Source organism: Anolis carolinensis, chromosome 5, assembly GCF_035594765.1.
Source record: "Anolis carolinensis isolate JA03-04 chromosome 5, rAnoCar3.1.pri, whole genome shotgun sequence".
NCBI lineage: Eukaryota > Metazoa > Chordata > Lepidosauria > Squamata > Dactyloidae > Anolis > Anolis carolinensis.
Genome location: NC_085845.1, coordinates 159,840,876 through 159,901,823, shown reverse-complemented (window position 1 = coordinate 159,901,823; position 60,948 = coordinate 159,840,876). Strand labels below are relative to the sequence as shown.

At 42.1% G+C, this 60,948-nt stretch overlaps 2 non-coding genes across 2 annotated transcripts; both read right to left on the bottom strand.

Annotated features, from left to right (window-relative positions):
* Positions 1–18,460: 18,460 nt before the first annotated feature.
* trnaw-cca (transfer RNA tryptophan (anticodon CCA)) lies at positions 18,461–18,532 on the bottom strand. The gene has a single exon. It is a non-coding gene; the product is annotated as a tRNA-Trp (tRNA).
* A 1,298-nt stretch (positions 18,533–19,830) lies between these two features.
* On the bottom strand, positions 19,831–19,902 carry trnaw-cca (transfer RNA tryptophan (anticodon CCA)). The gene has a single exon. It is a non-coding gene; the product is annotated as a tRNA-Trp (tRNA).
* Positions 19,903–60,948: the final 41,046 nt, after the last annotated feature.

Genomic DNA, 60,948 nt, shown 5'->3' with positions numbered 1-60,948 from the left:
TTGGCAGTTATTTGTTACTGGACAGGTGTCAGGACCCAGGCTGCAGAACACCAATAACCATGCGCAGAGACCAGAATCTATCTAATATCTTTATTAAGGAAATATATAAAGTCAATAAAAACAAGTGTAGAATATAGTTCAGAAGTAGACCTTTCAGGAAAGGTCAAATATAGTCCAGGAAAACAATGTCCAATATGTGATATTAAAGTCCAAAGTTATAATCCACTTCACCGAAACACACACTATTTGGCAAGCAATAGTGTGGGGAACTGTCCATAGTCTTTGAGGCTTAAGGTAAATCCGAAGGAAACTGGAAAACAAGGCTTGAGACTGAGAAGCAAGGTCCGTGGTTTAAAACGCAAGGCAAGGCAAGACTTGAAACTTGGCAAGATCAAACTGGAAACAAGGCAAACATGAATCAAGAACTGGGTCCATAGAAGTCCATGGTACAAGGCTGGGCAGGAAACTTGATCCGGGAACTGGGAACTGGAGTACGAAGTCTACACACGATCTCACTCCTCAAGCCGACGAATTGACTCCGCAAGGATTTCTTTGCGGGCAAACACCTATATAGGATATTGTTTTCCCGCCAAGGAACACTTTCTCTGGGGAACAAGAAACGAAACCTATACTGTGTCCTGATGCATGACTCCTTAAAGTTTCCCAAGGGAAACAGACTTAATCAGCTAATTGTCTGGAAGCTATCCTGGCGCTCCGGCGAGTCGCCTCTCGAGCGCCTCTATCTTGATTATAATAATCCCGGCGAGAAAATGGGGGAGATTTCTGCTCAAGGCTTGTTTGGCTGACTTCTTGTGGGCAAACATCTTGCAGGTGCAAGGACTCCAAATCTGGCAGAAACGGTGGGAAACCCAAGTTTTCCTCTTCATCTGCCACAATAGTACTAGGAACGGGACTACATGGCCCATGAGTCATCACACTATCCCCCTCCTCAAGGCCCCCCTCAAAAATGGGCCCTCTTCCCGAGGTGCGGGGCCGCGGCTTGGCAGGGTAGGCCTGATGGAAGCGGCGGACTAAATCGGGGGCATGGACTGTGGAAGCGTCTTCCCAAGAGCGTTCTTCGGGGCCAAAACCCACCCAGTCAATGAGATACTGAAGGCGGTGGCGATGAAAACGAGAATCCAAAATGTCCTGATCCTCGAATTCCTCCTCCCCGTCCACCAAAACAGGGGTGGGGGCCGGCCGGTCTGCATCAGGGCGCACACCATCCGCCGGAAGGAGCAGGGAGCGATGAAACACCGGATGAATGCGCATGGAGCGCGGAAGTTGGAGTTTGAAAGTCACGGGGTTAAGTTGCACCACCACTGGATAGGGACCAATGAAACGGGCATCTAGCTTCCGGCAAGGACGGTGGGAGGGCAAAAAACGAGTGGACAATAGAACCCGGTCTCCTACCTTGATCTCGGGGCCCGGCTGGCGATGGCCGTCAGCATGGCGTTTATAGTCCTCCTTGGCTTGATCCAGTTGTTGGTGCAAGAGTTGTTGCACCACTGTAAGTTCTTGTAGCCAGTCCTCTGCTGCAGGGACTTCTGAAGTTTCAATGACAGAAGGGAAGAAACGCGGGTGGAAGCCGTAGTTTGCAAAGAACGGGGTTTCTTTAGTTGAAGCCTGGACACCATTGTTGTAAGCAAACTCCGATAGTGGTAACAGGGAAGCCCAATTGTCCTGCTGGTAGTTTACATAACAGCGAAGGTATTGTTCCAAAGTGGCATTAGTGCGCTCAGTTTGCCCATCCGTTTGGGGATGGTGAGCTGAAGATAAACGAGAGTCTATGCCCAATAGTTTTTGTAGTGCTTTCCAAAAACGAGAGGTGAATTGAGATCCACGGTCCATGACTAAACTCTTGGGCAATCCATGTAGTCTGAAAATATGCTGAAGGAATAAATCTGCAGTCTCTTTGGCCGTGGGGAGGCCATCGCAGGGAATGAAATGGGCCAACTTGGTAAAAAGGTCCACCACCACTAGGATCGTGGGGAAACCAAGGGAAGGTGGTAGATCAGTGATAAAATCCGCAGAAATTATCTCCCATGGACGAGATGGAGTAGGAAGGGGATGCAGTAGCCCTGTGGGCTTTTCCCTTCTTGTCTTGGAGCGCTGGCATACCGGGCAAGTATTGACATATTTTTCTACATCCTTGCGGATCTTGGGCCACCAGAAATCTCATAGAATCAGGTGCATGGTTTTAAAGAGCCCAAAATGCCCTGCGGGCTTGCTGTCATGACACAGGCGAAGTGCCTTTTCTCTGCCGGGGCCTGGAGGGATGTAAACATGGTTCCGGTAGCACATTAGTCCATCCTTAAGTGAGAAAGGGAAACGTAATCCTTGGCGAATCTGGTCTTCAGCCCAGGCATCTGCCTGCTGGCTGGCTCTAATTTCTTGAGCGCAAAGGGGTTCTGGGTTGGAAGGAGTTGGTTCAATTGGAGTGGATTTGGTGTTTCCCACTGTGAGCGTGGCAAAGTTTTCGGGTTGCAGCAATCGGGATTCTGAGGTCTCTTTGCGTCCTGCAGCATACTCTGGTTTCCGTGATAGAGCATCTGCTTGCTTGGTCTGTGCCGGGGTCACATAATGGATCTGGAAGTCAAAACGTTCAAAGAACAAAGCCCAGCGCTGCTGCCTTTGATTTAGCTTTCGTGCGGTCCTTAGGTGCTCTAAATCGATGATCAGTATGAACCTCAATGGGAAATTTGGCCCCTTCCAACCAATGTCTCCAATTTTCAAAGGCTGCCTTTATGGCCAAGAGTTCTTTCTCCCAAATAGTGTAATTTCTCTCTGGGGCTGTTAGTTGACGGGAGTAATAGGCACAAGGATGAAGATGCTCCCCCACTGGTTGCATGAGTATAGCCCCAATTGCCACATCAGAGGCGTCAGCCTGCACAACAAAAGGGGTTTTAGGGTCAGGGTGCTGTAGAATTGGCTGGGTCATGAATAACTTCTTTAATTGTTGGAACCCTTTCTCTGCTTGCTCCGTCCAGCGGAAAGGCTGTTTTCCACGGATGCAGCTGGTGATTGGGTCAGACCAGCGGGCAAAGTCTGGGATGAATTTGCGGTAGTAGTTCGCGAACCCCAAGAAGCGTTGCACTTCCTTCTTGTTGGTTGGCGCCCGCCATTCCAATACTGCTGAAACCTTTGCCGGGTCCATGGAGAGCCCTTGTGGCGAGACGCGGTACCCCAGGAAGTCTACTTCTTGCAGATCAAAGGCGCATTTTTCTAACTTGGCATATAGTCCATGATCCCGCAATCGTTGTAGCACCATTCTGACGTGGTTCTCGTGCTCCGATTGTGATCTAGAAAACACCAAAAAATCGTCCAAGTATATGATCAAGAACCGATCTAGATAATCCTGAAAGATATCGTTGACAAAATGCTGGAATGTTGCGGGAGCTCCGGATAATCCGTAATTCATGACCAGGGACTCGAATAATCCGAATTTGGTCTGGAAGGCGGTTTCCCATTCGTCCCCCTCCCTGATGCGAACTAGATTGTAAGCCCCCCGGAGATCCAGCTTGGTGTAAACCTTGGCCCCTCGAAGCCGGTCTAATAGGTCCGAGATCAAAGGCAGGGGATAGCGGTTCCGCTTCGTGATATTATTCAATGCTCTATAGTCCACAACCAAGCGTAGGTCCCCTGACTTCTTTTTCACAAACATCACCGGGGAAGCAGCTGGGGATTGAGAGGGTCTGATGAATCCCTTGCGAAGATTTGACTCTATGAACTCCCTGAGAGCTTCTTGCTCTGGTTCAGTCAGGGAGTAGAGGTGTCCTCGCGGGATCGGGGCCCCCTCCACCAAGTCAATGGCACAGTCGTAGGGTCTATGTGGGGGTAGTTTCTCGGCTTCCTTTTCATTGAAAACGTCCCAGAAGTCTGAATATTTCTTGGGCAAGGTGATGATGGGCTCTGCGTCTGTGGCATGGCAGACCTTGGCTACTTGGCAATGGTTTTGGCAATACTTTGAAGCAAATTGTAGTTCTCTGTTGGTCCAGGAGAGGTTTGGGTCGTGGAGTGTCAGCCATGGAATTCCCAAAATCACAGGGAAGTGGGGCACCTCGGTGACGAAGAAGGAAATCTCTTCCATATGTTCCCTTATCCACATTCTGGTGGGCTCGGTCCACTGGCTCACTGGACCCGTCTTTAGGGGACGACCATCTATAGCCTGCACCACTCGGGCATTCTTGAAATCATGATATTGTAATCCCAGAGAGTCGGCATACTCTCTATCAATGAAATTGTTTGTTGCTCCTGAGTCTATCATGGCATGGATCATGACGGGTCCCTTTTTCGCTGACCACAAGGTGACCACTAGGAGAAATAGGACCCCAGTCTGCGGCTCTTGAGTGGGGTTTTTGACCGGGTTGGCGAGCCTCTCTACGCCCGGTCGCTGGCTTCCCCCGCCAGCTTGGCCCCAGCCGCTTCGGCCGACTCCGGCTCCACGGTGGACGCCGCTGCCAGGTGGGCGGCGGGCTTCCTTTTGGCTGGGCATTCTCTGGCGAGGTGGCCCCCATTTCCGCAGTACCAACACAAATTCAAACGTTGGCGGCGGGCCTTTTCGGCAACATCCAGTCTGGGGCGCACATTGCCCAACTGCATCGGTTCTTCCTCGCTTCCCATGGGGTTTGGGGCTGGCGGTGGAGATTTCCATACTGGTCGTGGCTGAATACTGGTAGAAGCGGGGGGTCTCATCCCGGCTCTTCCACTCTGACCTCGGAGCCACTGTTTTTTGTTGGCAAGCAGGACTTCGGCTCGTAGACAATGATTAATGAGTCTCTCAAGAGTCTCTGGGGGATCCACCTTAGAAATTTCTTCCTGCATCTCGAAGTTAAGGCCCTCACGAAACTGCCCTCTGAGGGCGATATCGTTCCAACCGGTGTTCTGAGCCAGCACCCGGAACTCGGCTATGTACCGGGACAACGGCCTGTCCCCTTGAAGGAGTCGCCGGAGTTTATGGCCGGCCACCTCCTCGTTGTCCTCGATTCCCCAGGTCCTCCTAAGATGGTTCAAGAACCCTTGCGCGGAGCTTAGGTGCGTGGAACCTGCATCATACAGCGCCGTCGCCCAATTGGCCGCAGGCCCATCTAGAAGACTATAAATCCACGCCACTTTGACATCTTCGTGGGGAAATTCAGCTTGGCGGGCTTCTATGTACGCCTGGCACTGGCAACGGAAAACATCAACCTTGGAGGCTTCTCCAGAAAACTTGGTTGGAAGCGCTAGGGCAGGGAGGCGCACTCCACGTTCCTTCAAGCCCAGAATTTCACCCTCCTGTGTTCGGAGAGTATCACGGATCCTGTCGAATTCATCCTTGGAAATGGTGTAGCTGAGCGGTTGGTCTTCCGCCCCGGTTCCCGTAGACATTCTGGTCTTAGGTTAATTAGTGCTTAGGGTGGCGGAGTCAAACTGTCAGGACCCAGGCTGCAGAACACCAATAACCATGCGCAGAGACCAGAATCTATCTAATATCTTTATTAAGGAAATATATAAAGTCAATAAAAACAAGTGTAGAATATAGTTCAGAAGTAGACCTTTCAGGAAAGGTCAAATATAGTCCAGGAAAACAATGTCCAATATGTGATATTAAAGTCCAAAGTTATAATCCACTTCACCGAAACACACACTATTTGGCAAGCAATAGTGTGGGGAACTGTCCATAGTCTTTGAGGCTTAAGGTAAATCCGAAGGAAACTGGAAAACAAGGCTTGAGACTGAGAAGCAAGGTCCGTGGTTTAAAACGCAAGGCAAGGCAAGACTTGAAACTTGGCAAGATCAAACTGGAAACAAGGCAAACATGAATCAAGAACTGGGTCCATAGAAGTCCATGGTACAAGGCTGGGCAGGAAACTTGATCCGGGAACTGGGAACTGGAGTACGAAGTCTACACACGATCTCACTCCTCAAGCCGACGAATTGACTCCGCAAGGATTTCTTTGCGGGCAAACACCTATATAGGATATTGTTTTCCCGCCAAGGAACACTTTCTCTGGGGAACAAGAAACGAAACCTATACTGTGTCCTGATGCATGACTCCTTAAAGTTTCCCAAGGGAAACAGACTTAATCAGCTAATTGTCTGGCAGCTATCCTGGCGCTCCGGCGAGTCGCCTCTCGAGCGCCTCTATCTTGATTATAATAATCCCGGCGAGAAAATGGGGGAGATTTCTGCTCAAGGCTTGTTTGGCTGACTTCTTGTGGGCAAACATCTTGCAGGTGCAAGGACTCCAAATCTGGCAGAAACGGTGGGAAACCCAAGTTTTCCTCTTCATCTGCCACAATAGTACTAGGAACGGGACTACATGGCCCATGAGTCATCACACTATCCCCCTCCTCAAGGCCCCCCTCAAAAATGGGCCCTCTTCCCGAGGTGCGGGGCCGCGGCTTGGCAGGGTAGGCCTGATGGAAGCGGCGGACTAAATCGGGGGCATGGACTGTGGAAGCGTCTTCCCAAGAGCGTTCTTCGGGGCCAAAACCCACCCAGTCAATGAGATACTGAAGGCGGTGGCGATGAAAACGAGAATCCAAAATGTCCTGATCCTCGAATTCCTCCTCCCCGTCCACCAAAACAGGGGTGGGGGCCGGCCGGTCTGCATCAGGGCGCACACCATCCGCCGGAAGGAGCAGGGAGCGATGAAACACCGGATGAATGCGCATGGAGCGCGGAAGTTGGAGTTTGAAAGTCACGGGGTTAAGTTGCACCACCACTGGATAGGGACCAATGAAACGGGCATCTAGCTTCCGGCAAGGACGGTGGGAGGGCAAAAAACGAGTGGACAATAGAACCCGGTCTCCTACCTTGATCTCGGGGCCCGGCTGGCGATGGCCGTCAGCATGGCGTTTATAGTCCTCCTTGGCTTGATCCAGTTGTTGGTGCAAGAGTTGTTGCACCACTGTAAGTTCTTGTAGCCAGTCCTCTGCTGCAGGGACTTCTGAAGTTTCAATGACAGAAGGGAAGAAACGCGGGTGGAAGCCGTAGTTTGCAAAGAACAGGGTTTCTTTAGTTGAAGCCTGGACACCATTGTTGTAAGCAAACTCCGATAGTGGTAACAGGGAAGCCCAATTGTCCTGCTGGTAGTTTACATAACAGCGAAGGTATTGTTCCAAAGTGGCATTAGTGCGCTCAGTTTGCCCATCCGTTTGGGGATGGTGAGCTGAAGATAAACGAGAGTCTATGCCCAATAGTTTTTGTAGTGCTTTCCAAAAACGAGAGGTGAATTGAGATCCACGGTCCGTGACTAAACTCTTGGGCAATCCATGTAGTCTGAAAATATGCTGAAGGAATAAATCTGCAGTCTCTTTGGCCGTGGGGAGGCCATCGCAGGGAATGAAATGGGCCAACTTGGTAAAAAGGTCCACCACCACTAGGATCGTGGGGAAACCAAGGGAAGGTGGTAGATCAGTGATAAAATCCGCAGAAATTATCTCCCATGGACGAGATGGAGTAGGAAGGGGATGCAGTAGCCCTGTGGGCTTTTCCCTTCTTGTCTTGGAGCGCTGGCATACCGGGCAAGTATTGACATATTTTTCTACATCCTTGCGGATCTTGGGCCACCAGAAATCTCATAGAATCAGGTGCATGGTTTTAAAGAGCCCAAAATGCCCTGCGGGCTTGCTGTCATGACACAGGCGAAGTGCCTTTTCTCTGCCGGGGCCTGGAGGGATGTAAACATGGTTCCGGTAGCACATTAGTCCATCCTTAAGTGAGAAAGGGAAACGTAATCCTTGGCGAATCTGGTCTTCAGCCCAGGCATCTGCCTGCTGGCTGGCTCTAATTTCTTGAGCGCAAAGGGGTTCTGGGTTGGAAGGAGTTGGTTCAATTGGAGTGGATTTGGTGTTTCCCACTGTGAGCGTGGCAAAGTTTTCGGGTTGCAGCAATCGGGATTCTGAGGTCTCTTTGCGTCCTGCAGCATACTCTGGTTTCCGTGATAGAGCATCTGCTTGCTTGGTCTGTGCCGGGGTCACATAATGGATCTGGAAGTCAAAACGTTCAAAGAACAAAGCCCAGCGCTGCTGCCTTTGATTTAGCTTTCGTGCGGTCCTTAGGTGCTCTAAATCGATGATCAGTATGAACCTCAATGGGAAATTTGGCCCCTTCCAACCAATGTCTCCAATTTTCAAAGGCTGCCTTTATGGCCAAGAGTTCTTTCTCCCAAATAGTGTAATTTCTCTCTGGGGCTGTTAGTTGACGGGAGTAATAGGCACAAGGATGAAGATGCTCCCCCACTGGTTGCATGAGTATAGCCCCAATTGCCACATCAGAGGCGTCAGCCTGCACAACAAAAGGGGTTTTAGGGTCAGGGTGCTGTAGAATTGGCTGGGTCATGAATAACTTCTTTAATTGTTGGAACCCTTTCTCTGCTTGCTCCGTCCAGCGGAAAGGCTGTTTTCCACGGATGCAGCTGGTGATTGGGTCAGACCAGCGGGCAAAGTCTGGGATGAATTTGCGGTAGTAGTTCGCGAACCCCAAGAAGCGTTGCACTTCCTTCTTGTTGGTTGGCGCCCGCCATTCCAATACTGCTGAAACCTTTGCCGGGTCCATGGAGAGCCCTTGTGGCGAGACGCGGTACCCCAGGAAGTCTACTTCTTGCAGATCAAAGGCGCATTTTTCTAACTTGGCATATAGTCCATGATCCCGCAATCGTTGTAGCACCATTCTGACGTGGTTCTCGTGCTCCGATTGTGATCTAGAAAACACCAAAAAATCGTCCAAGTATATGATCAAGAACCGATCTAGATAATCCTGAAAGATATCGTTGACAAAATGCTGGAATGTTGCGGGAGCTCCGGATAATCCGTAATTCATGACCAGGGACTCGAATAATCCGAATTTGGTCTGGAAGGCGGTTTCCCATTCGTCCCCCTCCCTGATGCGAACTAGATTGTAAGCCCCCCGGAGATCCAGCTTGGTGTAAACCTTGGCCCCTCGAAGCCGGTCTAATAGGTCCGAGATCAAAGGCAGGGGATAGCGGTTCCGCTTCGTGATATTATTCAATGCTCTATAGTCCACAACCAAGCGTAGGTCCCCTGACTTCTTTTTCACAAACATCACCGGGGAAGCAGCTGGGGATTGAGAGGGTCTGATGAATCCCTTGCGAAGATTTGACTCTATGAACTCCCTGAGAGCTTCTTGCTCTGGTTCAGTCAGGGAGTAGAGGTGTCCTCGCGGGATCGGGGCCCCCTCCACCAAGTCAATGGCACAGTCGTAGGGTCTATGTGGGGGTAGTTTCTCGGCTTCCTTTTCATTGAAAACGTCCCAGAAGTCTGAATATTTCTTGGGCAAGGTGATGATGGGCTCTGCGTCTGTGGCATGGCAGACCTTGGCTACTTGGCAATGGTTTTGGCAATACTTTGAAGCAAATTGTAGTTCTCTGTTGGTCCAGGAGAGGTTTGGGTCGTGGAGTGTCAGCCATGGAATTCCCAAAATCACAGGGAAGTGGGGCACCTCGGTGACGAAGAAGGAAATCTCTTCCATATGTTCCCTTATCCACATTCTGGTGGGCTCGGTCCACTGGCTCACTGGACCCGTCTTTAGGGGACGACCATCTATAGCCTGCACCACTCGGGCATTCTTGAAATCATGATATTGTAATCCCAGAGAGTCGGCATACTCTCTATCAATGAAATTGTTTGTTGCTCCTGAGTCTATCATGGCATGGATCATGACGGGTCCCTTTTTCGCTGACCACAAGGTGACCACTAGGAGAAATAGGACCCCAGTCTGCGGCTCTTGAGTGGGGTTTTTGACCGGGTTGGCGAGCCTCTCTACGCCCGGTCGCTGGCTTCCCCCGCCGGCTTGGCCCCAGCCGCTTCGGCCGACTCCGGCTCCACGGTGGACGCCGCTGCCAGGCGGGCGGCGGGCTTCCTTTTGGCTGGGCATTCTCTGGCGAGGTGGCCCCCATTTCCGCAGTACCAACACAAATTCAAACGTTGGCGGCGGGCCTTTTCGGCAACATCCAGTCTGGGGCGCACATTGCCCAACTGCATCGGTTCTTCCTCGCTTCCCATGGGGTTTGGGGCTGGCGGTGGAGATTTCCATACTGGTCGTGGCTGAATACTGGTAGAAGCGGGGGGTCTCATCCCGGCTCTTCCACTCTGACCTCGGAGCCACTGTTTTTTGTTGGCAAGCAGGACTTCGGCTCGTAGACAATGATTAATGAGTCTCTCAAGAGTCTCTGGGGGATCCACCTTAGAAATTTCTTCCTGCATCTCGAAGTTAAGGCCCTCACGAAACTGCCCTCTGAGGGCGATATCGTTCCAACCGGTGTTCTGAGCCAGCACCCGGAACTCGGCTATGTACCGGGACAACGGCCTGTCCCCTTGAAGGAGTCGCCGGAGTTTATGGCCGGCCACCTCCTCGTTGTCCTCGATTCCCCAGGTCCTCCTAAGATGGTTCAAGAACCCTTGCGCGGAGCTTAGGTGCGTGGAACCTGCATCATACAGCGCCGTCGCCCAATTGGCCGCAGGCCCATCTAGAAGACTATAAATCCACGCCACTTTGACATCTTCGTGGGGAAATTCAGCTTGGCGGGCTTCTATGTACGCCTGGCACTGGCAACGGAAAACATCAACCTTGGAGGCTTCTCCAGAAAACTTGGTTGGAAGCGCTAGGGCAGGGAGGCGCACTCCACGTTCCTTCAAGCCCAGAATTTCACCCTCCTGTGTTCGGAGAGTATCACGGATCCTGTCGAATTCATCCTTGGAAATGGTGTAGCTGAGCGGTTGGTCTTCCGCCCCGGTTCCCGTAGACATTCTGGTCTTAGGTTAATTAGTGCTTAGGGTGGCGGAGTCAAACTGTCAGGACCCAGGCTGCAGAACACCAATAACCATGCGCAGAGACCAGAATCTATCTAATATCTTTATTAAGGAAATATATAAAGTCAATAAAAACAAGTGTAGAATATAGTTCAGAAGTAGACCTTTCAGGAAAGGTCAAATATAGTCCAGGAAAACAATGTCCAATATGTGATATTAAAGTCCAAAGTTATAATCCACTTCACCGAAACACACACTATTTGGCAAGCAATAGTGTGGGGAACTGTCCATAGTCTTTGAGGCTTAAGGTAAATCCGAAGGAAACTGGAAAACAAGGCTTGAGACTGAGAAGCAAGGTCCGTGGTTTAAAACGCAAGGCAAGGCAAGACTTGAAACTTGGCAAGATCAAACTGGAAACAAGGCAAACATGAATCAAGAACTGGGTCCATAGAAGTCCATGGTACAAGGCTGGGCAGGAAACTTGATCCGGGAACTGGGAACTGGAGTACGAAGTCTACACACGATCTCACTCCTCAAGCCGACGAATTGACTCCGCAAGGATTTCTTTGCGGGCAAACACCTATATAGGATATTGTTTTCCCGCCAAGGAACACTTTCTCTGGGGAACAAGAAACGAAACCTATACTGTGTCCTGATGCATGACTCCTTAAAGTTTCCCAAGGGAAACAGACTTAATCAGCTAATTGTCTGGCAGCTATCCTGGCGCTCCGGCGAGTCGCCTCTCGAGCGCCTCTATCTTGATTATAATAATCCCGGCGAGAAAATGGGGGAGATTTCTGCTCAAGGCTTGTTTGGCTGACTTCTTGTGGGCAAACATCTTGCAGGTGCAAGGACTCCAAATCTGGCAGAAACGGTGGGAAACCCAAGTTTTCCTCTTCATCTGCCACAATAGTACTAGGAACGGGACTACATGGCCCATGAGTCATCACACTATCCCCCTCCTCAAGGCCCCCCTCAAAAATGGGCCCTCTTCCCGAGGTGCGGGGCCGCGGCTTGGCAGGGTAGGCCTGATGGAAGCGGCGGACTAAATCGGGGGCATGGACTGTGGAAGCGTCTTCCCAAGAGCGTTCTTCGGGGCCAAAACCCACCCAGTCAATGAGATACTGAAGGCGGTGGCGATGAAAACGAGAATCCAAAATGTCCTGATCCTCGAATTCCTCCTCCCCGTCCACCAAAACAGGGGTGGGGGCCGGCCGGTCTGCATCAGGGCGCACACCATCCGCCGGAAGGAGCAGGGAGCGATGAAACACCGGATGAATGCGCATGGAGCGCGGAAGTTGGAGTTTGAAAGTCACGGGGTTAAGTTGCACCACCACTGGATAGGGACCAATGAAACGGGCATCTAGCTTCCGGCAAGGACGGTGGGAGGGCAAAAAACGAGTGGACAATAGAACCCGGTCTCCTACCTTGATCTCGGGGCCCGGCTGGCGATGGCCGTCAGCATGGCGTTTATAGTCCTCCTTGGCTTGATCCAGTTGTTGGTGCAAGAGTTGTTGCACCACTGTAAGTTCTTGTAGCCAGTCCTCTGCTGCAGGGACTTCTGAAGTTTCAATGACAGAAGGGAAGAAACGCGGGTGGAAGCCGTAGTTTGCAAAGAACAGGGTTTCTTTAGTTGAAGCCTGGACACCATTGTTGTAAGCAAACTCCGATAGTGGTAACAGGGAAGCCCAATTGTCCTGCTGGTAGTTTACATAACAGCGAAGGTATTGTTCCAAAGTGGCATTAGTGCGCTCAGTTTGCCCATCCGTTTGGGGATGGTGAGCTGAAGATAAACGAGAGTCTATGCCCAATAGTTTTTGTAGTGCTTTCCAAAAACGAGAGGTGAATTGAGATCCACGGTCCGTGACTAAACTCTTGGGCAATCCATGTAGTCTGAAAATATGCTGAAGGAATAAATCTGCAGTCTCTTTGGCCGTGGGGAGGCCATCGCAGGGAATGAAATGGGCCAACTTGGTAAAAAGGTCCACCACCACTAGGATCGTGGGGAAACCAAGGGAAGGTGGTAGATCAGTGATAAAATCCGCAGAAATTATCTCCCATGGACGAGATGGAGTAGGAAGGGGATGCAGTAGCCCTGTGGGCTTTTCCCTTCTTGTCTTGGAGCGCTGGCATACCGGGCAAGTATTGACATATTTTTCTACATCCTTGCGGATCTTGGGCCACCAGAAATCTCATAGAATCAGGTGCATGGTTTTAAAGAGCCCAAAATGCCCTGCGGGCTTGCTGTCATGACACAGGCGAAGTGCCTTTTCTCTGCCGGGGCCTGGAGGGATGTAAACATGGTTCCGGTAGCACATTAGTCCATCCTTAAGTGAGAAAGGGAAACGTAATCCTTGGCGAATCTGGTCTTCAGCCCAGGCATCTGCCTGCTGGCTGGCTCTAATTTCTTGAGCGCAAAGGGGTTCTGGGTTGGAAGGAGTTGGTTCAATTGGAGTGGATTTGGTGTTTCCCACTGTGAGCGTGGCAAAGTTTTCGGGTTGCAGCAATCGGGATTCTGAGGTCTCTTTGCGTCCTGCAGCATACTCTGGTTTCCGTGATAGAGCATCTGCTTGCTTGGTCTGTGCCGGGGTCACATAATGGATCTGGAAGTCAAAACGTTCAAAGAACAAAGCCCAGCGCTGCTGCCTTTGATTTAGCTTTCGTGCGGTCCTTAGGTGCTCTAAATCGATGATCAGTATGAACCTCAATGGGAAATTTGGCCCCTTCCAACCAATGTCTCCAATTTTCAAAGGCTGCCTTTATGGCCAAGAGTTCTTTCTCCCAAATAGTGTAATTTCTCTCTGGGGCTGTTAGTTGACGGGAGTAATAGGCACAAGGATGAAGATGCTCCCCCACTGGTTGCATGAGTATAGCCCCAATTGCCACATCAGAGGCGTCAGCCTGCACAACAAAAGGGGTTTTAGGGTCAGGGTGCTGTAGAATTGGCTGGGTCATGAATAACTTCTTTAATTGTTGGAACCCTTTCTCTGCTTGCTCCGTCCAGCGGAAAGGCTGTTTTCCACGGATGCAGCTGGTGATTGGGTCAGACCAGCGGGCAAAGTCTGGGATGAATTTGCGGTAGTAGTTCGCGAACCCCAAGAAGCGTTGCACTTCCTTCTTGTTGGTTGGCGCCCGCCATTCCAATACTGCTGAAACCTTTGCCGGGTCCATGGAGAGCCCTTGTGGCGAGACGCGGTACCCCAGGAAGTCTACTTCTTGCAGATCAAAGGCGCATTTTTCTAACTTGGCATATAGTCCATGATCCCGCAATCGTTGTAGCACCATTCTGACGTGGTTCTCGTGCTCCGATTGTGATCTAGAAAACACCAAAAAATCGTCCAAGTATATGATCAAGAACCGATCTAGATAATCCTGAAAGATATCGTTGACAAAATGCTGGAATGTTGCGGGAGCTCCGGATAATCCGTAATTCATGACCAGGGACTCGAATAATCCGAATTTGGTCTGGAAGGCGGTTTCCCATTCGTCCCCCTCCCTGATGCGAACTAGATTGTAAGCCCCCCGGAGATCCAGCTTGGTGTAAACCTTGGCCCCTCGAAGCCGGTCTAATAGGTCCGAGATCAAAGGCAGGGGATAGCGGTTCCGCTTCGTGATATTATTCAATGCTCTATAGTCCACAACCAAGCGTAGGTCCCCTGACTTCTTTTTCACAAACATCACCGGGGAAGCAGCTGGGGATTGAGAGGGTCTGATGAATCCCTTGCGAAGATTTGACTCTATGAACTCCCTGAGAGCTTCTTGCTCTGGTTCAGTCAGGGAGTAGAGGTGTCCTCGCGGGATCGGGGCCCCCTCCACCAAGTCAATGGCACAGTCGTAGGGTCTATGTGGGGGTAGTTTCTCGGCTTCCTTTTCATTGAAAACGTCCCAGAAGTCTGAATATTTCTTGGGCAAGGTGATGATGGGCTCTGCGTCTGTGGCATGGCAGACCTTGGCTACTTGGCAATGGTTTTGGCAATACTTTGAAGCAAATTGTAGTTCTCTGTTGGTCCAGGAGAGGTTTGGGTCGTGGAGTGTCAGCCATGGAATTCCCAAAATCACAGGGAAGTGGGGCACCTCGGTGACGAAGAAGGAAATCTCTTCCATATGTTCCCTTATCCACATTCTGGTGGGCTCGGTCCACTGGCTCACTGGACCCGTCTTTAGGGGACGACCATCTATAGCCTGCACCACTCGGGCATTCTTGAAATCATGATATTGTAATCCCAGAGAGTCGGCATACTCTCTATCAATGAAATTGTTTGTTGCTCCTGAGTCTATCATGGCATGGATCATGACGGGTCCCTTTTTCGCTGACCACAAGGTGACCACTAGGAGAAATAGGACCCCAGTCTGCGGCTCTTGAGTGGGGTTTTTGACCGGGTTGGCGAGCCTCTCTAGGCCCGGTCGCTGGCTTCCCCCGCCGGCTTGGCCCCAGCCGCTTCGGCCGACTCCGGCTCCACGGTGGACGCCGCTGCCAGGCGGGCGGCGGGCTTCCTTTTGGCTGGGCATTCTCTGGCGAGGTGGCCCCCATTTCCGCAGTACCAACACAAATTCAAACGTTGGCGGCGGGCCTTTTCGGCAACATCCAGTCTGGGGCGCACATTGCCCAACTGCATCGGTTCTTCCTCGCTTCCCATGGGGTTTGGGGCTGGCGGTGGAGATTTCCATACTGGTCGTGGCTGAATACTGGTAGAAGCGGGGGGTCTCATCCCGGCTCTTCCACTCTGACCTCGGAGCCACTGTTTTTTGTTGGCAAGCAGGACTTCGGCTCGTAGACAATGATTAATGAGTCTCTCAAGAGTCTCTGGGGGATCCACCTTAGAAATTTCTTCCTGCATCTCGAAGTTAAGGCCCTCACGAAACTGCCCTCTGAGGGCGATATCGTTCCAACCGGTGTTCTGAGCCAGCACCCGGAACTCGGCTATGTACCGGGACAACGGCCTGTCCCCTTGAAGGAGTCGCCGGAGTTTATGGCCGGCCACCTCCTCGTTGTCCTCGATTCCCCAGGTCCTCCTAAGATGGTTCAAGAACCCTTGCGCGGAGCTTAGGTGCGTGGAACCTGCATCATACAGCGCCGTCGCCCAATTGGCCGCAGGCCCATCTAGAAGACTATAAATCCACGCCACTTTGACATCTTCGTGGGGAAATTCAGCTTGGCGGGCTTCTATGTACGCCTGGCACTGGCAACGGAAAACATCAACCTTGGAGGCTTCTCCAGAAAACTTGGTTGGAAGCGCTAGGGCAGGGAGGCGCACTCCACGTTCCTTCAAGCCCAGAATTTCACCCTCCTGTGTTCGGAGAGTATCACGGATCCTGTCGAATTCATCCTTGGAAATGGTGTAGCTGAGCGGTTGGTCTTCCGCCCCGGTTCCCGTAGACATTCTGGTCTTAGGTTAATTAGTGCTTAGGGTGGCGGAGTCAAACTGTCAGGACCCAGGCTGCAGAACACCAATAACCATGCGCAGAGACCAGAATCTATCTAATATCTTTATTAAGGAAATATATAAAGTCAATAAAAACAAGTGTAGAATATAGTTCAGAAGTAGACCTTTCAGGAAAGGTCAAATATAGTCCAGGAAAACAATGTCCAATATGTGATATTAAAGTCCAAAGTTATAATCCACTTCACCGAAACACACACTATTTGGCAAGCAATAGTGTGGGGAACTGTCCATAGTCTTTGAGGCTTAAGGTAAATCCGAAGGAAACTGGAAAACAAGGCTTGAGACTGAGAAGCAAGGTCCGTGGTTTAAAACGCAAGGCAAGGCAAGACTTGAAACTTGGCAAGATCAAACTGGAAACAAGGCAAACATGAATCAAGAACTGGGTCCATAGAAGTCCATGGTACAAGGCTGGGCAGGAAACTTGATCCGGGAACTGGGAACTGGAGTACGAAGTCTACACACGATCTCACTCCTCAAGCCGACGAATTGACTCCGCAAGGATTTCTTTGCGGGCAAACACCTATATAGGATATTGTTTTCCCGCCAAGGAACACTTTCTCTGGGGAACAAGAAACGAAACCTATACTGTGTCCTGATGCATGACTCCTTAAAGTTTCCCAAGGGAAACAGACTTAATCAGCTAATTGTCTGGAAGCTATCCTGGCGCTCCGGCGAGTCGCCTCTCGAGCGCCTCTATCTTGATTATAATAATCCCGGCGAGAAAATGGGGGAGATTTCTGCTCAAGGCTTGTTTGGCTGACTTCTTGTGGGCAAACATCTTGCAGGTGCAAGGGCTCCAAATCTGGCAGAAACGGTGGGAAACCCAAGTTTTCCTCTTCATCTGCCACAATAGTACTAGGAACGGGACTACATGGCCCATGAGTCATCACAACAGGCTTCTCTTTTCACAGCAAGGAAAGTTGGGCATTTTGAGCCAACAACATATGGTAGGCCACACAATTCCTACCTCTGGTTTATATGAATCTAAGATCCATACCAAATGTTTTAATTTATGTTCTTAGATGTCTTACTGCAAACTTGAACATATGGGAAAATATGGGAAATAAGAAACCAAACAGAATGTAAATCTTGCAAGTCATTTGCAGAGATTCTTATCACATGGGTTGTGTTATCTTTCCTGATTCCACCATTAAGAGGCTCACACCTGACACATGATACACATTATTTTTATGGGATGCAAATGGCCGATCTTGGCTGCAATCTTATGATCTGGTTTTCATATTTTAGTTTGCCAGTTTCAGTTTTTTGGAAAAGGAATACACCTTTAAGGCCTATAAAGCAAATTTGTGTAGATTTATTACATTTTCAGATATGTGTAGCATTCCCAAAGACGATCTGGACTAGAAGTCCCCTGAACTAGCCTCTGAGGTGGCTAAACTATCTGTCACAATTCTACAGCAACAGAAGGGAAGAGTTTAGAGCTGGAACTTTTTTAAGTTCCATTGGATGGTCACTTACCACCACAGTCTCTCTATCTTAGCCACACAAGCACTTTTACTGATGTCAGCAAAAGTGCCCAGTAATGGCCAAGACAGCACAATGTCATCTTCTGTAGCAATGGGAAGGCAACACATTCCCTCTCTGTCTCTTATTCCCTGTGACATGGAGTGCAGGGAAAAGGGGAAAGCAGCATCAGTCCATGTGGACAGTACACTGGTTTGGATTAGACCTGGTCCATCTAGCCACACTAACCCCAAAGTGCAAAGCTGTTCCAGACTTTTGCTGAATCTCTGGAGCATTCCCTGACTTTATATAATGGAAGTTTAAGCTGTTTTAACTGGCTTTACACCACATTACATCTCTTGACATTGTTTGTGAGTACCAGTTGGCTTCTGCTCAAAATTAGGGTTTTAAGCAAGTATAAACAACCTCCTTGAGATTTCTACAGATAGATTCTTTCAGGTTAAAAAACCATTTTTTTTAAATTCAGAGTTTTTCAACTTTTGTGTCAGTCTTGTGCCCTTTATCCTAACAAAGGGCAAGGGCTGACTTTTTATTACTATGTGTGGGACAAAGTGAACCTGAGAAATATATCAGTCCGCAGGGAAGCTGGGGTTTTGTGTGCTTGAAAAGGACCTGAGCATGAATTGTCTCATCCTTCATCAGAGAATTAAAGTTCTGACTTGTGCCTAGCTGGAGCTCTGGACTACTGTTTTTGAAACTGAGCTTAGGCTACATGGAAATCTCTCTTGGCTACATTTTAACTAGTATGGGGGTGGGGAGCAAAAAATAACAGAAAATTGACCCTGGTGTGATTTGAACACACAACCTTCTGATCTGGAGTCAGACGCGCTACCATTGTGCCACAGGGCCTGCTGGTATTGCATGCTGCAAATACAACAGAAATACCACTGTTAATTGTGTTACCAAAAAAAGAACAAAACACTGTTAAATGATTTCAGCCCTGCTAAAACCACGGGTTCAGGGCTCAGAGTGTCAAGCTTCAAGAAGGCCACATGAGACACAAGTAGCTTGGAAGCAAAATCAGAGGCATTTATTCTCCTTGGCCAAAAAGGATGTTAGTGGAGTTAGAGCTCCAAAGAACTGTCATCCTCAATGCAAACATACAGAAATATTTATAGCACTTTGATAGGTATTCAAGACTACCATGCTGACTTCTGGTCCAAAATGTGGCTGGCTTGGATCCGCTTCCTGGTTGGTCTTGGGCTTTGTCTGACATAATTGCTGCTTGGCTCCTGTTGTGGCAAGAAATTTAATAAACTGTCATTGGATTATTTTGACAACTTCTGTTTGTGTATTGATCTGCCCAGGAGAGGGGTACAAGCAAAACAGAATATGATGGGACAGGAGATAATGGGGTGAAATGGGTTTTGATATCCTAACTCTGGTTAATATCAGTCTGGGTGCCAGTCAGTTAAACAAAAGGGTGCTCATGGTCTTGGCCATTTCAATGGGATCCCCAGGAGAGTGACAGTGAGAATAAAATGTGCCCAGAAATAAACCAGATCATGTCAGGAAAAAGAGGGAAAAACACAGAGATTCTTTGTGAGACCACTCTATGTTCCATGTGTCTTCCTGGGGCATTATGAGGGGATTATGTTAGGTAAGGTGTCACCATCCCCTGAGGTCTGAGGTGTGTATGATGTTTGTGTGACATTCCAGGTAGGTTCTGAAACTAATTCATCTCTATGAAATTGCAGACTATAGGATTCATACTTTTGGGACCTGATTTTTCGACAACACTGCTTGCAATACTTAGGGCACTAAAGAGCCAACACTGACTCCATGAAAGCAATCATTAACACATTGGTTGTTAGGTAAGAAGGACAGACTGGTAGAATTATTCATGTGGGTCCAAGTGGCTATAAGGGGTTAATTAACATTTGGCTAATTTTGGTATGTTTTTTAAAAAATATATAAAAACCTTCAAATGTCAACAGTTATTTGTTTTTATGCAATTGGAATCTTTAAAAAAATCAAACATGCTGGACAGTAACAATTTGCCATGGCAATTAAAGTGGTATCAAGTTGCATTTAATTGGCTAGTGGAGATGCACCCTATAGCCCTGACTTGTGCCTAGCTGAAGCACTGAATTACTGTCTCTGAAATTGGCAAAAGGAACAAAAGGAAAAACAAAATAACAGAAACTTGACCCTGGTGTGGCTTGAACACACAACCTTCTGATCTGGAGTCAGATGCACTGCCATTGTGCCACAGGGCTAGCTAGAATGGTCAGCTTGAGCCACAACAAAAATAATTCAAGGGCAGTAAGCCAATGTTAACTAGAAGGCCATAAAAGATGGAAGAAAAGTGTCCTTGGTTGGGTTAGCTGAGGGTCTTCACAATGAACACCTGTACCCTACAGAGCCATAGGGTTTCCTTAGCATCTGGAGGCAGGGTATGGGAGGAAGATAGCCATATTATATGAGGAATCTCAATCTAGCTTGTATCTAGAGGAGGTGCTCCCTCAAGTGGTGAAAAGCATCTGTTAAGACATCATTTGCCACAGGATATGCATTTTATTTTATTTTTGTGATGGTCATTACAAAGGAAACATGGATTTAATTTGCAAGTGTGATTCCTGAGGTACACATCTTATACTGCTTGAGGAAAAAAACGTTGATCACAGGGATATATATTCTCTTTAACATCTGGTTTGAGTCTTTTAAGTCTCACCAGATTGGATTTTATTTCTTATGTCCCAAACAAGTAGATATTTGTTTGCTTTCTCCATTCATGGATTCAGAAGGAAACCCAATATTTTTCTGATCTAATGAAGCAGGAAATCTTGGTTCAACTGCTTACTGCTCTATTATAGGGTCTGTGCATTTGTTGTGTCCTCAAAATTTCATCTCTGATAGTATCCAGAATTTAAAAAAACTGAGCATGGCTTCTGAAAGAAGCTTATTAGTGCAATAGTTACACCCTCTAATATGGATAGAAATATTGCAGGTTAAAGTGCTGTCTTGCTGGAGGTTTAGACGTCTGTCTTTTGCATTGAGGTTTAGCATAGTCTTGTTATATTTTTTATCCAATTTCCCCGGCTTTGTACCAACCCCTGCAGTGACCCAAAAGAGGAATACTTAATACAAACATGGTTATGGACCTAACAGGACTCTGCCCATTATTATTTAAGGAAGTGTCTACACTACACTGTAGAATTAATGCAGGTTGACATAACTGCCATGGCTCAAAGCTGTGGATCCCTGAGGGTCTATAGTTTGGTTTTTTATTTGTGTCAGGAGTGACTTGAAAAACTGCAACTGATGTGAGAGAATTGGCCATCTCCAAGAACGTTGCTCAGGGGACGCCTGGAATGTTTTGATGTTTTTACCATCCTTGAGAAAGGTTTCTCTCATGTCCCCACATGGAGCTGGAGCTGATAGAGGGAGCTCATCCGTGCTGTCCCCAGATTGGTGAGGCAACAGCATACTTTGGCATAAAATACCTAAGCCTTGAGAACTACAGCTCTCATGATTCCATAATATTAGACCATGGCAATTAAAGTGGTCAAACTATGTTAATTCTACAGTGTAGATGTACCCTAAATACACAGTACTTTGTGAACAATATTACAAAGAGATTCATTACAGCAATCCCTATACAGTATTATACAAGAGTATATATAATGCCATCATATATCACAATATACAATAGGAACAGAATCAGTAAAAGAGGAGAACTTATGGAAGAGGAGAGTCACAATGCATCCTCAACTCCAGAAAAATTTCAAAGACTTTCCTTACATATCATCACCATCAATTTTATTTGTTACCTTCCTTTTCTCATGGTTCATTTGGAAAGGAAGCATACCTACCTTTCAGACCTAAAAGAATGATATTCTGAAAGGGACCAGATTACTGGAGAGCTTTGTTATCCTGTAGTACAAACAAAACCTTGCCCACACCAATTCCATTCCAAACTTTTTTTTCCATTTTTCTTTTTGTTTCCTAAAGCCAGCTTTCTCACTCTAACCTATGCTCCAGAAGACTGTCTTCCTTCCTTTCTCCCTTAATGATGCCGTTTTCCAAAGGAAATCACTAAGCCAGCTCCTTCTTTCATATGTGTGATGAAGTTATAGTGAAGATCTTCCCACGTAAGAGGTGAGATAGCATATCCTTCATCAGGGGATATGAAGTAATGAAAAAATAATGAATGAGTAATATGTCAAAACCATTTTTGAAATCAAATTCGTACATTCCTAATACGTAGTTATGCTTCTTTCTTCTGAATGACACCAGACTTCACGGCACAGAAAATAATGCATGTTTTTGAGATCTTGAAATAGAATTGCGGAAATGAAATTTGGATGAAGATGACAGACTTTCATTTTTAAGTGCTGTGGGAATTGTTTCGATAGACAGTTGAAAAGAAAAGCTTTTGATTGAATTGGATTTGTATTTCAACTAGTTTGAACAGTTTGCAATGTCTATCTGTGTTCCAGTTTTGAGTCCTAGAGCTCTGTAAATACAGATCCACTCTGTGACATGTATTTTATACCTTAGTGTCAAAATACATTTGGAAATCACAGAAAAAACACTATTCTTTTTTATTGTTCAGTTTCATTAGTCTTTTCAGTTGCTACTATTTATTTATTTAACATATTCCGTCATGTGTATCAGTTACCATGCCAACCACATTTCTGTTTGTATTCTTGATGGAAAGATAATTGGCAAACAATGAAGATTGAAGGATCTGGAGCACACTCTCTCGCTAGCCAGGAAGACTTGATGAATTGCCAAGTTAAAAATGACCATGTTGTGAATGTATGAACTTGCTGAAGGAGGAGGGGGGGAACAGAATTCTTTTGTTCATATTTATTACACAGTTGTCTAGCATAAGATTCCATCACAACATGATAAGTATATTATAAAATGCTTCCTGCTTAGGCTTCAGATTGGATAGCTATTCAGGCAAATGGAGAACCAGTGTAGTGTGGTGGTTAAAGTAGTAGGATTTACTATTAGAATCATGGAATTATAGAATTGTAGCATGGGCCATCCAGTTCAACCCCCTGCCTGTAATTTGAACCCATTGCTGCAAGTCCTACCATCTCATCAGATGGACCCATTTCCACATTGTATTCTGCTTTCCCTCCACTTTCAACACGGAGCCCATTAAAGGACACAGAGACATTCCTGGCCAGGCTCCATGTCATGTTATGTAGCTGCTGCTCAAAGGATTCTCTCTGTTCTTTGATTTTCATCAGATCTACTGCCTCTCAAAGGGTTGGCAGCTCATCCTCATCCTCACTGTAATCACCCTTTTCCAAGCGAGGTCAGGAAATGCAGGTGATGAGTCATAATTTTATGTGATGATTGCAGAAACTTGGTAACAATTAAATTCACCTCACAAGGAAATCTTGCAAATTTATTTAATGCTAGGTTACTACTATACAAGAAAAAGCTGAAGAAAAAGCTAGGATTGGAATCCGGGGTGATGAAGGTTGCCTGGGGGGTCGGTTCTTAGCTGGTTTTCCTTATGAGAGTGAGAGAAGTAAGAGAAAGGGAGAAAGGGAGCCTAGCATGGAAGGAAAAGAGGAGAGGAGGAAGAGCTTCACCTGCTATTAGGAACTCTAACAAAATACTTAAGACCAGACTGGATTAGCAAACTAAGGGCTATGCTATTCTATTCAATATACCTGGCTGCCGATTAAAATTCCATTTGTTGATGCCTCATGTGGTGACTGGCTGGAAACTATTGCTTTGAGTTAACGGTACCCCCTTCGGTTTTGTTCCTGTCGCCCAGCTGTGCCGAGAGCTGATCGGCTGCCAACTGGAGGTTCGTGAGGCTGGCGGAAAGTGCTTTGGTGGTGCTGAGGCCCCTCAGAGCAGAGCATTTGCTGGCAGTGTTGGCAGCGTAGGTGTGCTGTGAGGTGTCGAGTGCTTTATGGCAAGTGCAGCAATTCTTGAGGTGCCCGTTGGGAGTTGGGCAGTCAGTGCTTGGGGGCTGGTGGACAGCATGAAGGCTGAGGACGACGCCAGAGGTCAGTACTGTCCCCCATGTTGTTTAACATATACATGAAGCCGCTGGGAGAGATCATCCGGAGTTTTGGGGTTCGGTGTCATCTGTACGCAGATGATGTCCAGCTCTGTCACTCCTTCCCACCTGCTACTAAGGAGTCTGTTCAGGTCCTGAACCATTGTCTGGCCGCTGTGATGGACTGGATGAGGGTGAACAAATTGAAATTGAATCCAGACAAGACAGAGGTCCTCTGGGTCAGTCATAGGGCCAAACAGGGTATAGGCTTACAGCCTGTGTTGGACGGGGTCGCACTCCCCCTGAAGACACAGGTTCGCAGTCTGGGTGTTCTCCTGGACTCATCACTGAGCCTGTATCCCCAGGTCTCAGTGGTGGCCAGGGGAGCATTCACACAATTAAGACTTGTGTTCTGGCTGCACCATACCTTAGGAAGTCTGACTTGGCCACTGTGGTCCACGCTCTGGTTACATCCCGTTTGGACTATTGCAACACTCTCTACATGGGGTTGCCTTTGAAGATGGCCCGGAAGCTCCAACTAGTACAATGGGTGGCAGCCAGATTAATAACTGGGGCGGTATACAGGGAGTGTACCACCCCCTGCTAAGCCAGATCAACTGGCTGCCGTTATGCTACTGAACCCAATTCAAAGTGGTGGTTTTGACCTATAAAGCCCTAAACGGTTCTGGCCCAATTTACTTATCCAAACGTATCCCCTCATATGAGCCAGCTAGATCCCTAAGATCATCTGGAGAGACCCTGCTCTTGGTCCCACCTGCCTCACAAGTGCGGCTGGTGGGAACGAGGGACAGGGCCTTCTCGGTGGTGGCTCCCCAGCTTTGGAACTCCCTCCTCAGAAATATCTGACAAGCCCCAACCCTTCTGGGTTTCAGAAAGGCTGTGAAAACGTGGCTGTGTGCACAAGCTTTTAACGAGTAATATGTTAACGTCGACATAGTCCGATTTAAGGCTGAAGCATGAGGTTCTTAGACAAATAGATCTAATTTGCATATGTTTTAAGTTTTACAATGTATTTTAATGATGTATTTTTATAGTTTTAATTGATGATATGTACAGTTTTTGTTTTATTATTATGTTCTTGGCATTAAATGTTGCCAACTGTTGTAAGCCACCCTGAGTCCCCCCGGGTGAGAAGGACGGGGTATAAATGCTGGAAATAAATAAATAAATTAAGTTACAAATAAAAGAAAATGTGGGGAGCTTCTCAGTTTCAATCCCAAAACCCCAGAGCCTCAAATCTAGAAAGTTCCTCCATCCAGCCTCCAGGCATTCAACTCTGAGCCAGTTCATGTTATCAGGGCTACCCTTTGCACATGTTTTCACTGACTTGACCTTGGCTACTGAGCTTATGGCATGGAGGTGTTCTGGTGTCTCAAACACACCAGATACGGATCCATGACAATCATGTTTCATCTCATCCTTCTTTTCTGCAGGCTTTACACTGTAGTAGTACACTAGAATATGGGAAACTCATGTTCAAGACAGTATTAATTCAGTAAACTCCCTGAATCATTTTGCACTAGTCAGTCTCTCATGGATGCTTCACAGATTGGTTGTGAGGATAAAGTGGAGATGAAAATTTAAGCCATGTACTCTACCCTGAGTTGACTGTAGGAAAGGCAAGTTATAAATCCAGTGCTACCTAGACTTACAAACAACTTAACCTGCATGTTTTTTTGAGATGTGAGCTGTTACTTAGCCTTTCCTGAGTTATAAGTTGAGTAACTTGCGGGGCTGAGGGATGTCATGTGCGGTGCCTGCGAGATCCCTCAGTCTGCAGAGGAGGAGGTGGTGGTGGTGGTGGAGGTGTGGCCTCCTTGCCACGCCATGCCTGTCCCAGTCTCCCCAGCATGGCTAAGCCCTACTGGATGCCTATTCATGGGCCAGGAGGGCACAGCCCAGGGACAAGCTAGCACTGAATTAGAGCACCCATAGCTTGCAGCCTTTGGTGGCATAACTAATGGAGAAGAGCTGTGGCAAGCACTGCAGGGCTTCCTCCTTCTCCAGGCACTGCAGGAAGGCCTCCAGCTTGGCCTCTGACAGGTACCGGCATTCGACAGAGCTGACAGGGAGGGAGGGAGGGAGGAAGGGGTGCTGTTGGGTGGTGAATTTGTGAGTTAGTAATGCTGTGTTAAAACACTTTGCCAATCAGTTCTGACACTATCCTTAAGACAAGAAAGTTTGTTTAGAAATGCCATTCCAAACCTGGACAAAGGGGGAAATTGCATTGATTTTTGGGTGGCTGGAACAGATTAATAGAATTTAAATGGGGAAAATTGCTTTGAGATAAGAGCAATTTGAGTTAAGCTCAGTCACAGAATGAGTTAAGCTCATAAGTCAAAGCATCACTGTTTAACTAATAAATAAATAAATGACACTTGAATAACTTCCCAATTGGCAGGAACAGTCCCAGTTAATCCTCTGACATCCCGTTTTTAAGTAGCTTCTAAAAGATTCTAGTTTCTGTCTCTTCATCCCCCTTTTCCCCTTGCTTCTTAAGTTATTTAGCTGAAAGTACTGTGCTCTTAATTAATTCTGCAGGGACAGAGGCTAGGAAGAGGGAAAAACTTGTTCTTCCTTGTAGATTGAGCCAAAAGCAAAATTCTGCAGCCTCTGTTTGTCTGTCCTCCATTAATAGCTTTTGCTATCATAACAACACAGTGATGTTGCTTGGCCACATTTACCCATTTTCTTCTACAAAATGTTAGAGATGATGCACTTCAGACTTCAAGAACTATCAGACTAAATGATATTTCCATTTGGTGCATTAGGTCTCAGAGAAAAATCTTTAGTAAATCTGAGACATGTATAATAACCGTGCTAAAAATAATTTCAGTATAAGCATATACTAGATATATCTAGTATATCAGAAGTGACAACTGAATATAAACAGCAGCATTAGAACTGTAGGTTGGCTTGTTTTTAATAATCATAGTTATTATAACAATCAATTAAACAAGGGGATTAACCTTAACATAAGACAGATCTTTAAACAAATTAGGAATGGTTCATGGAAGCCCTTACTGATCATCCCTCTTGATAATGAGAAAATCAACCAGTGATTCTGTCTTGCCCCAAAGAACATCTGTAAGAGACTTGACAGTAACCAGAAATAATAAAGAAATACTGCTTATTGAAATTCATAGAACAGCTTGGATAATTACTTTTTAAATAGTCATTATGTAATTAATTACAAAGCCTCCAGCAGTAACTAATAACCATTAAACTAATGAACGTTATTTTAGCAATTTTAACATGCTTTATTTACACTCCATATTATTTATGCATTACTTATTAGTCTCCTTTTGTTGAAGAAAGCCATGTCCAAGCTAGAAAATGGTATATATATATTTAAACCAAAATGTCCCCAATATTTGTTGTCCCACAAAACCGTTAAGAAAAGGCAACAAGTAAATATTAATTGTCACACAAAGGTAGCAAGATCACATTGTGATATTTTAATTAAAGCCATGATGTTGATGTTGTCATCTATCTATCTTGTAGCCCATGGAATGGCTGGTAGCAGACTCCTCACTCATCTCATTAAAAATCATTATAAGTTTTTGTAGAGAAGATCAAATGAAAATGCTCTAAGTCAAGCCATTGATTGAGGTCAATGAATAAAATTGCAATTAAGTTTAGAAATAATGTCACAGATAATTTGATACTGCTCTAAGTAACTTAACCTCTAAGTTCTCAAAGCCCTTAAAATGATGGCTTGATAGAATTTATCTTATAATGCCAAAAGTGAGAGTAGAAATGTCCGGTTAAAAATCAACTCTTGTCCAGATACACATACACACACACACATACATACATATACATATACATATACATATACATATATGTGTGTGTGTGTGTGTGTGTGGATTGTATCATGTAACCCCACTGTTTTACCACAGTGATATTATAGTTGATAGTGGAAACATACAGTGATGAGGAACCTTGATATTGCACTTCTCTTAATTAGTACAATTTCACTAATTCGTCAATTCATGGTTGCTATCATGCTTCTGCACACCCTCAAAACCTTGCCTTTCTGCTGTTCATTAATTTGTGATAATTATTCTTATTTTTGCAAAATTATACAAGTTCAGCATTCAAACACACACAAAAGAGCAATATATATAAATATACAATAAAAAGAAAACAGCCTGTTTAGGAATTGGGAGAGGGAGAGGGGAAAGGGGGAGAATACTGCCCTTTGATGTCACTTTATTGCTGCCATGCTGGCATAGAAGCAAAAGGGATCCATCACACCAAGGCAGGTGATGTGAACATTGCAAGACTGGGAATTATTGATGGGTGTTATCCTTTAATAGCAAACAACAGGAAAATCACAGGGGAAGTAGCGTGGCAGTTGAATGCACATGGCACCCAGCTACAGTGCCAATTGGCTTTCCTTGTGCAATAAAGTCCAAATAAAAGCTAGTCCAAATAAAAACAGTGTGCATATTTAACCTTCCAATTTGCTCTTAACTACTTCATGAAGAAAGTTTTTGATGCAGTCTTGGAACCTGCTAGAGATAGCAGACTCCAAGATTCTTCCAAAATCATCTTCATTTAGTTTTTCTTTTAAAAATGACAAACTTTGGTGAGATCTTTGCTCTCAGAAAGTTGCAGAATTAAATGTTGTGGCTCCCACAATACAGGAAATGATATTAACACTAAACATAACAAAGCAAAATGTCAATTTAATAGTCTGTTTGTTATTATCCATTATCAATAAATCTGATTCTTATTTCTGAATAAGAACTGTTCTGGTGACACTAGTTGCATTCATTACATATCAAAACAATATATAAAGTCCAAGAAGATACATCCTGAGACACAAGTTCTCCAAGCTGGAAAATGTGTAATTCTGCTTGAAATAATAGATATGGAAAGTGAGTAAAGATATTATACATTTTTGCAGCCCTATATTATACTTTAGTTAACTATACTGTAGCTGTGTGCTTACAAAAGGCAAGATAAAATAGGAAATGCTGTTTGAATCTCTGCCTGAGTTTAAAAAACAGAAAAATTGTAGGAAAAGTGGAAGCTAGTGAAAGAAAGAAAAAAATACCCCGGATCCATTTGGGAAAAAGCCTTCTTTAAAATATTTTGATTTATTTCTGCAAATTTTCCCTGACCACATATTCATAATATAATTTTGGATTACTAGCACTTGAATCTATTCTGGGATAAAGACAGGATAAAAAATTCAATACATGAATTAATTCAATAAATAAATAAATATGTTCAAATCCCCTTTTATCTCTATTCCCATGCTATTCATGTTAATTCTGCCTCCGGTAAGAATTTTTTTTTTTTGTGGAAGACTTAATGCCCAGGCATGCATCTATGTTGCTAATGTAGATATACCTCTACTAAAAAGATGATATTTGATCTTGTATAGAGTTTCGTCTTTAATAGTATTTTCTGTGTACTCATACTTAGATGAGCATTAAGCTTCAATTCCAAATGGGTTTAGTAAACAGAGATTTTGGAGAGTGCACTGCTGCCAAACACAGAATGCTTATCTTGAAGGAGTCCTAAACTTAGATGTATACATCACAGTGTCCTTGTTACCCTCCAAAGTAATAGGTAAAATCATTAGAAGTAAGTTATGTCCTAGATCTAAATGAGAGAAAGCAAACGTCTCTTTCCAGGCTGCTCAAAGATGTTGAGAAAGAGGATTGATGCTGTCTCTCCTACAGGTCAAACTGCGCTCATGGTGACAACATCAAATTGAAGGAGTCATCTGCGAGAAATGTTATTTGCAAGATAGGATCTGTGATCCTAATTGAAATTCTATTTTCAGTGAAGTGTGACAGGCTTTTTGCAGTCAGTATATGATCCAATGACGTATTTCTAACATTGAATGATAGAAGATAGCAGGGAGAGAGAAAGAAAAATATAAATGTTGACTTTTTACGCAACATTCAGGAGCCATTAACAAATCACTTAAATGAGGTGGGGGTATGTGTTACAGCAGAATTCCCATCATCCTTCAGCACTGATTACAGTGGGTCAGGTTGATAGGATTTGCAGTCCAACAGCATTTTCAAGGCCACACATTCCTAAAACTTGAATTAAAATAGTTGAGTTTCCATAAGAAAACATAGTAAAAGCAGATGTGTATTTTCATTTTAACCATTCTTCCTTCATGTAGTTCCAGGAAGTAATTATTATATTCACTTACATAAAAAACATTTCCCAAACATGTATTTTTTGTGCAGAATAATTTCTGAAAATGCTTTTGGATGTGCAAATATCAAGCAAAACACTTATCTATATGCATCTTCTTGAACAGTTTTCCTAAGTGCAAGTAAATCTATTTTCAAAATCATTACTGTCATGCTCTATATTTGTGACAGTATCAGAAAATATTATATTCTTTATATTCTGCTATATTCTTTACTAAGATAAAACATTGTTTCGCCCGAATTTTTCCCACTTAGGTATAGGAAAGAGAACTCTCTTTGTGGAAAGCATTATCTCAAACTGTAAACAATTACAGGTCAAAAAACAACGTTTTACACAAAAATTGTGTTACGGCCTGGGATTTAAGGAAGAACAAAACAATCACAATGGAGAAATATTTTCAAAGCCAGAGGTGTGGAAAAATCAAATACTGGAAAAGGAATTCTGAGGATTTTGCTACTATTATCTTTTTTGCAGAAAGAAGACTTCCATTCTAAAGTGAGAACTAAATTTGGGGATATAAACGCACAACATGAATTATCTTGTGCCTTTGGAAGTTGTCATTTTTTCTACTGTTGCTTATCTGTCTATGCATTTATCCATCTTCATATTTTATTAAGATTCTTTGTGATAATCTTGGCAAAGGTTAAGGTAGCAATAAAATCAGAATATGGGACGCAGGGCAAAAAAGTGGTTATCAAATTGTGTTGATCTGTGGGCAGAATTACTTTTACATGGGCACAATTTTCAGGCTGTGCAAACTTGAATGCAGGTCTAATGATCACAATGAGCCACTGCTTGGAGATTACACAAGGAAACATGCTATTGCTTAGATAAATACAAAGTTCTGGTATTGCATTCTTTTCCTTCACTAATGTTACACTTGAATTTGGGTAACATACCTTTCAGTATCAACACTAGAAAACTGCATTTTTGACAGAAAGATAGAAAAGTGCATTTATTACTGCAAAATTAATTTTCACCCATAGGCTAAACATGATTGCTTTCACATGCTCTTGTCTGGCATTTTATAGATCAATATTTAATAGAACCTGTTGCATACAATTTTAATACCTGCAAGATTAATATCTTTGCTTCCACCTACATATCCTCTTTTGTGTTTATTAGAAATATAGTTGAAATTTTTCTTTAAAAAGCCATAGATATTATTGAGCACATTCTTCCAACAGCAGAGTTATATCCTTGTCTCTTATGAAGAAATGAGGACCTTTGCAAGGATGAGTGTTTCCTGATTAGATCAGAGGAATATTTTCTGTTTTCAAGCGTAGTGTTTCTTGCAAATAACCAAAGGCAATGAGAGTTCTTCAGTACAACATCTGTTTTGTTGAAAGGGATGTGTCATGTGCTTCTCTGATTTGGTTTCCAAGGTGTTGGTATAATTACCGACATCACACACTGCAGTGTACTCATCCCTGTCCCTCTGCTTTTCATCATTATTTAGTTCCACAGTAAGGACAACTCATTAATCCTAGCCATAGTTAAAATCAGGAATTAGAGCTCATCTTTGCAGTTTTGTTTCACTAAGAAAACTGGGGAGAATCATGCAGTAAGTACTGGTTAAATTATGGAGCGGGAGGTATAATCAATAGGCTTGCTCAAATAATTCGATTTCCCCGTTTGTCGTTAGTAATTCGTTAGTTTTGTAACTTGTGAAGCAATATTCGACCTAGATTGTCCACTCGTGTGGATCCCGCGGTTTCGAACCGCGATAGGCCCTTTTTCTAATGTCGTCGTTTTTTTTCGCTAGGAAAACAAGGTTTTGCAAATCACCCAAACTTGTTTAAGTGCACTGGGGCAAACTAGATATTGTTTCCACCTTGTGGCCAATCAGAGAACCCAGGGGAGGGGCTTGTACGTCCTGAATAAAAAGAGCGAGCACAGGGAGCCTCGTGGCTCATTTGGCTCGGGATCTGCAGAGAGAGGGTGGTGGTTGGGACTGAGATTCCAGGCAGGCAGGCAAGATTGCTTCCTTCCTTGGCTGAGCTAAAGAAGACCGGGAGAAAGGGTGGGTCGGTGAGGACTGAGGAGGAAAACGGGTGGGTTAGGGTGTTTTTTCACAGGGCCTGTGGGCTTTTTTCCCCCACCAGCTTGGCATTTGCCATTTGCCCACCAGCCCTGCAATTTTTCTGCTGCGCCATATTGCCTGGGTGGGATTTCGTTTGATTAGGAAACTTTTCTTTGCATAGGCATTAAAGTGAGTTGCAAATAGAAGAAATCAAATATTCCAATTTTCATTTTGCAAAGTCTGGCAAAACTCCCCATAATCCACCGAAAAACAACTTGGGCAAAAGGGAGGGTGTATTGTTTTCCTTTCTTCCCTGAGCTGCTCAATTTGGGCTTGCTGCAAATCACTTTCTCCTATCAACCCTAGCAAAGTCTGGCAAAAGGTTGCAAGTCCCATCATCCTCCGCAATACCACTTGGCTTGGGCAAAAGGGAGGGTGTATTTGTTTTTGTAATTTGTTTATTTGTATTTGAAGGACTTTCACAGTGAAGGAACCCCTATTGAACAGGAAATAACAATTCAAAAGCAGGAACAGATTTTTGCAATTGTTAAATAAAGTTTTTTAATATGAACTATGAAATTATGCAATAAATCTTAGGAAAGGGCAAACGCTCTGCAATTTAGCGAGCAAGCAGGGTGGATTGTGTTCTCCCACTGTACCAAATTTGATCAGTATAGCTGAAAAAATGAGTGCAGGAGAGCCCCATAAAAGCCCCCCCCTTGGGCTGTTTTGGACTACTGCGCATGCGCGTCCACCATTAACGAATTACTTTTGAAACTAACGAATTTTCATTAATTTTGAATTTTTTGGGGGGCAAAATTTGGAAATGACATCAGAAACGATGTCTTTTGAAACAAGTTTAGAATCAATTTTTTTGTGGATCGCTCAAGCCTAATAATCAATAACATTTGTAGCAACCACCCCCAAATCCTCCCAATTTTTAGAAAATCACACTTTTCCTGCAGCTTTTTAAAAATAGTAATTAGGAGAATGTCAGAGGATATGGTTGCAATGTTCTTGTTGCCTTCTTTTGATCCAAGTATTGAAGATGATTTGATCTGGAAAATGGTAGTGTGGTGGCAAAGGTTGAAGTGTGGAGGCTCTGTTCTCAAAGAGAGTAAAAAAATGCAGGCATATTTGTTGAGCCATAGTTGTGTGTTGCTGTTATTCCAGCAAGCCATAAGCATACAAAGCAAAATATACAACCAATATATTGGGGTCAACCATAACCATAACTAGCATAACAAAAAACAAACAAACAACCAAAAACAAACCAGTAGTGGATAGACTGGTTTTGGGATGAATATCCTATTGATTCACTATTAAATTTTCTGGTAATCCTTTTCTGAAACTAAAGCTAGTTGGAAGGATTATGAACATAAATCAAAAGTGAAACACATTTTCTGCCCCTGAAATCCTCCAGGGCTGGCAGAATTCCAGAGCTGTAAAACCAACTCTTAAAGTAGTTAGAAGTGTAATACTCCCAGCATTTAACAGATGAAAACCAGGACACATGTGGTCAAGCAAAATTAGAGCGCGGAAAAGATGGAAAAAAGTTATTAATGAGGAAGAATATACACACTAGAAGAGGCTGCAGGAGTTTGCTTTTGTCTAAATCTATGGGAAGGGCAAGTTCTTTCCTCACACCCCTCCCTGCTGAGTTATTAATTGATTTTCTACTACTTTTGATCATTGAACTTAGTTTGAAGTAACTCAAGTAATGTGATGACAAAGAGAGAAAGTGAGAGGAGGAGAAAAAAATCTGGGAGATTTTACAAGCAACTGAAAAAGTAGGATGCAAATGGTTTTGTTGGGATTATCCCTGCCATGTGAGAGGCAATTGGAATGTATGATTCTACAATATCGTCTTGATTTTAACAGTGAATTAATCAAAATACGGTTTTTGCATCTGGATCCTCCTAGAAACAGAAATTTGACTTGTTTTTGTCAGAAAAAAATAATAGTATAGGCAGGAGGAGCCACACTTTCTCCATCCCAGGCATAATGTGTATTTGCTGAAGGCATAACCCATACTCTATATATGTATCCTTAGTGCAACAGAGAATGAGTGAGATTGGTGAGGTATCAAGTACCATTCGTTTCAGAGCCTGACATTTCTGATGCTAGTTGGAACTCTTTGTATCATAATAAAGGGTAATTACCTTACTTTCTCAAATAGCTTTAATATAAATAACAGGTACCTAACAGCAGCTAAGGATAGCAGCTAAAAATAACACCAAAATTCCACCCCCAGTTTGCTTTAGAAGTGGATAAACTTGGGTCCCATTTACACTGCCATAGAATGCAGTTTGAAACTACATTATATGGCTGTATAGATGGGGTCTGTGTTCCCGCCTCCTGGAACTGAATATTAAACCAAATACATTTTGTAGTGAGAAATGAATATATTTCTGGTATTTTGATTAATTCTTCAAATTCACTTGAAAATACATGCACATTAGAAGAACACATAAAGAAAGCTGTAAACATACTTGACAGTAGAAAAAATGATAACCATAATGAAATCAAATTTGATCCATCAAGTTATCCCTACAAGGCACCTGCAGTTTTGTAAATCTAATTATTTTAATAACCAAGTGAAATCTAACTCAAAATACTTTATGCTATTATAGGTTCCGAGAAAAAACATATTATTGAGGCAGGAAATGACATAATCTTGTAAAGGAAGAAGTCCCAATATTCTTATCAACTCTGGCTTTCCTTCAACACAGTTGGATAGGCAACTTAAGTGAAAACAAAACAAAAGGGTTCAGAGAAACAGACTTGCTCATCTTAGGCAACCAGATGGAGAAACCAAAGTATAAAAACCAAAGGAAGCTCATGAGGGGATATGAGACACATTCTAAAATAGAAACTCAGGTGGGCATCCCAAAAAGTGAAGGTCATTTATAACTTTCTTTGTAATGAAAAGCACAGGTGCAACAAGAAAAAATGCCTTACTTTAACTGAACGATTCTTGCTTTTTGATATTTGGAATCAAACAGCATATATTAAAAGCATGAGGCATGTTCTGCTTTTGAGGCCAATGCTTTCCCAAGTGCAAATGGCACACACATCAGTATTTCATTTACTTTCAATCCGCTCTATGTAACCTTGGCCTGAGTTTTGAATCAAAGTAATGGATAAAATATACATTTGAAAGAGATGAAATGTGTGAGCTCAAATAATGGATCTGTTGCTAGGCTGTATTATGGCAAAATGCAGGTGGGAGGTTGGATGTTTAGCTATGCTACCTTCCCTCTATAAAGAAAGTTTCATAAATAGACAAAAGCAACATGTTAGAGGAGCTGTTATAGGCCAATCTTTTGATTTGCTTACACAGGAACTTTGTCACCATTTGATCCATCACTTGAAGTGTGATGTATCACGTATTGTTTGGATTTTTTGATCATGGAGATTAGTTCTGTGATGAGGATATGAAAGTTCATCAGCCTCTTTTAATTGCTTCTCAGAATTTCCTTGGCATTATGATTCCATATCAAGTTCTGAGACTTCGTTTCCTCTTCCACACAGAAACTTATGTTAATAGCTGTAAATTTTTGCATACATACTTTTCATGTACAGTAGAGTCTCACTTATCCAACATTCGCTTATCCAACGTTCTGGATTATCCAACGCATTTTTGTAGTCAATGTTTTCAATATATCGTGATTTTTTGGTGCTAAATTCATAAATACAGTAATTACTATGTAGCATTACTGCATATTGAACTACTTTTTCTGTCAAATTTGTTGTATAACATGATGTTTTGGTGCTTAATTTGTAAAATCATAACCTAATTTCATGTTTAATAGGCTTCTCCTTCATCTCTCCTTATTATCCAACATATTCGCTTATCCAACGTTCTGCCGGCCCGTTTATGTTGGATAAGTGAGACTCTACTGTATGTACTTTTGGACACAATTGTCTCCACAAATATGGAGTGTCTTTTCCAACGATACATTGGTTTGGTCATGCACACTTTTCAAATGTACTTATAATTTTGTGTATATTTTTCTTCAGCAAAATACTGTATATGGAAACTTTTTAGAAATGTATAGATTTTTCATACAAAATTAACCTTCTCCCACTGCTAATCAAATGGACAACACTTTCACAGTAAAAAAACAAAGCCAGTAAATTTATTTCCCATCCACTAATCTGTGAAGTGTAGGCACTGACTACAGACGAAGTTATGACATGCAGGTGAAGAAGGTTTTTCTTTTAAAAAATGACTCATCCTTCTGTGCACTGTCATCTTCTTCGTCATAATGTATGACTAGAAGAAGGAAAGGCCATGTTGTTTTCATTCACTGAGATGACTGTTAGATGAATGACTCATGGAGGTGACTTTGCCATGTAGTCTGTTATCAGCCTATACAGAGAGAATTCATCATCTCCTATTAACATGTTTACTATAGTGTCATATATTCTTAACATGCTCTGGAAAAGCGACAAATGTAAAACTCTCCCTCCTTTATGTAAAATTCTCCCTCCATTGATCCATTTGACTCAGTATTGACCACATCAGTGAGAACAGTCCTGGGCTTCTTTGTGCCAGGGTATAGTTGTGGGCCACAACCAAGTTTCCCAAAATAACTCATTTCTTGGAAAAATGTGAAATCTAACTACTAGAAGACTCCAGAAGAAGCGAGTTATCACTTCTTCCACTTTTGAGGTGGTTTGGGGTTCAGGACTCTTGCAGACATTGAAATATCATAAATATTGCTATGTCCCCAAACCATATTTAATACACTCCAAAAAGACCTGTACTAGGAAATTGTCTGGGATGGGTGAACAGGAGAGCAAGGTGGTTTGTGCATCACTGGGGTGGCCAGAGCGAATCCTGATATTGTAAGGACCACATCACATTGGTGATTTTTCAGCATCCTATGATGTGTGGAGCATACTGGAAGGACAGGGCCTGCTGGATGCCATTAAACAATGCCATCCTTCCAGCATGTTGCAAGTGTCCTAGAATGCTGAAAAGAGAACACGGGAGACTTCCTGTGTTCCCATAGAGAAGAACAGGGCTAGCACCGGGGGGAGGGGGGGGCAAGTGGAGACACTTCCCCCAGTGGGATGAGTAAGTGTACAATGCAGGTGATGCTATGTATCACATGCTCTCTCTCCTCACTCTTCCCCATCCAATTTCCTTCTTTCTGTCCTTTCACCCACAGTTAATTCAGTTAATCTGCAAGGGAGCGCATGCATTTTTCCTTACACTATCCTTGTCTTATCCCCTTCCCCATCCACTTGCAGGAGTGAGTGTGAGAATGCATGAAGGAGTGCACATGTGCACCCCCCCTTAATGGAAATAGATTAGGCTTGTGACTCTAACTTTGGGTATATCTACACTGAACATGTCGGTCAATTTCAAACCACTATTGAAGAAGCTGTGTAGATGATTACATAGGAAATTTTGGAATTAGTTTGAGACCCAGATGATGATTATATCAACCATAAAGCACCAATGTGCCTTAAGGCCTTTTTTGGTCTGCTTATGTGCGTTTGTTGTCTAGTCACCACAATTTTAAATTAGCTTTGGACTGCATTAAATGGTCATTGTAAATAGGACTACTGTTACTTTTCTTTTCCTATTTGATTTTTAACATCTTTGCCTACTGAGGAAGCCAGTGAGGCTTCAAAAGTTTGCATGATGTAATTTGTACTTTTTAGCTTGCCCAATCATAATTTTGTGGATTTTTGATGTTGTTATAGTTTGCTGCATGGACAACATCTATGAACATGTTTTCTGGATTTAATCTCCCAGTTTTTCAAAAGAAGAAGGAAACTTCCAACTATTTACAGTCTGGTTAGCCTCCAGACATCCAATGAAGAGAAGATTGCCCCCTGAAAAGGCTTCAGCTGCTCATTGATCTAGTCTACACTATATGCCAATGGCTCCCAATGATTCCGCACAAAGCCTTTTTCCAGGATTTAATTATCTGCAGGGAAAGAAAGTATTTCTCCTATACAATTTTACCAGAGAGTAAGAAAGATTTCTCTATGGATCTTTCAAACAGATCTTTCATTCTAGGAATAGTTGACTCTACAGAACGGAATTACATTACAGTGAATCTTGCCTACTAGCAATAGGAAACAGAGTAATTATTTATACAGTTTTTTCTGGTTTCGATTCAGATTTCGGTAGAGGAGTGATTGTTTGTCGGTTGCAGATTTTATTTTTTTGTAAGTTGATGCAGTGTGAGTATCACAGAGAAGCAATAACATTAGCCCCTTGGTGCTATTTAATATATTGAGTTACTATATGGATAGGTGCCATGCTGTTAAGGCATTTATGATCATAGCCTTGGTTTGCCCTACTGACTCGACACAAAGCAAATAGTATAACTGTAATAAAAAGAAGCTCTTTCAAGCAAATATATAGTCTTTTCAAACAGCTTTCACATAATAATTCAAAACTGATGGGGGCATAGTAGATGCACTTTAAACTCATTTCACAATGGTACTTTGGAACTATGCTCATTATTTTTAATGAAGCTTGGAAAGATACTTTTAAAAGTAATCCATTTTCAATATTCAGGATGGTAATTGAAAAATAAGTCTTTCTCATTAATCACTATCATATTTGCAAAACAACTTGTTGCTGTCATTGCTTATTGTTTTTCTGTTGGTTTTAATTACTTATACTGATAAGGTGGTGGAATGCAATCGAAAAAATCACCATCAAAATGCCTCTAAAATTTTCCCTTTTACTATAAAAAGTAATCAGAAATGGTTCTTTATTATACCAGGGAAGTAACTTCCACACGTTGAATTACTTTCTTGCATCTTTGTTACGAAGAAAAATAGATCTGTAGCCTAATGTGTAACTTGTTATTTCCAAATTGTGATACACATAGGCTGTGAGCAGTATTATAGGGCCTTTCCACACAGGCCTAAAACCTGGTAGAAAACATCATTTCAAAGGCCTTTGTCTATTGGGTCTAACCTGCCATTTAGGTGGGATCGTGACCAGATAACCTCCAGGGTTAAACCTGGGATTGCCACCGACCCCCACACCCACCCCCGCTTTAGGCTAAAACGTACCTTAGAAGCCTGCCTCCATTTGCAGGTCTCTGGTAGCAAGCTCCTGTTGCAACATTTTGACAGCGGCAGGCCTCTAAGGTAAGTTTTAGCCTAAAACAGAGGGTGAGGAACATGACACTGCCATCCCCCTCCCCCAGGTTACCAGAGCCCAAAGTAGCAGGATGGCTGTGGGAACCAACCTTCAGGATTGCAGAAGGTGATCCCAAGAAACAGTCCCACATCGCCATAGCTGGAAACATGCAGACTCTCATCCAACCTCATCACATTCACCCCCAGTTCACCATGGATTGTGGTGAATCTGTTGGGGCCCAGCTGGAAAGGGAGTGGGGGGAGGAAGGGGAACCGATTGCTCCACACCCCACATTGCCTGCCTTGCTACTCACTTCATCCCACGGGGGAAAGTGTTGCTGCCCGGCTTACCCCCATTGTTTCTTATGCAACACAGGAAGCCTCTTGTGTTGCTACCACTGCCTCCTGTGATGCTTGGACTTCAGTTGAGGCATAGAGCCCTGCTGGAAGTTAATCTATATCATGTGATGGGAGCTGATGGGCTCTATGCCTCAACTGAAGTCCAAGTGTTTTAAGATGGGTAATTTTGTCCATCTAATGAGGTCCCTGGAAGGTCCATACCTTCCCAGGTATTTTTTTTTAACCTGGAGTAAACTTGAAAATCCAGGAGAAGATGGGGAATTCTTTCTGAACAGGTGATTGCAATTTCTAAAAAATACATGCACAACAGTTTTTTTAAATCATGTCAGAAGAGACTTGAGAACATACTGCAAGCTGCTTCTGTTGTAAGAGAATTGACCATCTACAGAGACGTTGCCCAGGGGATGCCCAGATGTGTTAGCTGGGAGGTTTCTCTCATGTCCCTGCAAGCTAGAACTGACAGATGGGAAGTCACCCCATCTTGCAAATTCGAACCGGCAACCTTCAGGTCAACAGTTCATCCAGCACAAGCCGTTAACCCATTGCGCCACTGTGCACAACAGTTGAGACGATAGTTAAACACAATCCTTTTTCATATGTTGGCATTCAAAATGCCATAATACAGCACTGAATTACAAGATCAAGCAATATTATTCCATGCCTTGAAGCCAACTGTGAAAACTTGCAAATGAAATAATGTTTGTTGTGAAACCCTGTTGCGTTATTTCTATTAAGGCTTCCATTAATACAATAAACACTAGCTTATATGAAATGTTTGTTTATGTAACACAAACACATTAACAATCTTGCTTAGCATATTATTGTAATGCGATCAATTGAGTGATCCCTTTTAAGACCAGCTTGTTCCACAAAATAGGTTTCCCTTTTCAGAAATCTTGGCAATGAGTCAACATTGACGCAAAACAATTGGCATATTGCAGCAATATCTGTCTGTTTTATGACATTTCACTACAGTGTATAGCTGTATTGAACGAGATGAAGTCATGTTTTAAGCGAATCAAACCGAAAGGAAAAAGCATCCAATTATAAAAAGATAAGAAATTATCTGCATAATCCAACCATTTCCATTGATTTGAACAGAATGCATGAGTTTTTAGGTTGTTGGGAACATCTAATCTTGTATACTAGGAAAAGATGACTGCCTTCATTCCCAAATCATGAACTGGAGAGAAACCACAGTAACATCAAAGAAACTACTACATAGTACAGTAAAGCATATATATCTGAAGCCAGAGGATTTCAAACACCAGCTAGACAGAAAAACACCAGTATCAATGCTGTAGGTGCAATTTAATGTTTAATGTTGATATATGCCAATCTCCCTTCCTTCCCATATATGTTCAGCAAACCCTTTTAAGTGGTACCACCAGACCCTGAAAACATTTTTACACAGACATTTACTAACCGGATATTTTTTGCTCCTAACTTTCAATTCATTTATCTATTAATTAAATATATGGCCTACTATGTCACTAAGACGATGCTTGAGGCAGTTAACAGTATTTTTTTTTTTTAAAAAAAAGAAAGAATCAATTTACATTTCTGTATAAAATTGCTCAATTGAAAACACTATGGCACAACACAATTAAAAAGATTTATTAAAATTATCACATAAATTAAAAACCAAATCCATGTAAAAATCCAAACTCGACCTGGATAAAAATGAGTCTGTTTTTACCTGTTGGCAGAAAGACAAAAAAAAAGTTGTTTGCCTGTAAGCCATTTCTGAGTTATGACAACTCTAAAAAAAAAAGTGATTGTGGTTTTGTTATGCATGACACAATTGGGGGGGGGGGGAATTCAATAACAAAGAATAGATCCATATGAGTAGGTCATTCTCATCCCTAACAAACATGTTGTTTATTATGATCACAAGCTATTGCTTTTTCTTTAAATGTACATAATAACAAGTCAGACTGCTTCATATGTGTTCTGTTGCACATCCCATATGTTTTATTATGAGATCAGTTGTTCAATAGAGGGAGAGATAAGTATATTTCTTATTGGCTGGGTTATTTCTGAGCTCAATTGTGAAACTGCTTGGATTCATTCCTTCAACATGCCAATTGCATCATCATGTCAGAATATTTGCTTTGGACTGAATGTGAATATTATGAATTACTGAGGTTTTTATTCTGAGCCAGGGAATTATGAGATTTGGTGACATCTCTAGGAGGCATATACTGGTAGAAATAACTATCAATAAGAGTAAACATTAGGTTAGCCTCAAACCAATGAGTTGACACAAATTCAAACTTTGATTATTTCCATGTTCACAAATATCCAATTCAGGCACAAACATAATCCCTTATATCTATTGAAAATTGAGGTTTTGTAATAAAATCCTTAGGGGTTTTCAAATTTGGAGATCTGTCTGGAAGTGCAATACTTGAAATCTAAAACTCCAAATGTCAAAAACTTTTTAAAATGTTCCAGCCCTTTACCAGCATGGTGCTTTCATGAAACATGCATTTTTAAGAAAGAAAAATGTTACATGTATTATTTTTGTCATCCAAAATAATGGAAATTCAAAAATAAATGTTGCAGCAGCCTGCAACATTTATTGATGTGAAAAAAGTTGTTAGCAGTTCAGGAAATTAGAATTGGGACCTTACTTGTCCCATATCTTCTGAAAGCTAAAATCCATTTTCTTCTCCTGTTTGATGCTGTGACATAAATAAGAATATCAAAGGCAAATGGAAACAACAATCTATCCAGAGCAGTACTCTGTCTCTCATGGATACTATTTTTGGCAAGTTGAAGCATATTGATTGAAGAAGGCACCGGTAAATCATTTCCAGCTTGTGTGTTTTATGTTTTGAGGGAAAATCTTGGTAAGGGAAGATGTGCTTTCATCATGTTAGAAAAGAATACCAATGATTCTAAAAGCATAAACAAGCATTATTTAGACTATAGACAAAACCCAAATATACCCAAAGTATACTTTATTTGGTCTCCCTGTATCCTCTAATTCCAGTAGTCAAAGATACATTAATCTATCTTGGGCTCAGAATAACCCCAAACCTTTTATGGTCAGATGATGATTAAGTTACAATACATGTACATTAACAATACCTTTGTTAATGACCTCCCTGGACCCATCTGTATGTAACAACTACAAACCAATTTCCAACCTCCCGTTTCTGGGCAAGGTTCTGGAGCGGGTGGTTGCCACGCAGCTCCAGGAATTCCTCAATGACACTGATTTTCTGGACTGCTCACAGTCTGGCTTCAGGCCTGGGCACAGTACCGAGACGGCTTTGGTCGCCTTGGTGGATGACCTCCGCAGGGAGCTGGACAGGGGGAGTGTGACCTTGTTGGTTCTCTTGGACATCTCAGCGGCTTTCGATACCATCGACCATGGTATCGTTCTGGGGAGGCTCTCTGGGATGGGGCTTGGTGGCACGGTTTTGCTGTGGCTCCAGTCCTTCCTGGAGGGTCGTTCCCAGATGGTGAAGCTGGGGGACACCTGCTCGGACCCCTGGCCATTGACCTGTGGGGTCCCGCAAGGGTCTATCCTATCCCCCATGCTATTCAACATCTACATGAAACCGCTGGGAGAGGTCATCCGGAGTTTTGGAGGGCGTTGCCATCTCTACGCAGATGACACGCAAATCCACTACTCGTTCCCATCTGACTCCAAGGAAGCCCCTCGGATGCTGAACCAGTGCCTGGCCGCTGTGGCGGACTGGATGAGGAGGAACAATTGTGAGGATCAATCCTCACAAGACAGAAGCCCTCCTGGTCAGTCGCTCGTCGGATCGGGGTATTGGGTGGCAACCTGTGCTGGACGGGGTTGCACTCCCCCTGAAATCACAGGTCCACAGTTTGGGGGTCCTCCTGGACTCAGCATTGACGCTTGAGGCTCAGGTGTCGGCGGTGGCCGGGAGGGCTTTCGCACAACTAAAACTCGTGCGCCAACTGCGACCATACCTTGTGAAGTCTGACTTGACCATGGTGGTCCATGCCTTAGTTACCTCTAGACTGGACTACTGCAATGCGCTCTACGTGGGGCTTCCCTTGAAGACGGCCCGGAAATTACAATTGGTCCAGCGGTCGGCGGCCAGACTAATAACTGGGGTGAGTTACAGGGAGAGATCCACTCCCTTGTTTAAGGAGCTCCACTGGCTGCCGTTTATTTTCCGGTCCCAATTCAAGGTGCAGACCATCACCTATAAAGCCCTAAACGGTTTGGGACCCACCTACCTTCATGACCGTATCTCCTATCATAAACCTGCCCGATCCCTTCGATCGTCAGGGGAGGCTCTCCTGTCGTCACTGCCAATATCTCAGGCCCGCCTTGTGGGAACAAGGGAGAGGGCCTTCTCAGCTGTGGCCCCCCGATTGTGGAACTCACTGCCCGGTGAGATTAGGCAAGCCCTCACACTAGCAGCCTTTAAGAAAGACCTGAAAACATGGCTCTTCCGTTGTGCCTTTGGAGAGTAATCACTACATACATCCCTTTTGCTGCTCTCCTTCAATATTTGTCCTCCAGATTGCACCGCCACTTTATGACTCTGTCCTCTGTGGTTTTTACTCCTACTTCCTTTCTCACCTCGAGTTTTAATCTAGTGTTCATGTGGCCCGCCCTTGGTTTTATTGTTCTTTTGATCTTGCTTAATGTAGTGTATATTTTCTTTTATTGTGTTGTTTAATGTGCTATGATTTGTTGTTCTATTATATTTTGTTATATTGTATTGTTCTGGGCATGGCCCCATGTAAGCTGCCCCGAGTCCCTGTTGGGGAGATGGTGGCGGGGTATAAATAAAGATTATTATTATTATTATTATTATTATTATTATTATTATTATTATTATTTCTTCCTTGATTAAAAATATAATGGTGATTATTTTGAAATAATGCATGAAGTATCTTCAGCAACCAAGTAACAGAACTTCTAGCAGACCCAAACCTTTCAGCATTCTACTTAAAACAACACTTGAAGAAGAGATGGTTCAAGTGCAGCAAAAGAAACCACAACAACAGATCCTAGTAAAATGTAAAATAGAAGGAGAAAAGGGGCCCTCCAGACAGTCCTTTAATCTGAAACCTGTCCTGGTTTTACTGGAGGCGTCCAAATGGCATCCCTGGTAAAAGTGAATTAATGGAGAGTAAACTGGGATTTCCTAGTTTACTCCGCATTAATTAAATACCTCATCAGATCTGGACCTTAATGAAAGATCCAGGTCTCATGAGGTATTGGGCCTGTTGGGATTGACTTCCAGTATCGGGTCAATCTCCCCAGCCATCTTGCACTTTTGGTCTTCTGGAGCCTAAAGGTGTGAGAGGGTGCCCATCCATCTCTCAGCCCCTGATTTTGCCCCTAAAACTTACCCAAAAGGGGCTGGCTACTACAGAGCCTGTCTGTAGCATCTTCCTGGTTGGAAGAAATAGTGTCTCAGTTGCCATTTCCTCCAGCCAGGAAGATGCTACAGACAGATTCCATGGTTACTAGCTCCTTTTGGGTAGTTTTAGGGGTGAAATCGGGGGCTTTCGAGTGGCTTCATGCCATCCCGATTTGACTTGTGATGCCAGGTAGCCACCCTCCCCCCACATGTAGTCCCCACATCCAAGTTTTGGGTTGGATGTGGAGACTAAAACCCACACTGAAATGGGTTATTTTAACCCGTTTCTGCATGAGTTTTAGTTCTGTCTGGAAGTGCTCATGGTAGTACAGTAGAGTCTCACTTATCTAAGCTAAACAGGCCGGCAGAACCTTGGATAAGCGAATATCTTGGATAATAAGGAGGGATTAAGTAAAAACCTATTAAACATCAAATTAGGTTATGATTTTACAAATTAAGCACCAAAACATCATGTTATCTAACAAATTTGACAGAAAAAGTAGTTCAATACGCTGTAATGTTAAGTTGTACTTACTGTATTTACGAATTTAGTACCAAAATATCATGATATATTGAAAACATTGACTACAAAAATGCCTTGGATAATCCAGAACGTTGGATAAGAGAGTCTTGGATAAGTGAGACTCTACTATATATTCTTTTCCAATCATGCTCTGGTTGACTACATTTCTTCATCAAAATACTAAGTGTAAAATCAAGATGGGTTTCATCTCATACAGATAGTGACATAATGTTGTTTTAAATTGTTGTTTAATTGCTTTTAATTGTTGTTGTTCAGGCATGGAATAATGCCACTTGTATAATCCATCCTCAGTCCCCTTCAGAATGAGAAGAGCGGGACATAAATGTCCTAAATAAATAAATAAATAACAATCTTGTGGTGCCGAGAAAACATTTTACTTGGTTACTTTTTAAATGAAGAAATTATTTTTCTTCTCTTTGTATAAAACCACTGGCTGTAATAAAGCCACTGAGAATATACACCTGTGATTAACCCAGATGCTGCAGCTCTTGGTTCATATTTTCCCAGCTGTAAAACATTTACTTGGCAAACCAAACTGAGTACTGCAGGAGGGTCTTTATGTGAATCAATTTTCTATATGCATTTCTTGACATCTTTTATTGGTATTGCTATCCATCTTTGCCAAAATCACTGTGCATGTATCTTTCTGCAATCCTGAATGTCCAATAAAGTCAACGCAACAGAAACACAAATAATACTATTTTTTAAAAGGGAACGCAGCAATGACAAGTATGTTCAAAGATGGAAAGACCCCGATTTCCTCTCAGAGGGTTGGCAATATCTTACCAGCTCAGCTTACATTTGCTGACACTTCTGTCACTGGAAAAAATGTATGGTTTCATTTTGTAAGCATACATTTTCTACTACAACCCCCAGTATTCGATTTTAATTTTAGACTGCTCTTTTGATGACTGATTATTAATAGGAAAAGGTGATGGGCAGGGTGGCATCCTTAAGCAAAGTCTCTGCATAAGGTTTCTGTACATAACAAGTAAATTAATACATTAATGGACACATTCCTAAACCCCTAATGATGAACAAGGTCACAGCTTATCAGTCAAATACAAAGGGAATGGCAAAAAGCTTTTTTGATGAAAGCCCACAGAACAATTTGATGCAAACAATCTCATATGTAACAGAAAACAAATGAGATGTACTGTTCTGAAACTTTTCAGATGTATTATCTTCTGTGAACTAATTGGCTTATCTCCCCATTTCTTATATGTATTTCATTAGCTAGACTATTCATCTGAACAGCTGAACAAAAACACACAGGAATTTCTGGAAGCTATTAGCAGTCAGGACAAAAATACCTTCCTCAGTGTTACAAAGAAGGGAAAAGATAATGGTGTTCAATCCAACTGATGTTTTCTTGTTCCTTGGAATTACTGGAAAAAATCACCTACATTTTCCTCCCTTTAGGAATATTTTGTAATAAAGAGGCTGAGCAGCCAAATACCAGAGCAATGATCATTGCTTTATTTAAAAATAGTCATTTGAAAAGTAATCATTTTTAATGAGCATTTCTTTCTTATTTTTAAGCTAGGCAAAGGACACATGGGAACATTCTGGTACAGATAGAATGGCAAAGATTAGTTTCTTAAGGTCACAGGTTCAAATGCAGCCATTTATCATGGGTAGAAATTTATTGTCTAAAATGCAAAATTGTTCTCTTAGGAATCAGTGGTTTACAGTTAAAAAAGAGTTTGAAATGTTACCTTTGAAAGTAATGAGTTATTTTATAGTTCTACTCCCAAAATAGTTAGTTGTCATAATAGTGACAAGTGATTATTTAGTTCCCTGTTTCTAAAATAGTTATTTTTAAATACTGTTTCTCCCCCAAGGTTGTAGAGATTGGCAAATAGGAGCTCAGCTAACAGGGAAGGCCAACAAGGATGTTTTGCATGGGCGTAGTAGAAGGGAGACTGTTGGATTAAATTTCCCCAGCCCTGAACAGTGTGTTGGACTAAAGTTGTTACCTATTGGAGGATGGCTGTTTGCTTGTGGCTGCTCTTCGGTTCTGTTTCATATCCAATGTTATGTAACCTAGACACAAAGAAATTATGTCCATTGTGATGTAAGAACTACTGTATCTGGTGGTGTAATAGCATCACATTTGGATTAATAGTTTCAGCAAAAATGGCACACAGACATTACTTTCAACACACTCCCTTGTATGCTTTAATGAAAGTGTTTTCCTCAGGATTGATTATCTGTGATGAATCATAGGCAGCAGTTTTAAATGTGAGGCAATCTGAGTAGCTCAGAGAATCTTAATTGGTTTGGGTCACTAGTGCAATACCCTCACATCATTGTAGAGTAACAACTTTCAATTAGGAATTTCTGAATAAACTGGTCTTTGTTAACTCAAGTCAGAGTACATGTGGAATAATCCCTCTGGATTCAAGGGAATTGCTTCTCATTTGCATTCTAGCAGCTGAATCTGCAGTCTATCTCCCCTTAGTATGTGCAAATTTAAATAGACAAAATGCTTAATGAGACAAATTACACCAGCCTAACACCACTTGAAAAGACAGACAACATTGGAATACTTATGCACATACTGGTTTCTCAATCCCAATGGCCATTGATTTAGCCATAGTCATATGAAAAGTCACATAATGGTTAAACATTATGGTGGGGATACAATTTATATGAAATCATTCATTTAATGAATCTATAGTTCATATTATGTATTTTGTTTTATTCCATTTCTCTCTTGGTAAACTAAATATATATATAGGCGAGAGGCTTGCCCAAAGGCATGCAATCTTATGTTTTCGCTGAATTTATGTTGCATCCTAAACGTTTTTTCCATTGACCTTCCTGGAAAATACTAAGTTAGATGCATTTGCCATATCTAATTTACCCCGAATAGTGTAAAAAGAGAGATAAGATGGCTTTACTCTTTTAAAAATATATATCCCAAGGCATTGATAAGACTGATTCATCTCTTCACTGAATGGGAGAAAATTCCTTAATAGTAATAGGTATGTCACACATGAGCAAAGGTTTGACTACAGATTTAAGAAAGAAATATATTGCCACTCTATTGAAAGATTTTCTAGACAGCATATTCCAAAAAACCCCATATATGCTGTGGGAAATGAAGAGCGTTATAAGGAAGATTTATTTCTTAGGTAGCAATGAAAGTCAGTTCACACTACTGCAAATTATTTCAATATATTTTTCATCCTGTGCAGAACTTTTTGATTAGCTTAAATAAAATACAGACATTGAAATGTGTTTATATGAAGCTTCTTCTATTACCAGGAGAAACAGTTGTATACTTTGCTCATAGTGATATGTCGTAGTGCTAGGAAAAATATTTGTGTTTGCATGTTTTCCCATTCTTTTCTTTTTCTAGTGGGGCTACTAGGAAGACATTGCAAATGTTTGTGTTTGCTTTATAGCTCCCTAGGAATCCTTGTCATGGTTGAACTTGGGAAACTGGTTTAGTTTGAATTCTGGCTTCTTAACAAGTCGGGATCATTAACCATGGCTTGATGATAACTTGTTTGATAAAAACATTGGGTGTATTGACCCTGCAAAGTGATATGTGATTGATATCACTTTGTCACTGCTCAGTCCTATGAAATCCTAGCACTTGTCATTTGGTGAATGGCTAACATTCAGATTTATCCTTCACACAATGACAACACTGATGTTTTTGAGTCTATAGTTATAAGTCCTTCATTCAGCTACAAATCAAAATATTCCATCAGATGGAGTCATAACAGTTAAAGTGGTATTAAAGTACTAAGCAATTGTGCCAAAATGGTGTAGTGCTTTGGATGTTGGACTATGACTCTAGGGTTTGAATGCTTACTTGGACAATGGAAACCCACTAGTTAACCCTGGCAAATCACACCCTCACTACCTCAGAAGAAAGCAATGACAGCCCTACCCCTCAAATTCTCAATGATTCCCTCCTAAAGAAAGTAAAAAAACCCCACTGGTGGCCATATGACTTAGCTATACTACCTAAGATCACAGGGGATGATTTGGTAACAATCTACCCATCCTACCATAAGTAACATCTAAAGCGTGGTTATGATTTAAGAGGGATCACTGATCAGAAACTGGCTATTTTGGCATGGACAGTGGGACACACACGCTCTCCCTAGTGATGCCTGCAGAAACCTTCAGGCAAGGGAGTCTATTGTTGGCTATCCCTCCGCTGCCAACATTCAAATATGTGAGGCACTTCCAACTTGGAGCCCAAAAATTGAGATGGTTGTAGGGACTGATGCCCAGGACTATTCGGTAATCAGTCCCCAAAGGTCTTATACCCCATTAGACATGGGGTATTTAATTGGGGCATCTAATTCATTCAGGACAAAACAGGGTTTACCTGCTTTGTCGCAAATTAATTCACTTTTACTGGAGGCATCATTTGGATGGCTCTGGTAAAAGCCCAAAAATCCAAAAAGTCACAGATATCTATACAGTATAGAGGAGGTAAACAAAGGTTGTGTCTGTTTACCTCCTCCTCTGGTAAAAGCCCGACAGGCCTCGTATTTTGCGGCTTGTCTGGATGTGCCCATAGAGTGACAAGACACAGTATAGAGGGCACCTCTGCTCCTATAAGGTGGCAATACATGCAGTGAAGAAAGCTTTTTTCTCTGAATGCATTGCATCTGCAGATTCATGTCCAGCAGAGCTGTTCAGAGTAGTGACAGGCTTAACTAAGTGATCTTCCCCTCCTAACCCATTACTTTCAGTAGCTTGCTGTGATGCTTTCAATAACCATTTCACAAATAGAATCTCTCGCTGACTTAGATGATGTCATTGGAGCAGAAGCCAACAACAAGATGTCCAGCAGCTCTATGAGTGGGATTACGCTGGATCCGTTTCAATTAGTGAGAACATGTTGCTGGAGCAAGTAAGGAAGACAACCAGCTTTCTTAATCCCTTCCCTTCTTGACTGGTCATCCAGAGAGAAGAAGCAATTTGATCTTAAATACAACAAATTATTAATGCATCTCTCAGGGAGGTAAATTTTCTATTCTGTTAAAAAGTAGTAGTAGTTAGATCAATGCTGAAAAAAAAACCTCACTGGATCCACTGGAGCTTAATAATTACAGACCACTCTTTAACCTTCCTTTCTTGGATAAAGTGATTGAGAAGGCAGTTGTCCTCCAGATGGTAGTGCTTGTGAGTAGCTGCTCCTCAAAAAAGAAGTTATTATGTGGCATCCCACAAGGTGCCATTCTATCCCCAATGGTTTTTAATATTTATAAGAAACCACTAGGAGAGATCATCCAGAGGCATGGGGCGGGGGTGTTATCAGTATGCTGATGACACCCAAATGTATTTCTTTATGTCTTTAAAACAGTCTCAGCTAAGGATAGTGTATCTCCTCTGAATGGATGTTTGGGGGAGGTAATGGGATGGATGAGGAAAAACAAACTGAATCCAGAGAAAACAGAGGTGCTTGAAATCAAAAGTCCTAATCTGGGGTTAGAGTCAACCAGCCCTTGATGGGGTTATACTCCCTCTGAAAGACTTTGTTTACAGCTTTGGGGATGCTCCTGGATCTGTCTCTGCAAATGTTAGCCCAGGTAGATGCAACAGCAAGGAGTGCTTATTATCAGCTTTGGCTGATATGCCAGTTGTGCTCTTTTCCAGATTTGGAGGACCTAAAGATGATTAGTGCATGTACTGGTAACCTCAAGGCTGGACTTCTGTAATGCGCTTTACATTGGGATTCCTTTGTACCAAGTTTCGAAACTCCAGTTGGTTCAAAATATGGCAGCCAAAAGTGGTTACAGGAACATCCAGAAGTGAATATATTACACCTATATTACAGTCACTCCACTGGTTGCCAATTAGCTTCTGCGCAAAATAATAATAATAATAATAATAATAATAATAATAATAATAATAATAATTTTGTTTTTATACCCTGCCCCATCTCCCCGAGTGGACTTAGGGCGGCTTACATGGGGCCAGGGCCAGGCAACAAACAATATAAAACTCAATAGTAGAAAACAAATTAAAAAACAGATAAAATCACATATACCAATAAACAATAAACATACTTTGGTAAAAACCTGGGTTGGCTCCTAAAAGAGGAGTGGGCCAGAAAAGTGTGAATAGTGTATGATGCAAATTAGGAGAGAGGTAGGTACCAGGGACTATTATCCCGTTAAAGTGCTGGAGAAGGCGAATCTAGAGACAAAGTGTTGGTTTTGACCTTAAAAGCCCTACATGGTTTGGGTCCAGGTGACCTACAGGATCAGCTTCTCCCATACAATCTGCCTGGAACACTTAGGTCCTCTGGGGGGTGGCTACTCCAGACAGGCAGAACCTGACTGGTAATTGTTAGCTAGAGGACTTTTTCATTAGTTGCCCCAGACTGTGCAGTGACCTGCCAGAAGAGATTCAACAGCTAAGTGAGCTGTCGGAATTTAAAACACATTTGAAGACCTATCTCTTCAGGCAGGTCTACCAAGCCAGTTTTAATCACAAAATTCAAACTTGCACCTTGTGTTTAATCTTTGTTCTGTGTATTTTAATATGTATTTTGTAGAAATATATTTTAATATGTCATATATATATATATATATATATATATATATATATATATATATATGATTATGTTTTTAGTGATGTTGTAAAGTGCCCCAAGCCATGAGGAGATGTGGATGAGGAATAAAAATACTACTACTACTACTACTACTACTACTATCACCACAGTGTGAGGTTAAAAAAGAGAGTTTCCCTTAATCCTAAGGAATTAATAAGGAAGTATGGACTAAAAATATAGCTAAATTGCTTTTTTGCTGTTATTAACTGTAACTATTTGGTGAAGCCTTTTAAAATATATAGTAAATGGATATAAAACCTATGGAACAATGATATTTTACCATATAGATGTTATAAATTTAGACAATGATCGGATTACATCAATATATTAATTCAAAAAGAATAATAGTATAATGACAATAATGATCTAAACACATTCACAATGTGAGGTATAATATCCACAGTTTCTCCCCACCCCCAGGTCATGTGTATAGCTTCTAAAGAATGATTATTTGCCTTTGAAGATTTACTTTGTCCTTTCTTGCCAACTAGTATTGTTTCTCTTACTGAGAAATGCCTTGGCTGTTTTAAGGTAATGGGAAGAATGAAAAGTGACTGGAATCTGGACTAGGGGAATTGCAACCACAAAATGCTACCCAGCTGTCATTGAGAGAAACAAAATGATTTCCAAAAGACTGTGGGAAACAATAATGATAGTGCATGTTAGGCACTGATAATATTTGGTCTTTGTTTTTAATTTAACAGCTTGACCCTCCCCACAGACATTCCTATCTGTATTCAATGTAAAGCGAGTCCAGAATGGTTTGAGGATCATTTTTTTCAGTTTCCCTCCCCTGGCATGTTGTATTATTTCCCCACTTCTGTACTCAAATATAAAACCCCCAGCCTAAGAAATGTGGTGACAACAGAATGAAACATTTTAGCATCTCCTTTTTGTGCTTATCTAATAAACTTTAGAAATGTGGCTATGTGCTGGTGGTCAATGGGGCTCTGTATGGTACTTGAATAGTACTTTCTTATTCTGGAGAAGCTTTCCTCAAAGCAAAGGAGAAGACAACTCCTTTCCACTTAATGTCAAGGAAGCTGTCCTGACCCTAAACCAATGCCTCTATACACACAAACGATTGTCTATGTACAAAGAAAATGTGTCCAAATGACATATATTGTTACAGTTCCCCGTACAAAGCTCAATTTGGCCGTACCCGACAAAATGAAAAGGAGCAACAGCTCTAACACAAAAGTTGTTCAAGTCTGGTATTGGTTCCAATACATATAGGCTTCAGGGATACAGTCAATGAAAATATCTTCCAAACAGATGGTTGGTCGTGTTGCTGTATACTGGATTGAAGAAAATAATGATGGAGCACCGCTCTCAAAAAAGTCTTCAAAAGTAAAGTCCAAATAAAGTCCCAAGTCTACAGGGGTCCCGGGTATTTTTGACCCTGTTTCAGGGAAAAAACCCCTTCTTCAGGAGTTGTTAAACTCAGCAACAATGAATTTCTATTTAAAACAAAACATAGAGTAACAAGTATTTTACCAGCAGTATTAACAGAAGTAAAGGTAACCCATATAACAGTATTATACTTACATAGTGCTAAATCAAACCAGTGCCTGTCATCAGTAATGGACTGGATGAGGGCAAACAAATTGAAACTTAGTCTTGACAAGACAAAAGTACTCCTGGTCAGTCAGAAGGCAAACCAAAGAATTGGGATTCAAGCTGTGCTGGATGGGGTTACAGTCCTCCTGAAGACACACGTTCACAGTTTGGCGGTCCTCCTCGACTCGGCATTGAATCTGGAAGCCCAAGTATCGGCAGTGGCCAGAAGGGCCTTTGCACAATGAAAAATTGTGCACCGTTTGTGCACCGTTCCTTAAGAAGCCAGATCTGGCCATGGTGGTACACACTTTAATTACATCCCACATGGATTACTGTAATACACTGCATGGAGCTACCTCTGAAGAATGCTCTTCAGTTGGTCCAAAGAGCTGCAGTCCGGTTGCTAACTGGGGCTCGATACAGGGAGCAGATAATCCCCTGTTGCAGCAGCTCTACTGACTGCCAGTCTGTTTCCAGGCACAATTCAAAGTGCTTGTTATGATCTTTACAGCCTTAGACAACTGTCCTGGCTATTTGGCTGATTGCTTCACCTTGTAAGAACCTGCCCAGGCCCAGATATCTTCAGGAGAGGCCCTTCTCTTGGTCCCATCTCCATCTCAAGCACGATTGGTGGGAATGAGAGAGTAGGCCTTTTTGGTGGCTGCCCCTTGACTCTGGAACTCCTTGCCCAGGGAAGACAGAATGGCCCCCTCCTTGCTGTCCTTCTGGTGGCAGGTTAAAACCTTTTTATTTAGACAGGCTTTTAAAGATGATGTTCTTGAGATCTTTTCAGGGGGTGCTGTGGTTTTTAACTTGCTTTAATGATTTTTACCTGTTTATATTAGATCCTGCTTTGGTGTTCATATATTTGTATATTTTAAATGGTTATTCTGATGCTTTTATGTTAAGCCGCTTTGGGTCCCCTTAGGGGGAGATAAAGTGGGGTATAAATATAATAATAATAATAATAATAATAATAATAATAATAATAATAATAATAATAATAGGCTGGTAGTTGCTCTGTGTAATGGTAGTGAATCAGGAAAATATACTGGGTATTTGGTGATAGCAGATGCAGTAAAGGTATCCCTTTAAATCCTACACCTTAAGTGAGCGTTTTGTTTGTCCTGCCACAGCTACTACATAGCTACAGATACAGTCTTATTCTTCTTGAATTTGTCAGATCTCACAATGAAATCATGTGGTATCATGTTTTAAGGAATTGAATAAGGACTGAGGTTGCCCAATCTTCTACCTTTATGGCAGTGGCATGAAATATGCAGTGGAGTTATGTTGTGCATTTATAAAATGAAAATATTTTATAAATGCATAAACATGTAAACTCCATGCATAAGTAGTTTGAAAAATGGGCTTAAATACGGTTTTGAAATGAAAATGATTTCCACCTTGCTTTAAGTAGAGCTGTTTGTTTGATTTATGCTTCGTTCATTTCCTCTGGATAATAGGATAATGTTGTGCAGTTATTATTTTGAAAGTTTCCTTCTTTTCTTTAATAGTGGTGGGTTTTTTTTGGTAGTAGTGCTTTGTGGGATCCCATTTTACTTATGTCTTAGATATTGTTCAGATTTTATATGTAGGAGAATTTTGACAGAAAATCTCCAATGCACTATACATTTTAAACACTGGAGAATATTCTTTTCAGAAATAATTGTGTAGATCGTTTTTTTCTTATGTTCCATAATCTTTTTTTATAAAAACTATGAGCATTAAATTGAATCAGTTGAATAAATGGTTCTGAGTATGGCATTGTGACAGCGATACATAGTCAACTGCCATTGAAGAAGAGTTAACTAAATTGGTCATTGCATCTTTATCCCATTTCAAATCCCCACTCAGACTTAGAATTGTTCAATTTCTGAGCCATTTAGATACTCCTTGGAGGGGAAAATGACTTTTATAGCCTATACTAGAACGTTAACGTTAAATGAATACAGAAAAGACTTCACTGCTGGCATTTCTAGATGTAGGTAGAATAGTAAAGATCAAAATGCCACAAAAATGTTTTCTCATCTATGTGTTCAGTACAAGGAAATGAAAAGAAAAGGAGGCATCAAATTTTGAAGAAAAATCAGATGGGGTTATAGTAGCTAGTTGATGTCACAGAGTTGTAAAAAGCGCAGGCACAAAGGGAAACAGAAGGGCCTCTCCCCCCATCTCGCACCATATGACTTTCAGGGCTACTGCTGCCTTTAAAAATTAAATTAATCAGAATTGTGGAAATGTATTTTCTTGATAACTCCACACCTCAGGCTAGAGGAACATTTGGTAACATCAATGTTAACTCTATATAAACTAAAGGAAGATGAATTCTGCAGAAGTATTTATTTTCATTCATTTTGAATCAAATTTAAAGCAACTTTCACAAAATGCAGTATAGGTTTTGGTTAAGAAAAGCCTATCATGAAGAGGTTATATTAGTAGTGTTTGTATGAAGGTGTTTGTGAATGTTTACAAATCTTGTGCTTAGTCAACAACTACACCAGGATAAATCTGCTTAATTGAAGTTTGCAGAGAAACATGTAATTTTACAAAATGGAGCAATCTGCTCATTAAATGTCACAGTGATGACTGTTTCTTTAGGAAGCACACATATACCACCAATAGAGCTTGGTTCCAAAAATAATTATTACAGGCAGTCCCCGAGTTACAAACATCCAACTTACAAATGACTCATTCTTAAGAACAAGGGTGAGACATCAAGAAGTGAGAGTAATCTACCCCTCAGAAGGGAAATTCACTCCTGAAAGAATTATTATGTGGAAATGGTTAATCCTTCCCTATTCTATCCAAAGCTTGTGTGTATGTCTGTCTGTCTATCTATCTATCTATCTATCTATCATCTATCTATCTATCTAAATATTGGGGTGTGCAAATCTTCATTTTTAAATTGAAAGTCGTAAGCTATATAAGTTTTGTATATATAAACAGATATTTTTGACAGATTTGTCAATTTTTAAAAAAGAATTCCCAAAGATCTGTAGATATATGAATAATTCTGAAGCTTGTGGGGAATGATGCCTTGTTATCTTGTGTCACTGTATTGAAAATTCAAGAAGATAGCTTTTGTAGTTTTCTTTTTTAAATGTTGTGGTAAAAACTTTGAAAATTCCCCAAATATCCGTGAATGAGGGAAACATTCTGAAACTTGATGGGCTAACAGTGTAAATGTGTTCTATAACTGTAGCAAGGTTCATGTCAATAGCTCCAACAATGGGGGAGAAAGGAGCCCTTGAAATTTCTCCACTGACACGATTCTTAACAAAAAGTAATGAAAAAGTAGTTATCCCGTTATAGTTACAATACGGACCGCATCCAATTTTGGAAACATTTTAGAAATGATTTTCCCCCACCCCCTAATTGTGTGTATGTGGGGGGGGGGGGCTGAAGTTACACTTAAAAATGTGCCTCTTCTGACTAACATACAAATTCAACTTAAGAAGAAACCTACAGAACCTATCTTGTACATAACTTGGATACTGTCTGTACTTACATTTTCCTTGAGTGTCTTGAAGTTAGCACAGTAAGAATTTCATAGGGGAAAATGCATTTATTTTATGTCTATAAAATTAACATAATATTGTTGCCTATGCTTCTACTGCGGGAGTCACTGTGTTCAGCAGTCACATTGAGCCTGGATGTTGTGCAAACTTCTTTTTCTGATTGGTGTAGCCCACTTCATAAAATGACCTGCATTTGTTCAGATAAAGTGCAAATATTTCACATACTGAGACGACTGATCTGCAAAATTGTAAAAGATCAGAAATACACTAGAGGGCACTAGAACCCTCAAGATCCAGGTTTTAGTGAAACTTTAGGAAACTTTTCATTCACTACACATATTTCTCTTTTCTGTTTAAGTTATTCAAGTATGAAGATCCAAAACAGAAAAAAGAGTGATATATTTAGACCAATAGCAAGCACAGATAATAAAAGATGTCGATGTGTGGGTAATGTTCACGAACAATTTCTTTTCTTAAAAAAACAAAACAAATTTCACTGATTTGGAAAAGAATCAAAACACAACTACAATGACATTTCATACAGTTGGGGGTATGTCATGAAAATTCAGCCAACCCTAACACTACAAAATAATATCTTCTTTGTATCCAGTGCAATTGGTTGCTATGTCCTCACAAGCATTATTCTATTATACTCCATGGAAAGCTTATCTATGGCGAATAGGGCAAGGATCATTTCTCTGGATCTGCTGGGAATGGCTTGGAAATTCTAGCCAAAATACACACCTATTTCTCATTAGTCTTACAGTCACAAACAGATGTGGATTTAGAATGTACAGGATTTAGATTTGTTGCCAAAAACAAGAAGGCCATACTCCTCTCCATCCGAGATGAGTGTTATTGTCCCTTAGGTAAAAGTAAAGGTTTTACCCTGACATTAAGTCTAGTTGTGTCCAGCTCGGGGTTGGTGCTCTTCTCCATTTCTAAGCCGAAGACCCGGCGTTATCCATTGACACCTCCAAGGTCATGTGGCCGGCATGACTGCATGGAACATCATTACCTTCCCACCAGAGTTGTACCAATTGATCTAATCACATTAGCTGGGGCTAACAGTGGGAGCTGTTTAACCTGCTGCACCACTGGATTATATATATAATACACATACACACACACACACACACACACTATATATATATATATATATATATATATATATATATATATATAGTGTGTGTGTGTGTGTGTATGTGTGTGTGTATTATCCCTTAAAATACCTTAAAAGTCTGCATTCTGTTTTATGTACTTCACAAACTTTCATCCCCCAGGTATTTTGGACCTCAGCTCCCAGAAATGTTTACTGATTTGGCAAAACAGTCAAGAAGACTGAAAGCTGAAATCCAAAATATCCAGAGGACCAAAGTTAGTTAGAGGTGCCACAGAAGTCCTGTGTAGTGCATGACACAAAGTAGGATATTAGCTCTTGGGCTCATCTGCATTGACCATATGTAATGTATGCCACTAAAATGCACCGCAGAATGCTTTAAGGCAGTGTTTCTCAAACTGTTCTCCTCCGGGTGTTTTGGACTTCAGCTCCCAGAAATCCCAGCCAGTTTACCACCTGTTAGGAATTGTAGGAGCTGAAGTCGAAAACATATGGAGGAGCACAGTTTGAGAAACTCTGTTTTAAGGAGTTTAAAGCACATCATGCTAACTTGGCAGAAAGTCTGAAACAGCCGCTTGCAATCTATAACACATTGTGCAGCAAATTTGGCTCTGAAGAATGTGAAGCACATTGTGGACACCCCAATATACTGATTACAACTAAAATTAGAATGCTACCTGCTCACAAAATGCCTAGGGGCATGGCTGGGCAGTAAGTGGCCAACTGACCCCTTGGGATGGGTAATTGAATACCTCCACTGCCAACTATCATCCTTCTTTTTCCTTCTAAAACACAGCCTAGAAATAGGAAAAAAGGAAACTGAGTTCTTCACAGTTGTCAAACCGTGGATACTGCAAATTTTGGAACTGTTCAAGGCCACCTTCTGTGGCTAATGTAACTCCTGGCCTAGAACCTGTTCCACAAATGAAAATCTAATAATCTGCACAGTGAAATTGGATTCTGTCAAACCAGATGTGAACCGACCTAAGTAATCAGTGTAGATGAGTCCCTGGCTTGTTAATCTAACAGGGTTAGGGAGTGTGGCTCTTCTGTTTTATTATACTGTAATTCCCATCAACTCCAGATAGGACAAGCAATTATGAAGGATGGTAAGAATTGTGATTCAAGAATGTGTGGAGATTCAGACCCCTGTTGCACAGAAACTAAAAGAAAGGACAAACACAAAACAGGATATGTGACCCTGTACTTCAAATTACATGTTATCTCTGCAGCAAAAGTGTACGAATTCTCCGTTTCTCCTCTCTTAGCATCTTAGTATATATAGGCAACTTACAAAAATCCAACTTACAAATGACTCATAGTTAAGACAGGGGTGGGGCCACAGGAAGTGAGAAAAACCTATCTCTGGGAAGGGAATTTTACTCCTGAAAGAGTTATTATGGGGGGAAGTGGTCTCCACTAAAACTTTCTCACCAATCCTTATTTCCACAACAAGCCATATTTTTAAAAATCTAATTATCACAGGGACAGAAAGTGAGGTGATATCTTCTGAACAGGGGTGCAGATCACAAAACAATCACCACAGGGATTACATGGCTAGAGTTATACTTTAAAAATGTATCTGTTCTGACTTACATACAAATGCAATTTAAGAACAAACCTACAGAATCTATCCTTTTTCATTGAGATGTGCATGACTCTGAGAGTTTACAATCTCAAAAGACTGGGCTTTCCTGCTGTGAGAGGTTTGCAGCTAAGCACCTCTACTCTGTGTTCTCTATGTATGGAAACACAGATCTTTGAACACTTAAAATATTTTTAAAATAAAGAAGCATTCTGCAATTAAAAGCATTTTCTATTTGCGTATTTTGAAAGTGGAAGCATAGCTTAGACTTGGAAACCTTGTTTAGTGATGCATAACCATGCATGAGTGAGAAGTTCTGCAAAACAGTCTTGTAAGGAAAGGAAACATTTACATTAAGAGGGGAAATTCATATCAGTGGCTTGGTGCATCTACAAAAAAGGCAGTGATCAGGGAGAAAGGGGAAACTTATGGCTTTGCAGCTTTCTCATTGTCTACCAGAAGTGTAAATGGCAGCACACTGGGAACAAGAAACTGCAGCAAATGGAAGATGCCGATAGTCCTCTCTGACTCTAAAGTTGAGATCACCACATGGATGAAAATACTAATGAAAACTCATTGAATGCATGTTCAGCAACCCTAAAATGTGTTTCCCTCATTTTCTAAAAGTGACTGCTTCATTACAAGCTGAAGATTGGTTTATAGCAGTGTTTCTCAAACTCTGCTCCCCCAGGTGTTTTGGACTTCAGCTCCCAGAAATCCCAGCCATCTTACCATCTGTTAGGAATTATGGGAGCTAAAGTCCAAAACATCTGGAGGAGCACAGTTTGAAAAACTAGTTTACAGTAAGCTGAGGATGATGTCATGGATGGTAATCTTTTAAATTCAGGGCTAGGAAGCCTACAATGTGGGTTACAAATGTGATACAATAATGTCATGAGTCCCAGATTCCTGATGAAAAGTCACATTTTAAATTAGCAGTGGAATGGGGCCAATTTCTTGTTGGGCCTATATGGGGAGAACATTTCAAACTGGGATAGTACAACTAAGAAAAAAATATCTCTCATTTTCACTGCTGCCCCTATTTCCACCTATTGCTTCTGTCTCTGTCAGGAGATATTCATGACTGGTATACATATAATAGTCTCCAAATTTTCACAAGTGAAAACTGGGATGTGCGTGACCAAGTATAAACATGTAATAAAGATGGCAAAATGTATTAATGAGGAAAAACATACAAACCTAGAAGAGGCTGCAGCAGTTTGCTTTTTCCACTCTGCCTTATGTTAATTGAATGCCAACTACTTTTGCACTTTGAACAAAGTTT